The following is a 63,864-nucleotide window of genomic DNA, read 5'->3' as shown; positions in this document are numbered from 1 at the left end:
TGCCTTTGTGGAGGGGAATTATATGTGAGACTTTCCACAATGTGGGAACGTAACTTTCTGACAGAGATCGATTAATCAAGATGGATACTGGGTAGGCCAGAGCATCAGCTACGATTTGTAGGTATTCACTTGGGAGGTTGTCTGCTGCTAATTTGGTGGGTTTAAGGTTTAGTTAAAAGTTTGTTTTATGTTGGAGGTAGGTACAGGAGAAAAAGAGAAGGCAGTGGGGAGATTACTAGTTGAAGGTGTGGGTTGGAGGGTAGGGGGAGTTGTGTTGTTTAGCTAGTGATAGTATGGTTTGGGTGAAGTGTGTGTTGAATGAGGTAGCAATATTTTCTGAGGAGTGAGGGATGTTAGGAGGAGGGGTACTGACTTTACCTGGGTGGAAGATGGAGTTTATGGAGGACCAGAACTGTTTGGGGCTGTGTTGTGAGGAGTCTAGGGCAGACTGTGGTAGTATTGGAATTTGTCCCATTTTATTAGCTTTTTGACTCTATTGCGTAGTTCTAGGAATTTTTGTCTAGCTGCGGGGGTTTTGGTTTTGCGCCAGTGCTCCCAGGCTTTATCCCAGTTTTTCATTTCTGACTTAGCGGTTTTCTGTAGCCATGGGGAGGGTTGTGCTTTGGTTCTGGAAAATCTTATGGGGGCATGGTAATTAAGGATGTTCAGGAAGGTAGTATTAAAAAATTCAACTGCGTCATGTAGACTGAGGTACATTAGAGCATGCCAGTTACATTCTTTGAGGGATGAGATGAATGTGAGTGGGTTAAAGTTTATTTTTTTACGTATTTTGACGATAGATGACAGGTTTAGCTTGGTACAGGTATTTTTTGAGTAGGAATGTTGGGGAGTCATCACTGAGGCTATCTGATAAGCAGCCTGTTATATATGACTGGGGGTTCTTACTGACTAGTATCCAATCCAGGGTAGTGTGCTTGCTGGAGTTTTTAATTATCCTTGTTGATGACTGGACTAGTTGGGTGAAGCCATGAAGGTGTACATGATGGGTTGGATTGTTGCCAGAACAGGATTGCCAGTCAATATTGAAATCACCTAAGATGATAGTTTCTTGGGGGAGATGGTGGGTAGACCAGCTGAGGAGGTTTTCTAGTGGAAGGATGTTTTGGCCAGGTGGGAAGTAGCATCCAATTATGTTGATGGTTTTGTTTTGGTTAATTTTGAGGTTGGTATATATTATTTCTTCATTGCCTATTTGTGGAGCTGATGATTTTAAGATCTGGATGTTTAGATGCTGCTTAAATATTATAGCTACACCACCTCCTTTATTGTTTAGCCGGTCTACTCTTAGTATGCCGTAATCTGTAGGGAGTATTTGCTCACTGGTAATGTGAGGTTTTAGCCAGGTTTCAGTCAGGATGACAATATCTGGGGAGTAAAGTCAATGGTGGCATGGAGTTCATGGACTATGTTGGATATACTTCTAATATTTAGGCTTAGTAGAAGGAAGTCACTTGGCTTTCTATTGGCTGTAATATGGGAGAAGTTGTGGTTTCTAGTCAGATTATGAGGATTGGGGTTGGAGATGGTAGGGCCAGGATTGGGGTGGATGTCTCCACTTAGGGCTAGTTTTGATATGCATGAGATTATTACTTTTCTCGGTTTTTGAATGTGTTTGTTTATAAGGGAAACTATGACTGTGCTCTGTGGGTAATAGGTATGGTGGGAGGGTTACTATTTTAAGTTGTAGGGATGCTTTACGTTTGAGTAATATAGTTGGTAGAATATGTGGGGGGTGCATAGGGATGGTTCTTGAGCTGGTGGGAGGGGAGCTGAGTATGGGTGAGACATGGGTGGTGGTGTGAGTAGTAGTACAGTGGTAGTGGTCAAGTGGGGGAATGATGGAGCTTTGGTAGGATGCAAGATATGCAAGGAGAGTGCATGCAGTGAGCAAAGGAAAGGTATGCTTGTACATGTCAGTTGAGGAGGTGAGAAAGTAGAGGGAATATGGAGGAGGTAGTGTTGGGTTGGCGCTGTGGTTGGCTATTGGAAAGATGGGAGGGGTTTGAGTGCAATAAAGGGGGGACCACTGGGGGCGGGAGGGAATAGGAGGCAGGGTGGGGAGCGAAGCGGGTACAGACCCTGTAAGGGTCTTGTATGAGGGGCTGGAAACAATCACAAAGCAAGACAAGTATGTGTTAAGAAACAATCACAACTGACCATGGACTGCTCTGAAACTGTAAGTCTTTTCTTAATTTCTCAGGTGGAAAAACAGGATAACCTTCTATCAGTAGGCTACTGTGGTCATAGTTTAAATTAACAAACACACAGTATTGATCAGTTATGGATACTATTTGCTAACAGAAGGGAAAAGAGAAAGTGGAAGATGTGTGTGGTGGGGGGGGGCTGCTTACAGCCAAAGCACAGTGCTCTCCAGGGGAAAATGAAGATTGGCTCAAACAGGTAGACACATACTTAAAAGTTAACTGTAGCTGTTTGCAGACAGTTCAGACCCGGACTGCGCTTCTCTTATAAGAATGTTAAAGGTGGTACCGCAGTTGAATACTTAAGAGTGGTGTTAGGTCTAGAAAAGAAGAGTACAGAGAGGAGTAAGCACTTTTCAGATGGTAAATATATATTATAAAGATTATAAAAAACACACTGAGCAAATAGCTACCACATGCAGGACAATGTCCTGAACCACTACTTAGTATATGCAGATACTGAGCCAATTGGAAGAACATTAGAAAACAAAACCCAGACAGTTATGCAGCCACAGATAAAAATATAGCGAGCAGCAATCTGTCATGGTTCTCTAATGTGATTCTATCCACCAGTAACAGCACAAACTTATAGAAGTAATTTAGACACTAGTATGAGCTGTCTACACACAACACAATTACAGGAATAACATTAGTGAACAAGGTGCAGATATGCAAATAGACCAAGCATACTATTATACTAGAAAAACCTTGGTGCATACAAAAATGCTAGCATGCCATAGTAACATCAATAATAAAGCATAAAACATATTAGATATCTAACACAATTCAATATAAACATATGCAGTTGTAAAATGTCTAATACAATTCAACATAAATAGGCATTTACAGTTGTAAAACACTTACTGGAGAGACACCGAGCCTTCATGGGGCCTGTAGCAGAGTGGATTGTAGTTTTACAAATGGTGCCTGCCACAGGTAATATTTATTAACTCTGGGATTGTCTTAAGGTAATAAACAGGAAAGGGGAGGGGAGAACAAGGGCATGTATGATGAGAGACAAACTGTGATCATCTGTGAACTGATGGAGTTGATATTAACAAACAACGTCTTAATCTTCAATGGCAAGATATACATTCAGCTATGTGGAGAAGCAATGGGCAGGCCGTGCGCCAATAGCTATGCGAATTTAGTTCTGGCGCACTGGGAAGATCAAGTCATTCATCATGAGAACCCATGGAAAGATAACAAAGTTGTATCAAAGGTTTGTGGATGACATATGCATTTTATGGGAAGGCAATTCTGTGGATTTGAAGGAATTTCATCAATATTTAGAAAACAGCACTAACTTCTTGAAGTTCACCGTGATGTACAGTGATACACAAATGGGCTTCTTAGACGGGAGAATATGGCAAAATGAGGAAGGTGACATAGAAACAACCCTTTATAGAAAAGATTGTTGGAAGAACAACATACTACCAAGAAATAGTATGCACCCGAGGCACACCCACAGGAATGTGATGAGGAGTCAGTTTCTAAGGACCTCAAGAATACACTTGAATTATATCAATATCACGAATATGATGGAAGATATGTCAGACCATCTGAAAGACAGGGGGTACAAAGAGATGGAGATCATGGAAAATAAGCAACAAGTCATGATGGAAAGGGAAACGAAGGCAAAACCATACTTAAAGCGAAAAAAGAAAATGGAACAAATGAGTTCAGAAGGAAAGACCCAGAGGAGGTTAAGATGATTCTTACCCACACGACTGACACTAAACAAATTTGTGGTATAATAAAAAGAAACTGGAAAATATTAACATCAAATGAAGAATGCAAGGAGATAGTGGGACAAACACCGAGATTTGGATATAGGAATGCAAGTAATTTAAAGGATATTTTATGCAAGGACAACTACTCTATACCACCAATTATGTCAGACAGAAAGGGAACCATTCCTTGTAGAAGATGCACGATGTGCAAATACATCTGCACAGAAAATGCATTTGAACATCCAGTAACCAAGAAAAGATACACATGCAATTCATATGCGGATTGCACAACTAGAAATGTTGTGTATTTAGCCACATGTTCAAAATGTGAACAATTCTATGTGGGAAAGACTACAAGACAACTAAAAGAAAGGCTCTCCAAACATGTCAGTGACATTAGGTTAAAAGATTTTAAAAGTCCCCTGGCAAAACATATCAGGGATCATGTAGATCATAGTTTTGTTTTCAGGGTTTTAAAAGTTGTATATGTGTCCAGTAGGGGGGGTGACATCAATAATAGACTAGAGCAAGAGGAAATGTTCTGGATAGGGAAACTACAAGCACATGTAAAACCAGGACTTAATACTACATTTCCCATCCAACCTGCACTTAGGAAGCGAAGACTAAGAAGGCGTGTCTAACACTTCTCAAAGAGAAAGGGCACATTAACTTGTAGTGCTGTTTTATTCCACTAGCACTCAGGAAATAAAGATAAGAAGGCGTGTTTAATGTATTAGGGAATGGGCGTGCTAATTAGTAGTTTCACCTCATTGGAGCAAAGTATTTTTTAAATAAGGAACAGTGGTCATTATGTATAGATCTGATGAAGGGTGAACTTTGAAACCTGAAAGCGCTTAGCTTTTTGTGTTTGTTTTACTATTTTAACAAGTTCTGACTATGTTTTATAATAAATAGAAGCTGCTTTAAATTTATTCAGAAGTGGATGTTCAGCTCTATTGTCAACTGTTTTAAGGTGATGTTTGTAGACAATATGCCTGCAAACGAAAAGTGCTTTTGAAGAGAGTTGATGTAAGAAGCAACTTGAGACCTTGCTAACTGGTAGTGGTTGTGTCTTCTTACCGCACCTATCACTTTTTAGAGACTCTGCCCTGGATGTGAAATACGTGCTGTTTGCTGCTGTGTGTATGTATATATATATATACACCAAGCTGTTAGGAAATAGCTTTCATTGTAGGTAAAGGGAAAAATGCAAAAAAAAATAAAATAAAATAAAAAAATGCACTCATATGAAGAAGGTGTAGTGACCTCCATGGTGATGCGAGTCATATGTCCTCCTTCTCAGGGCTGGGGTTAGGGCCATATAAACAAACCTCTGATGGTTGCCTGTATAACAGCTTCTGTGGCAGACCCTTACCCATAAGGAATGAATAGGATAGCCAGAGTATACAAGGGCCTATGATGATCATGTAATAGGAGATAAAAAGACATGGAAAAATATATATCACTAGGCTGTTAAAAATATTTATCACCTTTAGGAAAAGTAAAGACACCTGCTGGTTCAATTTTGACTGAGCAGCAGATATCTGGCACTGAATAGCATTGCTGCTGTCTGTCATTTCTTTCAGGTTTTTCTCCATTTTTTCCAGAATTCCTGATGTTTCCACTTTGAGTTCTTGGATCAACTGATGTTCCTTTTTATAAAGAAAATCATGTAGAACGGTGAACTCTGATCTAATGTGGCCCTCCAGATTTTGCGCACATTCCTGGTAAAAAACATATAAAATATTAAACAGGTTAGACCTGCAAGGAAGCAAAACATATTTATCAGTCACAAACCTAAGGTAGAAAAGAGAAAAGACAAAAAACATAACTGACTCACTTTTATGTATTTGATTTTGTGTTGTTGTATCTTTTCTTCTGTTTGAATGTTCTTTAAAATGGATTCAAGAGATGATACCACACTATTTAACTGCTCCTAGAGAAATACAAATAGCATTAATGCATATCCATAGTATGCATTTCTGTTCATATTACACAGGATAAGCAATCCACCATTTGTTGATCTGGCTAAGGGAAATCTCAGGAAATTGTATTTCTTACAATTTACTTACTCCAAACATTTTCACTATTCACACCTTTAACTTCCGGATACCTTATCACCATGAACAACAACTGGTCTTTCTCCCAAGCAGGAAATAGCTTAGATATGACTGGACTTACTGTGCATGAAATCTAACCAGCTACAGATTATTGAAAGGCCAGAGTAAACTCTGAAAACACCAATACCAGAAGGATTTTCACCCTCGCACGTTCCTCGGTGGTATATCGTACAGGAAAAAAAGAATACGGAGAAAAGAATAGTACGCACATCAGGGGGGAATGGGAGACGTAATGCAGAGATTAAGACAGATTAAAGAAAGAAGAACTGCCGAATTCTATCCAAAGGCAATGGGACATAATGAGAAGAAGAAAAAAAAAACAGTAAAAAAATAAATAAAATAAACAGAAAATGCGAATAGGAGATACTTAACAATTCTTACATACACTATGCAAGACATGTCAAGTGTTGGCAAGGAGCACAATATAATGTTGGGGAAAAGGGTACACAGGGAATGAAATCTGCAAGGCATGACCTGGAACATATTGGACAGACATATGGATTACTGAACAGGCATAGTCACACAATTTCAAGGATGAACCATTTGGCAGGAAATTAGATAAACCACGAGCATTTCAAACAGTTCACTCTAATTCACATTTTATCCTGAACTAAAACAAGCATCAGAAGTGTTAGTCCTTCTACTGGATGGATTATGCCTGGTAGAGGGCAAGCCTGTGGTATGGTTAAAGAGAGTGTGTGACACTTCCACAGCAAACTCAAGTGAGAAGCTTATGGAGATAGGAATTCCTGATTTGTCACACTATATTGTCTGTGGTCCAAAAAGCAGATGATTTTTATGTTTTAGTTTGTTGATAAAGACAGTCCACTTGAATATTCTTAAATCTGTACTAACCCAAATTACATCTCACAGAGGCTGAGGTTTGCAAAGAGAAAAAAATGTGTACTGACATTTCCAAGATGCTTCAACATCTATAGCAATGGCTAGACTATTATATTTCTATATTAGTTGTGGCTATAGCGGACCTACAACTCCTGTAAAAGTATACTGTCAACTATATATTACAATCAGACTACTTTAATGTGATGTGGACCACATTAGATATTATAACACTGCAACATAAATAAATGGTTTCACTTCTAATAACCTAGCTTATGTTTTACCCAAACTGCTTTGCTATTTTATGCAAAATGAAAAACAACGGTTGCTGGTACACGCTTTGGCACCAATACAGTACTTTGTAGAGTCTCTGTTTATCTCAATAAATGCTCACCACGTCAAACATTAAAAGAAAATCAAATCAGTTAAATCCACAGACATCAATTGCTGATGTGCGTACAGCACAATCACAGCTCTGGCTTCTACGATGAAAAAGTCACCACGTACAGCAGTAGTGAAAGATAAAATCCTTTTATTCACAGTAAGCGCTTTCGCCTTTCGGCTTCCTCAGACTGTATAACAATGAGACATAGCTAAAACATACATTTAAATACTCTAAAGTAACTGCTCATTGGTTAAAAAACACGAACTTATCATAAAACACAATACAACTAGAACCGGAAATGACTAACGTGGAGGTACCCATACGCTAGCATGAGTTCTTTGAAACACAGAATAGAAATTTAAAAATCACAAAGAAACATACAGCATTCAGTGTAAATGCTGCCTTTTATGTTAAAACTGGATGAATTCAGAACAGTTCAAGATCGTTAAAAAATATATATATATGTCTATATAATTAAACGTCACTGTATGAATGAACATCAAAAATAGGGCGCTAACGCCAACGCGTTCAGATACATATTAATTTGGTTACCTGATAGTGTTCATCTATGGAAAGGATGCAGGATCTATAGTTCGACTTAACATTTAGGATTATACACATCCTCAAAGTTGCAGCTACTAAAGTGAAAGCTACTAACTGTCGTGCATCCTCGCATAGCGATGACGTCACCACGTATAACAACGAGGGGTAAGGAGAATAAAACTAACAAGCAGCTGACATTCAAAGCATATACATACATCTCCTTATACAAACGGCAATATAAGTAACTGGTTAATATCTTAGTAAGGTGCAAAAGTGCATGATATAAAAAATAATAATAATAATAATAAAGAAAGCACAAGCCAATGTAAAAAGACAACGTAATAAATACAGCAGATGCGTTGTCTAACATATAATAAACTTCTCTAAAGTGCTTTTAAATCCTATGCAATCCTCACCTACCGTCACTTTGAATAGAATAAAAGGAACATAGTGAGTAAATACTTCATTACAACAAATGGGGATCTGCAAGGCTCCAGTATTGCAAACAAAATAGTGAATCAGATCCACAACATGTGTTGAAGATAAAAATAATGAATCAGATCCACGACATGTGCTGAAGATAAAAAGGATTGTGCATACCTACAAATGGTATAAACACCTATCCGACCCTCACCTAATGCCACTTTGTTGGAATACGAGAAACACAATAATATAAAAATAAAAAAATAAAAATATAAAATTCTTATCATCCATTGTAGCCTAATGAAATCAGTCCGTTTTAACAAATACGGAGTGCAAAATTCTGTATTGCAAAAATTAAAATGGATCAAAAACATGGCATATATAAAGTATGCAAATAAAAATACTCATATGCTACTTACTCATCCAATAATTTTTTTAAAAAGAAATGGATAAATAGTTAATTTGAATGTAGAGTGTTTGTACAAACCATGCAATACAGTGGGACTACGATATAATGAATCTAAATAACCCCTCCACTATAAGGCTCCTTTAGCCTAATATACGAGTTATAAAATGGTCCTCGGTTTTGCAACTGTATCAAGTTGTGCTATTAAAAAGCTAACATTGAAATGTTAAAATAAAAGTAACTGACTGGATGTGTCAAAAAGAAAATAAAATATATTATATCAAAATTGCACAAAATAATGAGGCAAATATATTATAGTTAGCCACAAATGTGCATGCATATGTATCCATAGATAAAGATAAGAGTGTAACTAGAGGCAGTAACCAATGTGGCATGTAATTCTCTCTCATGGGGAGACTGTATAATATGTAAAATCATTTTTGATATTTCGGGGCTCGCAATTTCCTTTTTCTTAGAAGGGGTTTAATTTGGATCTTATCATTGAGGCCCGGATGATGGTCAGCTCTAAGTCTAATTATCCACTTCATCTCATTCTCTAGAGTGTAATTAATAATGTCTCCTCCTCTCGCACCTGGTATGATCTTTTGAATAACTAAAAACTTAAAGGTATGACTAATTCCTCGTTCCTTGTTATGTTTAGCTAGTGCGTTAAACATAGAACCTACCCTAATGTGGTAGGTGTGCTCCCTGATGCGTTCTTTCAGAGACCTGTTGGTCTTTCCAACGTAAAATGCTGGGCATATCTCACAGGTAGCTATGTAAACAATGTGTACACTATTACATGTAGTGTTCGTCTGAAAGTTGTATACACGTTTAGTAATCGGGTGAGTGAAGACTGTGGTTCCATTGATGTAAGTACACTGATTGCATTTGCCACATGGCATCGTGTTAATACTATTGGTGTGCTCCTTGTGAATGTTATGGTGATGCCTGGGATAACACAAGATTCTTCTCAAATTGGGTTGGTTCTTATACACTACTTTTAAATTAGGTCCCACTATATCCTTAATGTCCTTGTCTAGTAACAAGATATCCCAGTGTTTTTCCATGATATGTCTAATGTTTATGGAATCTCTAGTGAACAACATGGAGGCTCTACTGGTATTCATTGATTTGGATGCTACGTCCATACCTGTATTAAGCGATGGTTCGGAGAAATATGGTTTGGCTTTATTCTCCCTCAAGGCTTCAATATCTGATATGGTACGTTCAAAGTCAGTAATGTCATAGCCTCTTTGCATAAATTTATTCTGTAATTCAGCCAATTCCTTAGTATAGCCTTCCTCTGTAGGATTCAATCTCGATGCCCTGATTACCTGTCCTTTCATGACGTTATCAAAAACATACCTTGGGTGCATACTTTCCTTATGTAGTATGGTATTCCTGTGGCACAATTTCCTGTATACTGAGGTGTTCAACAGCCCATTACTAAGCCTATTAATGTTGACATCTAAATAAGAGATCTGATCGTATGAGTACGTTGTAGTGAATTTCAAAAAATTGGTGGAATGATTCATATCAGTTATAAATCTCAAAAGTGTGTCTACATCACTTTTCCAAATGAAAAACAGGTCATCCACGAATCTACGATAAATGCCTACATGTTCCTTATATAAATGGGATTCAAAAAGGAAAGTCTCCTCCCATTGAGCCATAACAAGGTTGGCGTAGCTGTTTGCACATGACGTGCCCATGGCTACGCCATCCTTTTGGAGAAAAAATTCCTCTCCAAACATAAAGATGTTGTTGGTTAGGACAATTTCTAACAATAAAGTAAGAAAGTCTATTTTCTCAGGGGTGAGATCAGAGTGTGTCTTTAAATAATCTTGAATGTATTGTATCCCTAAATCATTGGGGATCACAGTAAAAAGACTCACTACATCCAATGTGACCAATAAGTATGATGCATTGTCATCTACACACTTCATGTAGGAATATAAATCCAATAGGAATTGTTTACTGTCCCTCAGGATAACACTGTTTACATTTACTAAGGGTCTCATGTGGTATTCAATAAAGATGGACAAAGGTTCAGTCACCCAACCTTGTCCTGAAACGATCGGTCTCATGGGGGGTTCTGTGTGTGATTTATGAACCTTGGGGAGGCCTTGTATAATGGGAATAAGGGGGTTATGAACTCTAAAATAATTATATACTTCTTTGGTTATGTTATTAGATGCAAATAATTCATCTAATGTATAGGATATCTGTAAAACTTTCTCCTTAACAAATTCTATATTAATCTTTAAATACGAGGACGAATCCTCAAGAAGGAGACGCATTCTTCTATCGTAGTCAGTGACGTCCATTAATACTATCGGTCCTCCTTTATCTGCTGGCCTAATCACCACATTATTGTCATTTCTTAAATCTTTGAGTGCCTGCCTATGTTTGTAACTCAAATTACATTTAAATCTCATATCCTGTGACTCTTCAAAGTATTTATGTATGTCATTTTCTATCATCCTGGAATAAACATCAAGGAGGGGGTGTAGCTGAGGAATATACACACTATTGGGTTTAAATTTCTCGGTAATTTTTCCTACATTGGTGTTGCCAAATTCTAATTTCAATTGTACATTTCTTATAAACATCTTGGAGTCAACTATATAGTCAACAATATTTCCTCTCTTAGTGGGTATAAAATTCAACCCTTTGTTCAAGACTTCCTCTTCATGTACACTTAGTATCCTACTGGAAAGATTTACCACTAACGAATCGATTTCTCCCACATTCTTTTTAAGGTGGGTCCCTGTTGTTCTCCTCCAGATCCCTTTCTTTTTTGCCTGCCCCTGCTCATTGATCTCGTTCTCCCTGTGTGTTGTTTGTGAGCTATGGGGAAAGGGGTATTAATCAATGTCTTGGTCAATGGGTCTAAAAGTAGACCGCTACACTGTGTAGTTTTTCTCCTAACAACTGCTTCCTCTGATGTATTCAAATCAGAAGTTTGTGCATGGTTTATCCCATGTGGCCCTCCTGTTTTGATATTCTCAACATTGGGGTTATCTGTGTTCCTCTCTTCATCTTCCTGAAAAACTATTTCAGTATAAGAGACATTCCTATCTTTGTTATTCCTATTATTCATTTGCACATCACTACTGGCAGTATTACTGGTAACGGATGGTATAGTGGGATGGGATGTAAGGGTAGGTGCAAGCGCATTTACAGTTATACCATTTGTATCATCTCTAATAACATTCCTCCTTCCCTGTGCATTGTTAGTATTATTATTGGTGACATTGAATCGATCTCTGGGCCAAGTAAAGACATTAGAATTTTTAAAATCCCTCATGTCCCTTAAAATCTTATTCTTCTTCTGTTCTAACAACCTTCTTTCAAGTACTAATACATTATCTATCATCCTTTCTAATTTTACATCAATGTTGTTCTTAGAATATTTCTTCATAATTGTGTCAAACATATTATTCACTTTCAATCTCAAACTGTCTTCTTCAGGTTTATGAAAGTTAATAAGCAATTTCATATAATTGTAACTAAGCTCCATGTTGAGTTGTTGCCATTGATACAACAAGTCCGGTAGACTGTCACCTGAAGTGGGCATTTTCAGGATGCGTAAGCCACGTGGTATGATGCGTTTCTCCAAACAGGCCTCAAAGTAATGCCTTTGAATTTGTAACTTCTTTAGTTTTATTGTCTCATACTCCAACGTGAACAGTTCTTCTTGCATAGTCACAGACTCCTCATTATGAATGGCGCCTTCTGCTGGGTTAAGGACCGGCTCATATGCCAGTAATAAGTTCTCACTGCCAGTCACACAAACTTGGAACCTGTCGGTTCCTGTATGAAAATTCTGTCTTTGTGGCACATAAGGTAATTCAATATTTGGAGTATCGTTGTCGGCCATCCCCTCTGATTTGGAGTAAGAAATGTAGATATAACTAAAAACCAAAAGTTCCAAACCTCGGGGTGTAGTACCAGCAGAATCAAACAAGTAACAACTGATAAACAACGGTTGCTGGTACACGCTGTGGCACCAATACAGTACTTTGTAGAGTCTCTGTTTATCTCAATAAATGCTCACCACGTCAAACATTAAAAGAAAATCAAATTGGTTAAATCCACAGACATCAATTGCTGATGTGCGTACAGCACAATCACAGCTCTGGCTTCTACGATGAAAAATCACCACGTACAGCAGTAGTGAAAGATAAAATCCTTTTATTCACAGTAAGCGCTTTCGCCTTTCGGCTTCCTCAGACTGTATAACAATGAGACATAGCTAAAACATACATTTAAATACTCTAAAGTAACTGCTCATTGGTTAAAAAACACGAACTTGTCATAAAACACAATACAACTAGAACCGGAAATGACTAACGTGGAGGTACCCATACGCTAGCATGAGTTCTTTAAAACACAGAGTAGAAATTTAAAAATCACAAAGAAGCATACAGCATTCAGTGTAAATGCTGCCTATTATGTTAAAACTGGATGAATTCAGAACAGTTCAAGATCGTTAAAAAATATATATATATGTCTATATAATTGAACGTCACTGTATGAATGAACATCAAAAATAGGGCGCTAACGCCAACACGTTCAGATACATATTAATTTGGTTACCTGATAGTATTCATCTATGGAAAGGATGCTGGATCTATAGTTCGACTTAACATTTAGGATTATACACATCCTCAAAGTTGCAGCTACTAAAGTGAAAGCTACTAACTGTCGTGCATCCTCGCATAGCGATGACGTCACCACGTGTAACAACGAGGAGTAAGGAGGATAAAACTAACAAGCAGCTGACATTCAAAGCATATACATACATCTCCTTATACAAACGGCAATATTAGTAACTGGTTAATATCTAAGTAAGGTGCAAAAGTGCATGATAGAAAAAATAATAATAATAATAATAAAGGAAGCACAAGCCAATGTAAACAGACAACGTATTAAATATAGCAGATGCGTTGTCTAACATATAATAAACTTCTCTAAAGTGCTTTTAAATCCTATGCAATCCTCACCTACCGTCACTTTGAATAGAATAAAAGGAACATAGTAAGTAAATACTTCATTACAACAAATGGGGATCTACAAAGCTCCAGTATTGCAAACAAAATAATGAATCAGATCCACAACATGTGCTGAAGATAAAAATAATGAATCAGATCCACGACATGTGCTGAAGATAAAACGGATTGTGCATACCTACAAGTGGTATAAACACCTATCCGACCCTCACCTGATGCCACTTTGTTGGGATACGAGAAACACAATAATATAAAAATAAAAAAATAAAAATATAAAATTCTTATCATCCATTGTAGCCTAATGAAATCAGTTCGTTTTAACAAATACGGAGTGCAAAATTCTGTATGGCAAAAATTAGAATGGATCAAAAACATGGCATATATAAAGTATGCAAGTAAAAATGCTAATATACTAAAAATACTCATATGCTACTTACTCATCCAATAATTTTTAAAAAGAAATAGATAAATAGTTAGTTTGAATGTAGAGTGTTTGTGCAAACCATGCAATACAGTAGGACTACAATATAATGAATCTAGATAACCCCTCCACTATAAGGCTCCTCTAGCCTAATAAACGAGTTATAAAATGGTCCTCGGTTTTGCAACTGTATCAAGTTGTGCTATTAAAAAGCTAACATTGAAATGTTAAAATAAAAGTAACTGACTGGATGTGTCAAAAAGAAAATAAAATATATTATATCAAAATTGCACAAAATAATGAGGCAAATATATTATAGTTAGCCACAAATGTGCATGCATATGTATCCATAGATAAAGATAAGAGTGTAACTAGAGGCAGTAACCAATGTGGCATGTAATTCTCTCTCATGGGGAGACTGTATAATATGTAAAATCATTTTTGATATTTGGGCTCAATTTCCTATTTCTTAGAAGGGGTTTAATTTGGACCTTATCATTGAGGCCCGGATGATGGTCAGCTCTAAGTCTAATTATCCACTTCATCTCATTCTCTAGAGTGTAATTAATAATGTCTCCTCCTCTCGCACCTGGTATGATCTTTTGAATAACTAAAAACTTAAAGGTATGACTAATTCCTCGTTCCTTGTTATGTTTAGCTAGTGCGTTAAACATAGAACCTACCCTAATGTGGTAGGTGTGCTCCCTGATGCGTTCTTTCAGAGACCTGTTGGTCTTTCCAACGTAAAATGCTGGGCATATCTCACAGGTAGCTATGTAAACAATGTGTACACTATTACATGTAGTGTTCGTCTGAAAGTTGTATACACGTTTAGTAATCGGGTGAGTGAAGACTGTGGTTCCATTGATGTAAGTACACTGATTGCATTTGCCACATGGCATCGTGTTAATACTATTGGTGTGCTCCTTGTGAATGTTATGGTGATGCCTGGGATAACACAAGATTCTTCTCAAATTGGGTTGGTTCTTATACACTACTTTTAAATTAGGTCCCACTATATCCTTAATGTCCTTGTCTAGTAACAAGATATCCCAGTGTTTTTCCATGATATGTCTAATGTTTATGTTTTTTTTTACAACTCCTGTAAAAGTATACTGTCAACTATATATTACAATCAGACTACTTTAATGTGATGTGGACCACATTAGATATTATAACACTGCAACATAAATAAATGGTTTCACTTCTAATAACCTAGCTTATGTTTTACCCAAACTGCTTTGCTATTTTATGCAAAATGTTGACCTACACTTTGCATTTCCTTATTCTAGGAATACGAACATAATGACAACATGGGTGGTTGAAAAAATAAAATATCAAAATACAAAACGTTGACATCCTGTTCATCCATCCAACCTCAACCCCTTTTTCCCCATTTTGCACATACAGTACAAAATAAATTGCAAACTCACCATTAACAGTAGAGTTACTAATGAAATATAATGGCAAATTAATGTGTCTAAAATATGTTAAATGCTCTTTTATAGAAGTCAATGTATGCCTTTAACAGGACCTTCACCGACTGATAAGTGAAAAACTGTGAATATTAAAGAAGGATCCTTTACAAAACTGAACAGTGCTATAGAGGATTTCCAGTTAAGAACTCCTTTGACCCTGGAAAAGATATGGGGTGCTTCAAGAGGAAAGATATTTTCCCTACTCCCCGGACTAGACTAAATGTTTTTAAACCAACAATTAAATTTGCTTTTATTTATTTGCAGAATGTGACTAAAGTTAATTAAGAATCATTCTAAAGTTGTTATAAATTGTGAACAAAGCTTTGGAGATTAGCTGAGAAGTTTTTGGTATGGGTACAGTCCATACTGTAGCTGCAAAGACATTCATTTTTTTTTTCTGTTTCCCTGTTCTTGTTAATTCAACTTGTCAAATTAATTTTCCCTGCTAATGTCATGAATGATTCTCTTAACTTCTGGCCCTGTGACATCAGCAAACGAATAACATGGAGATGCACTCACCACACCTCTCAACCTTTTAATGCAATAAATCTGGACAGACCAAAATAATGAGTGGACAAGGGCCCAAAAATAGGGACAGATTTTCAATATTGTTCTTATAAACTTAAGTAGCTAGAATAACAGGATTTGTGTTAGCATGCATATTCTAAAGGATATGAAGTAGGAAACGCAAATATATGTCATTATTTATTAACTTTAATCTTCAGTGATTTTCCAGATCATCACATTTTTACAAGGAATGGCCAAAAATATGAGGCAAAAATCTGGACAGTTGAGAGTTATATGGCACTTACTGACATTACATTGACTGCTATATGTGCACAGGTACACATTCGTATTTAAACGTTATCCCTGGTATGGAAAACATTAAATTTATTTGGGCTGTGGTTTAATAAAAAAATTGAAATGCTTTCTATAAAAATGGTCCAAATGAAAAAGGAATGAAAAGGACAGAAAAACATTGTAGTACTTAATCATTAAGTACCACAATGCTTTAATAAACATCCAAAAATCACGTTAAACCAGCTGACAGAGAAAAGTGTGTTTGTGTTTCATAAGGGCCAGTAGTTAAATATTGCTATAACATATTCAGTGTAAAGAAAATTACAGGTTATATGAGGACTTCAGTCCAGTATTGCAGCTCATCAGTAATTTCAAATACCTGTATCAAAACTAATTTATAAGGGATGTAATAACATAACAAAAGGAGAAATTAGTGTTGTCTGAACCAAGTGTACTCTTATTTTACTGTCTTCATAAAATTCATTAAGTACATTACGCATCCTACAGGCAGACCAATAATTTTACAAGGGAGCAAGTATTTGAAAGACATGGCTGAACTTTTATATCATAATTTTCAACCATATTTGATTTAATTCTCATTGTATGTAATGGACTTATTTCACTTTTTGAAGTTAATACAGCGGGTTACATGGCAGAACAGTTGCTTTTTTGTGAGAATTCATTTAGCAGGTTTGGAGAAAGAAAGAACATTCTTTAAGTGTTACAGCAGTTTCTTTTTTTGTCACAAGATCCCTAGAATATATCTGTGTATACAAACACACACATTATATATATATATATATATATATATATATATATGTATATATATACACACACACACACATATATATATATATATATATATATATATATATATATACATACATACATATACACACACATATACACACACATACATACATGTGGGTGCTTCTGAGTTATTCAACTCAGGGATCCTAGAAGGGTTAAAAGCAGACGATCCTGTATATTGCTGCTGGTTAAATTCAAGGAGGGGCTCCTGCGATCTATGTTGTGCACTTCGGAATGGGATTCACTATCTCTAGCATGCCCTAGAAAACTGGAGTTGCCTGCTGCTGGTACATTATTAACCTCTTATAATTGGTGTTGAAAGGGTTGCAGACAAAATGATTTAGAAAGAACTGTCACAACTGAACTGTTGAGTGTGCCAGTTGATGTAATATCTCAGAAGCACCCAGATTTAATGGTCTTTTTAATGGTCCCATTCTTCACTCATGTAACTGTAACACCAACCTTAAGAATTCAGCAAGAAGTTAAACTCAACCACTAGTCTGCCAACCAAACTAACAACAAATTAATGGATTTTCTTTACAAAGAAAAAAAAACTCCTATCCTTTTTAGCCTTACATAATTCTACTAGCTGTTCTACATCAGGGAATGGGTTTTGTGATCCCAATGCTTTGGTTTCCGAAAGCAAGCCTTTATTTTTAATCTAGAAAGACAGCTTCTACTTTTGAGAAGCAAAAAATTTGATAACCACTATCTTAAAAATTATCCCCAAAGGGCTTAGATTTTATAAGGTTTCCTAATAGAACCACAGCTGATTCTATTCTATACAAAATGTTATGTGACATATATAATGAAACAGGGCTGAGTGTTAAATATTTTAGTGGCTGATAATGAGCGACAGCTAGAAGTTCTTAAAGAGGATATTACCCAAATCGATACCAACATTGTATCCCACCCCCAATTCAGTTTATGCAAACCCTTATACGACCAGATTTTTCCTAAACTCACTAGACGTGTTGCCACCAATATTCATAGAAAGCAACAAAAGTTACAAAGAGATTTACATCAATATAGGTCTCTGTCAGTCTATACTTTGGTTAACAAAAATGTTGTTTCTACTAGGTACAGAAATGACTTTCATGAAGTTTGTGACCAGAGGAATGACTATTTCCAAAGTGAGATTAGGAGTTCACATAGGTCCCCATGTGATAACTCAGTCCCGCATGTACCAGTCAATACCCCTCAGGTGCCACTCAATGCCCCTCTGCTGCCACTTAATGCTTCTCTGGGGCCTCTTAGTATTAATTCCAATAATTCCAATACTCCCAACAGATCCTCTTTAGCTCTACAAACTATGGCAACACCAGTTTCAGCGCCTGACAAACAGCTGAGAAGAGTTTCCTCCCAGAGTACAGAAGAGGGGAGCAGGGCACAGAGAAGCAGCTCCAGATTTTCTAACGTACTCACCATAGAAGGGAATGTTGACAACTCTCCTGATATGTCACCTACACAGAATCCTTTTTATCCCATCACACTCCCGGGCAAGAACACAAGGAGTCCCTTCCAAGAAGCACTTCCATTTCCAGAGGAAGAGGTTGAGGGAGAGGCAGAGGAATAAAGAACATATTTCATACCATAGCCCCGAGACACATGAAAACAAGAAGCAGTCTCGGATAAATTAATCTTTGGAGACGTTTTCTGGTTATCTTTCTGAATGCAATTCCATTTTCAATTTGTCTAGTAAGCATTTGAATGCTATCCATATTAAAGTCCTTAGCAAAAGACATTCATTTATTCCATCCCAGAAAGTCAGTTTAACAGATTTGTTACTCAACTTAAGATTGTGTGTTAGAAAACTGAATCTTAAGGTGTTCTTTGACGCTGATGATCCCTTCTCGGATATGAATCAGTCCACTATTCCAGATAACATTGGGAGTACGTCTGAAGCTGTAAATAGTTCTAATGACTTATAGACTTTGGGAGTCCCAGCTTCCACCATAGAAAAACTGATTCTTCAGTTTTAAAGAAAAAAAGTTTATTCAACCCCCATTACACAACACCTTACTGTCCTTCTTGTGAGCATCATCTGAGGAATTTATGCAATTCTAATGCCTCATCCAAATGGTTCAACCTTAGTGTCCCTGAGAACTGCACTGCTTGAATTGACCAACGACAGAAATTTGAGAATAATGAGGTGGATAAATGAACAGGAGTGGTTCTTAGCAGCAAAATTAGAATCCACCTTAAATTATGATGTCTTCTATGAAACGTTTCCTTGGACACCGTCTATCAAGAATTTGCCAAAACTGATAAAACACTGAAATCACTACTGAACTTCAACATTACCAAGGATGAATTCTGATTCATGGACACACCACATCCAGCATTAGGGAAACTTTTTGGAATTCCTAAGATACACAAATCCACAGTAAACCCTCCGTTTAGACTTATTATTTCCAACAAAAAGGTCAAGACTGAAAGAATTTCTGAGTATGCAGACTTCATTCTAAATCCAGTAGTATAAGCCACCCCATTCTACAACAGGAATTCCTGGGAGTTCCTTAATGTTCTTTCTCAAACCAAAATTACCCACTCCAACAGTTTATTAGTGAATTTAGATGTGGTGACCTTGTACACGAGCATCCCACACATAGAAGGCATTAACTATGTCAAACATTTCTTGTACAAATATGCAAAGTTCCAAAAAAGAGATAGATACCATTCAACAGCTAATTTCTTTAGTTTTAAAAAACTTTTTTCACTTCAACCAAGTTTTGTATAGACAGGTTAGTGGAGTGGCCATGGGGTCCAAGATGGCCCCGGCCTTCACAAATCTGGTACTTGCGGAGTGGGAATTGGATCTCCTGGTACATCTCCCAGGTTTCTACAGAAGGTAACCTCTTCCATTTAAATGCATGGGTAGGCATGCAACCTAGTTGAAGTCTGGGTGGTTAAAGCAGTGACAGAGGGCTTTTCTCAGAAAATGAATTTTGCTATACAGGGTTAAATTTCTAAGGATTGCTGGAAGATAATTTAAGCTGCAACAGAAAACATGTTGGACAATACAGTGCTGTTTGTTCTAGGGACATCTAAGCAGGGAAACATTACTAGGAAGTGATGGATGACTGTAACCTGAAGGCCTAAACTAGAGAATGCCAGACAGAAAAATGAAAGTGTCAAGTCTGAAGTTTGTAAAGTAATGACTTGTACACTTAGTGAGGGAGGCAACTGATTTTGTCTAAGGCTATTTAATAAAATTCTGTCTGGGAGGCTAGCAAGATAATTTTTGGTCAAGCCAGACTTCCAGGTATCTGAAGACTAGTTTCAAGGGGGTTGAGGATGAGTGTGGGAGGACAATAGTAAGTTTCTGTTTAGTACCAAAGATCACAACATTGGTTCTGAGGTGTTCAACAGAAGTTTGCTGTTAAGGAACTAACAGGCGGTAAGGTCTGAAACTCAAATGTTTGTTATTATTTATAAATTCAATCCTCACTGATTGGTCACAGAAATGCAGAAAACCATAAATTTTATGAGGAACAGCTCTAAAATATGTGGCAAAATCTGGACAGTTGACAGATATGCAACTCAGTTGAAGTCAACCTAACATATGCTATGTCAGGGGCTGCGTTGTTCCTGAAACACTGCCTGTTATATCACAGCAACTTTCTGGTCCACATGATCTGTTAGCTGAGCAGGAGCTTTAGATAAATTGGAGGCCATCTGCACCTTACCCAAACTGAAAGTTCTCTATTGGCCTGTAATTTATCAAACAGAACAATAAAGGCTCTTCTGATAATAGCATTTTGTGTATCATTTTAAACCACTGTCCTTTTATCTTGCCTTGGCAGGTCTCTCCCTACTGCTTCCGTCTTCCTTGTCTTTATGACTGGCTACTTATCTTAAAGCCCACTCATGAGTGCTTGAATTCATTGTTTACGTTAGAACCGTGTTCCTCTTCCTCTACTCCTGTTTTTCTTGCAGTTGTTGCTTGAAAGACCAACACATTTTAGCTCAGAGATATTTCCAAACCCAAATCCCTGCTTGTGATATCATAATCACTTGCTACCATCTGATTCGCCTGTAGATAATGTTAGGTGATGTGGAGTTACAGCCTACTGGGAACTCGCACACTGGCTGCACGGTGCACCCTTTCCACCCAAAGGTTCTCTTCTATTTATGCTTCTAGTTTGCCAACCACTAGGTGCCCTGTTTCCAGGCAGACTGCTGCACTGAAACAAAACTAAACAAAACAAAACATGAAATTCATAGCCCTCTGCTAAGCATTGATAAGGCAGAAGTGCTTTCCTTCTGTCTTTGCTGTTTACTGGTTTCTCTATGTCTGCTTCCACTACCTTTCTCTTCTTTGTACAAGCTAAAACTGTATTCTGCAGTGCTCAAATTCACTGTCAGAGGCAGCTCTGCTGCTCCTTTTCCTCTGTGCCTGTTCTGTCTTAGGTGATCCTATTCTGCTGCTCACAGTGTAAAAATGTAGGTTTTGAAATGCAGAAATAAAGATGACCTGTTTAGGTGTGTTTTTCTAGAGGCGATGCTTCCACATAGTTAATCTCTATTTCACAGACAGTATATTATTTCTACAATTTTACCTTCCTTATTCTTTTCCTTTTACTATAACTTACAGGTATAGACCGTCACCAGATAGTGCCAATTACAGAATTATCTCCTCAGTTTTATTTATAGCATGGGCTTCAATAATTGCAACATCATTCTACAACCAGAGCCTGAGTCACATGACAGGCTGCATACAGTGAAGAGATTTCCTTAAAGTACAGAATAATATACAAAGAATTTTCAGATACCACTGTAACCACAGCACAGTGTACACTGAAAAGACAAATTCATTTATAGTTTTCATTTTTCTGTCTGCAGCTACCCTTATAGGTTCATAGAGAAGTACTAGTCTAGCTGCTCTTGCAGGCCATTTTAAGCCTACCCAATTTCCATTTTTGTGCTAGAAATAACCTGTCCCATATCCCACGGTTAACAATTACATATTACCTTAACAAAAAGCTTTATTCATTTTTTCTTTGATGTATATGTTTGCATAATTAAGAAAACTGTATGCAATTCATTTTTCTGTTTATCATGCAAGGTACTTCATCTTTTGGCCCGTGGCCCAACTGAGGTATTGTGCAGTGGATGACCTATTGATAACTAGTGTCTGGATTGCTCCATGAACCCCAGTGTGTGTGTGTTCATTCTAAGAGTGTGAGACAGTAAATGTTTTTTCTGTACTGCCTACAGTACTTTCGAACAAATATCCGCTTATGTTTATTTTACAATATTTTGTATCCCTTTTCGGTACTTGCATATTATCGCAACCATGCTTTCTCACTTGCTTCTTCCATGCTCCACTGTGTATGCAGCTAACAATAGAACAATTATGCAAAGAAAATACATCTTAACATAAAAATAATCATTTTATTCACTAACTGATTTTCCCAATGATGTGTTACTGCAACCAAGTACATTATAATACTAAATTTTAGAGTTTTTTTCCCACACTGAACAATCCCATCTCAAATTCAGAATCCACACAGCATATAGTGGGTTGGTCTTTAATCAGGTCAATTAGTTAATAACGCTACTAGTGTAACATATATTAAAAGATTTGATCCATAGTCTGTGTGACGCCCGTGCCCTGGCCCAGCAATCACAGAGCCTCAGTCCTCACCACCAACACGAGAGATAGCATCTCCTATAAAGGAAAGGATAACAAATACCCACAACAAAGTACAATTTCCCTTAAGTGCACACAGAGATCAGAGTCAGTCTTGGGCTGGTTGCTCCCTTACACTCCAGGTCCCTAATAAGAATCCCCACTGGCACAGCTATAGGGTCCAGATCTCAGCCTAGCTGACAAGCTAACCTCCATTACCTTCTCTGTCCAACCAGTGCTTCGTGTCCCTGCCCAAGTAGCTGACACACACACACTTTGAGATAAGAAATTTCACAACTTTACAACCACTCCTGGGAAAAGGCTGACACAGATTCTCCAGCTATGCCCATATACCCACACTACATGGTAGTAATCCCTGCCACCATCAGCTAATATTTATCAGCTACTCAAAGGCCCTTAAAAGAGTGTCCAATTATTACTGTGCAATATTATCTAGTTGGTAGTATAGAGCAGGGCTAAAGTTATAGAAGAGGCTTGGACAGTAAACTCTATAAATATGCAATGTACTCCAGAGATTCATTTATCTCTACATAAAACCAGCCAACTAAAACATTTAATAATATTTTGCTCTGGTTTCTGCCTAAGTGTGAAAGAATGTAAATGGAGTTTCTATTAGCCTGGAAACTTCAGACCAGGTGTCAAAAGTGATGCAATGGGAACTGACTGAAATATGGGAGGTTCCAGCTGTCATGTTTTGTAGTAATGTTTTAAAAATCTATTGCTCAGAAGAGATGTAAAACATTTTGTCTGATCATCACTGCAGCACTCTGCCTCTGCTCACATGCAAGTTTTAGCACTGTGATTTATTTTAGGAATAGTTAAAGCTAGAAAAGATTAGACTAAGTACTGATCTTTCCTACTGTATTGTTTTACTTATGTGTGATCTGACTCTGGAGTAACATTGTAGTAATATTGTCTTATGTCTATTATTTATTATTAAATGTTTTAGTTGGCTGGTTTTATGTAGAGATATGGAATGGTAAATTCTGGTCATTAAATTTAGCATTAAAACGATGGGCAGAAAACCTTCATCCAGCCTCACTGGAGCTGAATTCCAACATGAAAGGTTACACAAGACTATTTCAATTTTCAAAGAACAGATGTGAAATGCTTGTTTACAGCAGATAGCAATGTTTCCACATTCCTGAAGTTCAATATTTTAGTGTTTTCTTACATTTACAAAACATGCCTTTTACATTTATTTCTACAAATGCCAGAATTATATATCAAATTATATTTGACTAGGCTGGCAGCCTTCACCCATCTCTGCCCAATATTCACAGTCCTGCTTCCGTATTTTTGCTTCTAACCTGTTTTCTTGTCCTCCCTCCCAAGACTGTGCATGTATAAAGACGTTTTTTAAAATCCTCCGTGAAATTGCATACAAACACGGGAAACTGCCTTTTACTTCGTGAAATGCATTGAAATGTACGTGTTACACCGCAGTGCATTAACAATAAATTTGAATTCATTTTCTTAAATATAAATGAATTTTAAAGCATATTAACACATGTAGTATGGTGCAGTGGTAGCGTTGTTGCCTCGCAGCAAGAGGAACTCCCGTTCGATTGTCAGCTGGAGTGCCTTCTGTGGGGAGTCTGCATGTGCTCCCCGCCGTATTCGAAAGACATGCGTAAATGACGTGCCTTCTTTTAAGGCTGGGCACTGAGCTGGCACCTCGACGCCGTAAAACTCTACTGCCAATCATTAGCGGACCAGAGTTCCGTTGTTGCGACCCCTGACGGGGAAAAGCCAAAAGACAAACAAACGTTAACACATGTAGTATTACATTCCAAATACAAGCAATGGTGTGATAGCGATACTAACATGCCAAACCCGTGGTAACAATAATTACATGCCACAGAGAGTATTATAGAGGAGATACGCGAGAGTGTATTGTTTGTAAAAGAGAAATGAAATTAAATGTTCCTGTTGTGCTCTTAACTATGTGCATTCCGAGTTAGTTTGTGGTTAAGCTACATACGAAGTAGGTCATGAAAGAAGATAGCGAGAAAGCGTACGCGACGGTGTGATTTGCGATAAGTACACAATTTTCAAACTATACGTGTACAATCTAAAAGCTTTTAAGGGGCATGTTCAAAAATGTGTATTCAAGGTACTATGTAACTGAAAAGGAAATTATTTTTTCTGATATTGCAAATAGCATGATTTCGCCTGAACTGTCAAACAGCATGCATTTTCCTTTACCCGATAGTTTGTAACAGCTTTCTGTAGTGGTAAGAAATGGTGACCATAATGTTCAGGGATACACATGGAACAGGCCAATGTTTCATCTTCTTCACAAAACAAATACAGCTCTTCTTTATGTTCCACACAAAGCGTTTGTTTCACGCCTTCATCGTGATCCTCTACATTTTGCCTAGGGTTTGTTCTATTATCTTTCTGGACTTGTTCCTGCTTTCGGACTCGCTCAACCAAAGCAGCAAGTATTCGGTTCACTGTGTATTTCCGGACTGCGAACGGATCTCTACATTCAGGACAGGAGAGACTCTGAGCGTTATCCCAGACTGTATCAATGCAGGCCCTACAGAAGTTGTGTCCACACTCCAATATCACCGGATCACTAAACAGTTCTAGGCAAACCGAACAATTTATCTCCTCTAAGAAGTCTCCAACTTGCATAGAATGGGCCATATTGCAATGCCAACTGTCTGCTGGTTGGTTTCACTTCCTTTCTGAATGACGTCTTGTCACTTTAAATTAAGGCAGACACACCACTGAACTTTGATTCGCTTGTTATAGGAAAGTCTCCTATAACAAGCTAATGAAAGTTCAGTGGTGTGTCTGCCTTCATTTAAAGTGACAAGACGTCATTCAGAAAGCAAGTATTAGTATGTGTTCAGTGGCGGAGCCAGGAATCTGCAAAAGGGAGGGGGGGGGGGGCAGTCTGGTTAGTTGACTACTGGAGTGAGATTTCATAAAGTGGGAGGGGGGGTTTGACTTCTCATTCCATGAAACAGCAGAATTGTCTACTGGGTCATCCTGCTTGATTATTGTGCCCAGAACATCATCTGCAAGCCCTCCTAATTCCGTGGTCTGCACCACTCCAATAGATTCTCTTAATTCATTCTCCACTGAGACAGCTAAACGCTTCTCATTTGTATCATCCACAACACAGGAATCTTTATCTGCATTCTGATACTCCATATCGAACTTTTAGTTATGTACTTACCATAACGATAGATGTATGCGATCCATCTCACCTACATTTGTAACAGATGGGCTCGGAGCCGAGAAACGGCTCCGACTCGGCCGATACACTAGTACTAAGTCTCTGATTGGCTGGGCCAACCCCTCTATCCCAGGATGCACCACACCTAAGCCCCCAGATCTTGTTTGCCCCACACATACTCTCCCTCGCATGCACCCAACTCACGGAGATACGTGATCCAGAGAGAAGAAATAAGACCTACAGTGGAAACCCCACAAAGCGTTTCCTCCAAATCCTGCAGGTAGGGGGCAGGAGGGAGGGTATATACGAATGTAGGCGAGATGGATCGCATACAGTGCGATCCTATCTCGCCTACATTTGTAACAGATGGGACCGCGTCCCTAGCACCTAAATCCTGGGAGGCTTACTGGAACACACTCCTGAGCACTGTGGAACCAAAAGATGCCCGACCTCTGGATGCCAAGTCTAATTTGTAATGAGAAACAAAGGTGTGTGGAGAAGACCAAGTGGCAGCAGCACAAATTTCATCCACAGACAGTCTGGCGTGGAAAGCTGTTGAAGTTGCCATGGCCCTAGTAGAATGAGCTCTAACTGGGAATGGAAGGGACCTTCCTGTCGATGAATAAATGAAGGACACAGAATCCCTGATCCATCTGGCGATCATGGCCTTAGTGACTGGTTTGCCAATTTTGTTATCTGCAAAGGCAACAAATAGTTGATCTGATTTTCTGTCCTGCTGCGTCCTATCCAGATAGAAACGTAATTGTCTATGCACATCCAACTGGTGAAATCTGTATTCTGCATCGTTGGAAAAATCGGGAAAGAAGACTGGAAGCTCACTCAATTGTTGAAGGTAAAGAGCAGAAGAAACCTTAGGAAGAAAAGATGGATTTAATCTCAGGGATACTCTGTCCTCATGGAAAATGAGATAAGGAGGCTTGGCAGAAAGGGCTTGAAGTTCTGAAACCCTTCTGGCTGAAGTAATAGCTACCAAAAATGTGGTCTTCCATGACAAGAATTTTTTCTCACAAGTTGTTGCTGGTTCGAATGGAGGGGACGTCAAGGCACCAAGCACCACATTCAAATCTCATGGCAAAACTGGATGCGATATAGGGGGACGAAGCAACCACGCTCCTTTAAGAAAGGCCTTACACAATTTGTGACTCATGAGTGAAGGGTCAAAGTCAACATGGTAATTGGAAATTGCTGCTAACTGTACCTTCAGCGTAGAAACGGAAGAACCCTGGGTAAAAAGAGAAGCCAAAAAGTCCAGAACCAAGGAAACAGGGGCTGTCAGGGGATCAAGGTTATGCCGCTGGGCCCAAATAGCAAATCTCTTCCATTTGCTAAAATAAATACTCTTGGTAGAAGGCTTATGTGAAGAGGACAATATTCGAACCACCTCAGGCGAAAAAGCATGTTGCCTGACTAAGGTTGGAAGCAGAGCAGCCAAGCCGCCAGCTTGAGAGTCCATAAGGATGGATGGGCCTGCCCCAACTGATGAGTCAGGAGGTCCAGAATCGGATCCAGGGACTGTCCACAGCATACTTCCGCAGGAATGGAAACCACACTTGACGGGGCCAGAATGGGGCTATCAAGATTATGGTGCTCCCCAGACGGATCGCCTTCTGAATCAGTCTGGGCAGTAGAGGAAGTGGACGGAAGGCGTAAAGCAAACCGGAGGGCCATTTGTGAACCAGCGCATCCCTGGGTTCTTCCCCTTGAGCAGGGATCAAGGAGAAGTAGTTGTGGCATTTCGCATTCAGGGGACTGGCGAAAAGGTCGCAGCAAGGCAACCCCCACTGGGCGAAGATTCGATCTGCCACTTGATCATTCAGGGACCATTCGTGGGGCATCAGGATGTCCCTGCTCAGCCTGTCTGCTATAACATTGGATTTCCCGGGAATGTGCGTTGCCACTAGAAACCTCTGGGAAGCAATCGCCCATTCCCACACTCTCATGGCTTCTCTGCAAAGGGGGTAAGACCTGGTTCCTCCCTGTTTGTTGGGGTACCAAACCACTGACATATTGTCTGACAGAATCGCAATCGTCCCCAGTGGAAGAGAGCTGTGTAGTGCCTGCAACACTAGAAGCACCGCTCTCATTTCCAGGACATTGATATGTAGGCGATTCTCATGATCTTGCCAAGTGCCTTGGACAGTCCTGCCCAGATAATGCCCCCCCACCCTATCTTGGAGGCATCTGTGGTAACTGTGGCAACAGGAGAGGGAGGTTAGAAGGATTTTCCCACGTTCAGGTTGGAGGATAGAAGCCACCAGTGCAGATCCTGCCGACACGTGTCCGTGATAATAAGCGGGTGAGACAACGGGAGTTCCTGGAAGGACCATTGGCTCGATAGGAGCCACTGTAGAATCTGCATGTGAAGTCTTGCCAGCAGAACTAATAGAATGGAGGCCGCCATGGATCCTAAGAGCTGCAGGACTAACCTGGCCAGAGCTTTCCGACGGGGCACTAGGTCCTTGACTTGGTTCTGTAAAATCCTTATCCTTTCTGTTGGGAGGTAGGCTCGCATTTCTATAGAGTCTAGCTCTGCGCCTATAAAGGCAACATGCTGTGATGGCAGCAATACAGACTTTTCCCAGTTGAATGTTATGCCTAGCAATTGACCCAATTCGATGGTAGTAGTCACAGCCTGAGTGAGCAGATGTTTGGTGGGAGCAGTGAGGAGCCAGTCGTCTAGATACGGAAACACCTGGAATCCAAGATGCCTCAGGTGAGCCATTACCACTGCCAGGCACTTGGTAAACACCCTGGGGGCTGTGGTGAGACCAAAGGGCAGGGCTCGAAACTGGTAGTGACTGGTTCCCAGGCGGAAGCGTAAATGAATCCTGGATGCCTTGTCTATCTTGATGTGATAATAGGCGTCCTTTAGATCGATGGAGCACATCTAGACTCTCTCTTCCAGCAATGGGAAGATGGATTATAGCGTGACCATCCGGAACTTGGACTTCTTTATGAAGCGGTTGAGACGGCTGAGATCCAGAATAGGTCTCAAGTCCCCTGTCCTTTTTGGCACCAAAAATAATCTTGAGTAGGTCCCTAATCTGGCCTGGCCTTCGGGGACTGGCTGGATGACTCCTTTTTCCAGCAGCTTTACTACTTCTGTGGCTGCTTGAACCCTTTGACTGGGTGGAACGTCCAGGATTTTCCTGGGAGGGGGAGGAGGATGAATAAAAGGGACGGTGTAACCTCCAGTGATGATCCGGAGCACCCACTGATCCTGAGTGATGGACTCCCAGGCTTTCAGGTGCTCCGAAAATTGACCCCCGACTGGCTCCGGAGACGCACAGTCGGGCCATCCCTCAGAGACGTTGGAAGGATGAACTGTGAAAGGATTCAAGGTCTCCTGTGTTGCGGGGGCCTCCGCCGCCTCTAGGGCGATGTCTTCCAGAATAATTCCCCCCTCCCTTGCCTCTGGAGGGGGATTCACCTTGATGAGCAGGGAAAGACCTTTGTGATTTCTTGAACCACATCTTTCCTCCCCTCTGAGCCTTGGGATAAGATCTCGTGGGAAGCGAAAAATGGGCCCCGACGGCAGACAAGGTCTTGCCCTCCTGCTCGCATCTAGTGAGGGTGTCCTTCACCTTGGGTCCAAAGAGGGAGGACCCATCAAAGGGAGTGTCTGTGAATGAAGACTTGAAAGCCTCTGCAAAGTGACACAAGCGCATCCAAGCCTGCCTTCTTAGGGCTCTGCCCGAACTCGCTGCTCTACCTACCCCCTCGGCCGCATATGAAATGAGCATCATGGACGAGTTGACGGATGACAGGGTCAACAGCTGGGCATTGACAGAGTGAGCCAACGCCTCAGGCATGTTACTCGAAAGGGTATCTCCCAACTCCTTCATGAGATCCCTTTGTAGTCTTGTGAAATGGCACAAATAATTTAGTGACCACAGAGTAAAGGTCGCTGAAGATAGGGTACCCTTCCCATACCTATCCATGCTCCTAGATTCCTTGTTAGGCGGATGGATAGACATCGAAGCCTCTGCCACATCCTGTTGAGTGGCCGATGCCACCACCATAGCATCTACCGGAACTCCTTTAGTGAGAAATTGCTTATCGGGGGGTGCAGACAAGAATTTATTGGGGCGAGTGGGGACAGGCTCCACAGAATCAGGATGTTCCCACACCCTTCGACAAATAATGTCCAGTAACTCGTCGAAGGGTGGAGATACCCTTGAGGCAGAGGGCTGGGCTCTGAAGGCCTTGAGGAACACCGACTCTTCCGCGGAAGGGGTCTTAGAAGGCCAGTCACCCCTTTGTCTCAAGATCTCTAGTATATCCGAGAATGAGACATCTCAGAGGACGACTTAGGGGACCCTTCCGCATCATCCAGATCAGTGTCTGAGGTGACGGACTTATCTGGGGAGTCCACGTGCTTCCTCTTACACATCTTTTTCCTAGGGGTCTCTTCAGGCAGGGACTCTGAAGGCCCTTCAGAAACTAGGGGACCACAGAAGGGGGTATCCTCAGGCATGGGACCCCCACTGTCCGATGACAGGGGTGCAACAGAGGCTCCAGTCGCCGTGTCCAGGGAAGGAGCTACAGATTCCGGAGAAGTAACTAGGGACTTGGCCAGCGCACTCCTCTTAGCCTCGAAGGGGTTCCACCAGATTCTGCTGAAAGACCCACCTCCAAGGCCCTGACCAGAGTCGGGGCTCCTCCCACCGAAGCACCAAGAGGGAGACTCAGAGCTGAGACCAGAGGCCCCGATGATTCCCCGTCAGGCCCGATCGAAGAGCCACGAGTACCAGAACCTGTCGAAAGTATCGAGAAGGTCAGAACAGAGGTCGGTGGCGACGGACTAGCAGTGTGTCTTGGAACCGACCCGACAACTTCCCCAGCTCCTGTAAACTCTGGCACCGACCCAAAGGTTGTCGAAGGAGGAAGCAATGATACAGGCAAGGCTGGCTCCGGAGCCGACTGGGCTGGAGCTGACAGCAATTTGGAAAAGACAGGTGACTGTAGGAGTCTCTGGACAACCCTGTCCACATCTGAATCAGAGAGCCTAGAGGATTTGGGGGAAACAGAGGAGGCTCGACAAACTGTCTCCATGGGCTCAAAAATCACCGTAGGTGTTCGGCTCCGAATCAGCTCCAACAACATCGGAGCCGAGGCAGACTCAAGAAACACCGAAACCTCCCCCAGAGCCGATGAAGTAGAAACCGAAGAAACCAAGAAACCAATCTCGGAGCCGACCCTCTCTCAATCGGCTCCGAAGCCATAGGAGCCGAGGGAGGAGATCCCAATTTTGAACCCCTTTCCATCGGCCCCGAAGCCCGTGGAACCGAGGAAGAGAAAGCAGAACTTGGTCTCTCATCTGTCGGCACCGAGGGCAATGGCGCCGAAGATGAAGACATAGATTTTCCTCTTTTGGCCGGCGGATCCGACAGACTGGTCGGATCCGACGACCTCTTCTTCTTAGCATGAGGCTCTGAAGATAGAATAGCCTCTTCAAAGGAAGGTCTGAGTAGTCCTTTTAAAAATCAGTTTATTTTTCTCTCCTGGAGGACCCTCAAGGAGAAGGCATGGCAAACACTGCAGGACTCTTGCAAGTGCTTTGCCCCTAAACAGTAAACACAGATGTCATGGCCATCTGTGATGGACATTTTGTATCCACATTTGGTACATTTCTTAAAGCCAGAAGGCTTATGCTCTTTCCCAGACATACTCAGGAACGGAAAGGGGGTAGAGTTCTAACTTAAACACTCTAAAGGTAGGGCTAACGCCCTCTAAGTTAAAATGGACCTAGCCCACCAAACACCTGAAATTTACTACAGAAAACAAACTTTATCCTAAAACGACCAATACACAGACAACAAAATAGCTATGAAAATAGCTGTTTTTGGTCAATTCTTAAGAAAAAATCCACAAAAAGCCAAAAATTTGACTAAAAAAATAGGGTACTTAGCCACAGCCAACTCGAGACAACTTCTTATCTCTAGAAGCGGCAAACGAGATCTGGGAGCTTAGGTGTGGTGCATCCTGGGATAGAGGGGTTGGCCCAGCCAATCAGAGACTTAGTACTAGTGTATCGGCCGAGTCGGAGCCGTTTCTCGGCTCCGAGCCCATCTGTTACAAATGTAGGCGAGATAGAATCGCACTACATCAAATGTTTCTCCAGCTTCTTATTTTCCACTTACAAACTCTAACTTTTCTTTCCTTTTCTATGCTGCTGCACCCTTTAGGCATCTTCCTTACACACACACACACACACACACACATGTAATAACCTCATCTGCATGGAATGTGTAAAAAGGGTACTGTGTCTAAATCTCTGTATTGATCTTTCATACATGTATTTTCCATTGATAGTTATAAGAAATGCTTACAGCTTCAGATAGATAGATCGATACAAGAAATGCTTGCATCTTCAGAGCAATCAAACTGTTTTACTGCAAAACTGTCTTTTGACATAATATATGAATGTCTTAACAGACATGGCTCAACACAAATCCCTGCACAGCATCATTGACGTTCTTTCATGTAGATCATGCTGATCCTTTGAAGACCAGTACATCCCTACTATGTGCATATTGACTGATATTGGTGGATTGTAATGACAGAAGTTCAAGTGGCCTTTTATGGTTGAAAATTTCTAAAATTGGTAATGTTGTCATTATTGGTTCATACATGTTGTTTCATTACTTACTGGAAGAATATTCAAAACTACAAATTTAAAACACATTCTAACAACTGTTACTGTATTCTACAAGGAATATAATTTAATGCAATCAGAAAGGTAACTCAAAGAACACATACATGTATGCATGGCCCTAAAAATGTGTACAAGGAGCCTATGGTTTGAAAACTGCCCAAATGCAAACTTAATCCTCCACTGGTCAGATGCATTTTTCTTTGAATGTGGGATTTAATGCTGTTTCAATGAATGTGAGTTTCAAGGGCAGTGAATTTTATTGTCCATGCTAAGTCTGTTTTCTCTATGAGACTTTGTTTTGTTTAGCAAGTGGCTATTGATTCCTGTGCTATAAAGTTTTAATTTAACACCAATTTCAATATCTGTAATCACTCAGAAGTAAATAAGAAAACAGTATGTACATTGAAAGGTCTGAACAGTGTTTTGTGATAACTGGGGAGAAATAACCATGTACTGGAACAGTGGAATGGCTGGGGAAGGGGCTGCTGCAGGGGGGCTGCTTTGGGAGGGCTCTTATCTCTTATTCTGCCTAGGACCCCATTTGACCATGATCTGGTTCTAGTTGTTACTGTCTGCTTGAGCAGGAGGTGAGAATGGAAAACCTGGATTCTGAGAGATTTGGTATTTCCACCACATACACTTCCTTTTCACAAAATCCTAGAATTAAAATTTGAGAGGTCTATGGATGTTGGTGCTGGGGTCATAGAGATTTCAGGTACAGTACGCGTTTTTTCAGTACTTATCACCACGGAGTAGTGTGCCTGCATGTGGAACTGTAACGCTATTACAAATAGCGTGTAGTAGTGTCTGATGCTTTCTCCTATTAATTGGAATGCACCAGAGTAACAAACTTAAAATAACATTGTGTAGTTAGGCTGTAAAACAGCCTCCTCTTCCTGCTGATATTTTTATTTGGGCAACAGCAGTAAGTACACATGATTTTAACCACTTTGTTAGTATTCATTGTCTTCTTGACTGATTTCTTTTGGGTTACTCATTAAATGTCGTAATTGTGTAGCATTATTACACGTGGAACAATAACACCATAAGCTATACCGTTCGGCAGTTCCGCTGCCTATTTCCGAGTACATATTTCACCTGATATATTAATTCTGTAATAGCAGTAAGTACACAGGATACTAGTCTTATTGAGTAATTCATTGTTTCTTCCCTGATATTTTTTGGCTTACTCCTTAAATGTTGCAATTGTGTAGCATTACTATACGTGGAACATTTATGCCATAGGCAATAGCGCTCTGAGGTCCTGCTGCCTTCTGCGAGTGCATAGTCACCTATGTTATCGTACACATATCATATTTATGTACTAAGGCAGTTTTATTTTTACCAATTCCCTTCCCCAAAACACTACATTTTTTATTTATTTTCATGATATTACAGCACAAACAAATTGAAACACCATAATAAGAGTAGCGTAGCTTATGTCCAGCCTGCTTCCTACTGTACCTATTTGTATTTACTGGAGAGCTATCGTTTTTGAATGTAAATATATGTTGAGTGTGCTGGGCCTAATCTGAATTGTAGTAATATTGTTACTGCCCTAACCCTCTATGCACCTCAGTTATGCTGTTATGTGCTTAGGAATTGCTTTTTTCTGACCTCCACCCACACTGACCTTGCCTGCTTGTTTCATTTCCTCTTACAGTGCCTGAACTTATTACTGTTATTCATAGATAGTACCTCAATGCTGTAGAATAGTATAGCTATGGACTTGAGGGTGCATTACGACACTACTGAAAGTCCTTTTCTTCCTGTGCCTACACAACTGAATTTGTTTTGAATGTAGTTCTTTATGCCATGTCGAACAAGTAAAACTGTGACTAGTTACCTAAGTCAGGACTTACCTGTTGCTTTCTCTATTGCTCTGTAGTGGTATATTGTAGAAATTTGTTTTCAGCCTGCTTACTGTAAGTCTTTGTTTTTCTCTTTCCACCTATTATTCTAGCTATCCAACCTGTTATACTGTTTCACAGTTGGGAATCTGCCCTATCTGCTGCTGACCTACTGACTCATCCCACCACAACAACTGCTGTCCATTCCCCAAAACTAAGGAATTGCACCTTTTCATTCACTTTGCTTCAGTCCAGCAAGGAAAAGAAAGTATGTTATTTTAACCTGCAGGCAATACAACTACTATTTCTTGTTTTTCTTATACCTCATGTTTATTGTACACTCCCCAGCTAAGGCTACCAATATCAAAAACCCTTTTATACTCTCAATTTCCTCACCTATTACACTTGTCCTCCTGTTCATCTTTACTCTTTTTTCCCTCCTTGAATCCCCTGACCTGCTACCTCCCTAACAAAACCTTTAGCTTGATGTACTGCATCTTGCCACCAGGTGGCATTTTTCTCCTAGAGGCTATCCCACTAACTACCTTTCCACTCTTCAGGCTCACAGACTGACTCAACCTCTTGTACTGTAGCTCCACTTTTCTCTTATACCTGTACTGAACTTTCCCACCTATCTACCCTGCTTATTTCACTACTTTCAAGGCTCTCTCCTTCCACCTACTCGCATCCAAACTACCCTTACCTTTCATATTTCCTCTAATTGTTTTCCTTAGGTCCACTCCCACAGTGGGTCTACCCGCTCCGTTCGCCCTGCGGGCTCACTTCGCTCCCCTACCCTACCCCCAATTCCCACCCACCCCCAGTGTCCCCAACCCTATACGTACCTTTCCACACCCCCTAGTATCTTACCACCTATCAAACTACTTACTCATTTCACACTTTCAAACCTACCTAGCACCGACCACACCTCTCCCCTCAACACTCCCTCCAAACACCACACCCATTTTACTCCTTCCAGCACTATGAAACCTAATACTTCAATTTACCTTAACATACTGTGTTCACTCACATTCCTAAATTTCCTTGTTATATCTTACACCCTTACCTACTATGAAAACCTAAGTCTGACAGAGTCCCTTACATTATCAAAGCAAACTAACCCTACTCTCCTCCCAACCACAATACCATATCCTACCCTGCCATCATCATCCCCATACCTTCCTCCCCAGTTTCACCGAATAAACCACAACAAATACTACAAAACCAGAAAGCTCTACCTCACCTACTCAAAATACACACAAATACTTCCCTCCCCTCTCCTGCTCTTACTGGTTCATGGGGACATACATCCCAATCGTGGCCCTAACAACTCCTTTCCACTTACCCTCACTGACCAAAATACTAACTCCATGAAATCCCCCTTTTCTCCCAACTCACTTTCAGTTGCTCACCTTAATAGTCGTAGTATAACAAATAAAATTACCCAGCTCCATGCCCTAATTGGCCTCTACTCATTTGACATCCTCTGCCTAACTGAAACCTGGCTTAAACCAGCAATCAAAGACAATGAAATTACCCCACCTGGTTACAGTATCTTAAGACTCGATCGCCCAAACAAAAAAGGTGGGGGAGTTGCCATACTTTATAAATCCGATTTACAAATTAGCCTGATAGACTCCCAACCTCCCTCCCCTACAAATGCTGAACTCCTTTGCTCCAACCTTCAGATTAATAAGAACAAAGCAATGTACATTATGCGTTGCTACATCCCTCCTGGAAAAAATATAAATACACTTGAAAATATCCTTAGCTGGCTCTCTTATACCATCCCATAGGAAACTATCCTTTTAGGCAATCTCAATATTGATTGGAACTCCTGCTGTTCCACTAAACCCACCTCTCTCATAAACCTCTACACATTCCAACAAATCATAAACTCCCCTACAAGAATACATAAACCTACCAAGAAGCAGAGTATTCTTGATTGGATACTTGTAAATAACAATCCCCATGCATATAACACAGGTGTACTCCCTGACAATATTAGTGACCACCTCCTTACATACATCTCCAAACAAAAACATAGTAGTCCTACGCAGACAGTATATCAAACTATATGCAGTAAGAAAAATTTCAGCCTTCCCAGCTTCCTCTTAGAACTTAAAGCTTGCAACTGGGCACCTCTCAAAGACCTTCCTCTCGATGAAGCAGTCACTTATTTCAATAATAAATTCCTCCAAATTCTGGACAGCCATGCCCCCTCTCGCCAAATTAAAATAAGGTCCAAAGCAGCTCCATGGCTTTCCAAAGAAACCAAGCAGAAAATGATACTAAGAAACAAACTTTCGGCAAAATGGAGAATTACAAAAACCCCACTGACCACCAAAATTTCAGACACCTTAGAAATACCACAAAGAAACTTATACTCCTTGACAAAAAAAAACTTCTACTTTAAATTTCAACAAAACCCCCAACAGAACCCTGAAAAATTTTGGTCTGGAATCAAGAAACTCCTATACCCTGGAAACTCAAAAACACCCACCCCTGCCAACCTATCTCAGACCCCTCCTAATAAAATTGCTGACACCTTCAATAACTTCTTCTCAGAAACAGTCACCTCTCTTGCCAACACCTTAACTCCATCCACAGCCCTTGGACTTAACACTCCTAAGAGTAAAACACCCTCTTTAAAGTTGAACACAGTATCCACAGCCTTCATTTACAACCAACTCCGAAAACTTAAATCTTGTACCCCCTCAGCAGACAAACTGCCAGCAGAGTATCTGCAGTTAGCTGCAGAGGTACTAGCATTCCCAGTCTCCATCTTAATAAACAGAACGATAACCGAATCCACTATTCCGTCTCTCTGGAAAATCTCCCATATCATTCCTTTACATAAAGGGCGAAATACAACTGAACTTTCAAACTACCGTCCTATAGCCCTACTCTCTCCTCTAGCTAAAATCATGGAATGATGTGTCCACCAACAATTTCTAGAGCACCTTCTCCATAATAACCTACTTGCTGACTCACAGCACGGTTTTAGACCATTCCATAGTACCACCACTGCCCTTCTCTCCTTTACAGACTCTATCAACAAAAATCGCAACAATAATCTATTCTCATCTGCATTATTTCTAGACCTCTCAAAAGCATTCGATATGGTAAATCACCATCTTTTGATTGATATGCTTAAATCCCTTTCTCTTGACACAATGGCTATTCAGTGGTTCAACTCCTACCTGTCAAATAGACAACAAGCAGTTCTCTGGGACAGCCATTTATCCTCCCAGCTCCCAGTCTCCATTGGAGTCCCACGAGGCTCTATTCTAGGTCCCCTCCTCTTCTCCATCTTTATTAATAACCTGAATACCTCCCTCCCATCCTCCACTTGCATTCAGTATGCAGATGACTCTACACTCATCTGCACTGCAATGTCTCCTGCTGAACTACATTCATGTACCCAGAATGTTTTACTGCAGCAGAAAATTGGTTCAAACACATCTGTATCCTCCTTAATCCTAAAAAGACTAAGTTACTATTGTTTACTCCAACTTATAAGTCCATCCCAATTTCCTTTACTATTGTCTCTAACAATGGCATGCTTCTATCACCCGATAGCACCACAAAACTGCTTGGTGTCACAATAGATAATCAACTAAACTTTGATGCTCACATCAATCTAACTATAAAAACAGTTAACAAAAAAATAGGTGCTCTCTATAGACTTAAACAATTTCTCACACCAGAGACTAGGATATCTTTAGCTCAAACACATCTCATCTCAACACTACTGTATGCCTCTCCAACCTTTATTAACCTGTCAAAAACAAACATGTCAAAACTAGCCTCATCCTACCACAACATTATCAGGTTTGCTACAGGTGCCCTATATCGGACTCATCATTGCTTAAATCTCAGACAGCTAGGTTGGCTTGAACTGCAAAATCTCATTCTACTTCAACAACTGACTATTACCCACAGGATACTCCATTTCCCTTCTAATGCACCTATTCTTAATACTCTTATTTCCCCCTATAAGAATCTCACTACCCTACGATCAGCTAATAAACTTCTAGTAGCCACATGTAAATCTCAGAACAAAGCAGGTGACTCCCTTTTCTCAAATGTTGTGGGTACACACTGGAACAAGCTCACTAGTGAACTTACTACCTTGACCTCAACACCCCTTTTCAAGAAACATTTAAAGACCCACCTCAAATCACACTGGCTCTGCCCTTGCTCTTCTCCTGACTGACTCTTGTTTCCTACTTCCACATCTTTTTACCTCTTTTCCCATTACCTCTATCTGCACTTTACACACCCATCATCTGGACAAGTATTACTTCTCCTTCTCTCACACTGCCTTGTCTCCATCTAGCTTGTATCACTGCTCCCTTTCACTACGATTTTTCCCCTTGACTCTCTTCAGCTTGTGATTTCCTCTTTCTTATGTCTTACCTCCTATTACCTCTACTTACTTTGCTTATGTTTTACCTCCTATCACCTCTACTTACTTTGCACTACCTAATGCCTTGCACAGGTAGTATTTAGTTCTTTTTTCTTCATGATAGGTCAAGTCCAAGTCCAGATGCTAAAAAAAAAAAAAAATTCAGTTCGGTATTTAAATACTGCTGTTGTTGCTGTGTGTTTTTGATTCACTAATTGCTATTCTGTTGTTTTTTATGCTAATTAGTTGCTAACTCCTGCTTAGTAGTTTAGTTATCTTTTTTGTATATATTTTTTTCTTAGTGTGTTACCTTAGACTGTTACAGTGGAGCTTTTCTCCTCGGGCCTCTACTGAAAATGGACATTTATCCAGTTAGACTAGCCCGGTCAACAAATGTAAAATAAATAAGTAAAAGGTACCATTGTACCTTTATCATGAGGAGTCTTGCAAGAGGAATCATAAGTAGCATTGAAGCCATGAGACCCAGTATCTTGAGGAATTCCCTTACAGAGATGGACATCTGAGTGGAAATCATAGCAATAGCTCCAAATACAGATCTATTTTTTCCTGTGGAAGAAAAGCTTTGTGAACTGTGATGTACAGCAGACACCACATAAAAACAATCTTGTGAGATGGAGTCAGAAAATACTTGTGAATGTTCTTTTGGAATCTCAGCTTGTGTTGGAGATCCCTTACTAAAATGAGTGATTCTTGACAGTTTGAAAAAGACTCTGCATAGATATGCAAGTCATCTAAATAAGGAAATGTGAATACTCTGCAGTCTGAGGTAGGCTATTACATGGGCTAGACACTTTGTGAACTCCCTTGGAGCAATAGTTAACCCAAAGGGTAAAGCAGAGAACTGATACTATGATCCAGGCACATAAAACCTTAAGAAACACCTGAAATTTGGATCTTCTGGGATATGGTAATATGCATCTTCTAAATCTAAGGTTACTAGGAAACTAAAATGTGGAATAAGGAGTCACAAGTTGTGAAGTGATAACATTTCGAACTTGGGCAGTATCATAAACTGGTCCAGAAATGGTCTCCAAGGGGCTTCTTTCTTTAGCATCATAAAAATCATTGAATAAAATCCTTCCCATAACTGAGGAGGAGGGACGTTTTCTATCACCCCCTGAGCCAACATATGCTAGATGACAAGAGGGAAAAGAAGAGTTTTGTCTAATGGAACAAAAGGAATTCCCTTAAAAGGAGAGAGAGAGCCTCACACTGCCATCCGCAATCTCTCAGAACCTATCTGTCTGAAACAAGCTGTTGCCAAGGACAGAAACAGAGGGTCTGACTTCTGGAAGAATTAAAGGACTGCCAGGGTGGTAGCAGGGAGGAAAGTTCATCATTTACTCATACAGCTTTATTAGACTGTCCTTTCTTCTGAGGGATCCTACTTTCTTTTTGGAACCTCGCTGCCATTACTTTGTAAACATATGTTTACTGGCAGATTGTGACTGTTTGTTTATTTTGATTTTTATTGAAAGTTAGACAATAGATAGAATCCACTGGTAAACTTAGAAAAGAAGGGCCGAAAAATCTGAAAGATCCCTTGAATCAGCTTCTCCCTCTAATTACACTTAAACACCTCTGCAGCAGAACATCCAAAAAGTAATCCTCTATCCAAGGGAGAATTTAGCATTTCATTGTTTACATCTGCTGGGAGGTTTAGTTCTAGTGGCAGCAAGCCTGGAAGTGACATCGGTAGAGTCATGTGCACATAGAAGCCACAATATACAAAGCAGATTTATACTCACAAGAGGCAATCAATGCTAAAACATTCTTCTTATTCTCACAAGAGGTCAGGATAAATTTCAACATGTGAGCTTCACAGCTAAGAATTCTAAATACAAGATTTGCAGAAGCATACACTATTTTTTCAAAACTTATCAAAAGCTTTCTCATCCTTATAAGAAGGAAAGAGATTAGTATTAATAAAATGCGTAGCAGCAGCTGGGAGAGGGAGACTGGCATAATGGTTAAGATATTTGCCTTACAGACACAATGTATAGGGTTTGATTCTCACATGGGTTAATTGGCTAGGCTTAAAATGGCCACCAAGGGCAGTTAGCCTAGTACTAATCTATGAACCTATGAACGCTATAGCTGTTGGGTCAGGTCTAGGATTAGTTTATAAAAACTTAAAAGACAGATTAAATTAGGTTCCTCAATCTGCTTTTTGGGGAGCAGCAGGCTGACTGTCAGGGAAATTGCAGACTGTGACAAAAACATCACCAAAGCAGAAAGATCAGGAGGAATATTAGTATGTTCAGGAAATTCCAGTTGTAGTAAATCATAACATTTTCTGAGGGACTGAGGAAACAATGCTGTTTTCCCACCGAAACAACTTATTGATTCTGGAAACAGTCTCAGAGAAAGAGAATCCTTTGCAGGTAATCTGCAAAGTCACACTGTGTTCAAAATATGTATCAGAAATCTGTGGAGATATTGCATCATCTATTCCCTCTCACACCTTTTGTGGGTCAAACTCTAAATCTCTTCAGGAAAGGAAAAAATCCTTTTTCTTTTAACAGAGCTTGCCATATAGTAAGGGTCAAAAACCTGCACTAAACCCTGTGCTAAGCCCAATAAATTACTCCTGTCCGGTGTCACTGAGACAGGAGAATACACATTCAGTCTTTTGTTTCTTTTTGAGAGGAATTCATGAAGAAACAGACACAGAACTGCCAGCAATCACCTCCCTTTAGGTTTAGGCACAGCTTTCTAGCTAAGAAGAGAGGGATTCCCACCATGTCTCAATGAACAGACAAAGGTGCTTCTTCCCTGCCAAACAAGGGCAGACCAGCAGCCACAAAGAACATGCCTAACTCCTGGTCCATGGTGGTTGTAAGGACTACACAAGTGGTACCTAAGAAAAAAGATCAGAGGTCTGAGGAACCAGCTTTGGCAACAGCAGTCACCCCCCTCCCCATGCAGCTGAGGCAATATATCACCTTGATGTTCTGGCAAAGGCTGATTCACAATATTTTTCTTTTTGTGGCTGGAAGAATGTACCGTCAAGGAACTAATAGCTTGTTCCATGGTTAAGCTATAAAAATGCGCCGGAATAGCTGATAAAATGGTTAAGTTGTAAAAAAGGAGCTTTCCCCAAAAAATGCATTAAAAAGCACATGCCCCAGCACCAGAAAGTAAAATAACACCTGTTTCTGCATAGAAAATGTAGTTTTAAGTAAGTGTTAACATTTTACCATAAATAAAAAATAAAAAAGTAATGCTTCTGTTTAAAAATGAAAGGACAACAATGGGATTCTATTATTAAATACTCAACATCTCTGTCATTTTTCTCTCTATTTACAGTCCCTGCTATGAATGCGCAATACAAAATTTAAGATATTTTAAACTGACTGTTTCTCTCCACTAGAACACTACCTTAATGTACTGTGGTGGTTTCACTTTCAAAAAAAAAATCTTTTATCCCACCCTGGAAAAGCTTGCTGCAGTCTCAGATTCATTGATGTCATCAAGGCCAATCAATACAGGTAGTTTTCTAGCCAATTCCCTCCCCAAACATCACTACAACCATCCTAAAAACCTACCCATGCTGTGATGTCACAGCTCTCTGGTCCTTCCCCTACCCATACAGAAAGTAAAGGCTAGAACAAGGAAACAGTACATGAGTCAAGTCTCTTGCTGTGAGCTGTCAATCACAGCAGGTAGATCAAATTACCCTTAACACTTTGACAGCTAGTGAAGTTAGGTGTGAAGGGGGATGGGAGATGAGTCAACGTAGTACACTTCAGGCTTCGCAAAAGACTGCAGTTTAGCCATTCTAAAAACAAGCAGCAGTAAAAAGTATTTTGGCATTTGTATTGTTTGTGTTTTAAGGTGTCATTACTTAAACTACGGCTCTCCAGTTTTTTTATATCTTCCAACTTTTCCATATAAAATGTAATACTCCACTACACAATTCCTTATATTTTAATCCTTCATTGAATACACATATTAAATCATTTTTCTGCCTTCTTTCTACATTTTTATACATTTCAAACCCAATACTATCGATCCTGTTGCTGATTCAATAACTGTTTTAATGCTTTTTATAATTCATATAATGTGATCTCTTTTTCAAATTATTAATTTGTTCAGAAAATGTTTTGCTTCCAATTTCTCATGTCTTTTTTTCACTAAACGTTTCCTCCACATAATTTACAATTTCCGTAATTGGTTGCTGACTTTTCTTTTTATTGCCTTCTTTATCTTTTATCTCTCACACTATGGTACTATCCACTCACTATCTTGTTAAATAAAGTGAAACTTCCTCTTTTCTTTCTGGTTTGTTTATACAAATAGTTCTGTATTTTTTCATAAATTTTCTTATCAATTTCTTTTTCCTTTTCCTAATAGTCTCTATTATTATTTTCTAACTTATTCATTGCATCTTCATATATTTTAGCATAGTCATGCTTTTCTTTTCTTTATTTATCCAAAATCTATAACCATCTTTATATTTTCTTTTAAAAGCAATCCACCATTCCAACCAATAAACATAAAATGCTTTCATATTAATGTGATACTTCCATAATTGCTTAATACCTTTCGTTACATTTCCATTACTTTCCTTTTAATTCATTCTTTTTATACCTTTTCCTATCTTTATATATTCTTCATTGTGATACATTTTCCAAACATATTGGCAAATGATCTGAAAAATTTGTTGCGATAGTTTTTCTTCCATTATACCTATTCCTTCTGATACCAAAAATTCTATTTCGGATTTTAAAGTACCGCTCCTGTAAGTCCGTGTTTTTTACGCCATATAACTAAATTTCCATTTTACTATTTTCATCATCTTTTTTGTATCTTTTCCTCTTTTCTTTTCCCTTAAGTTACAGTTAAAATCTCCTGTAATTGTTATGGACGGCACAGTGGCGCAGCACTATCATTGTTGCCTCACAGCAAGAGATTCTCCGGTTCGATTCTCGACTGTAAAGCCTTTTGTATGGAGTCTACATGCCCTCCCTGCTTTCATGTCGGTTTCCTCCCACGGACAAAGACATACACTTGGAGCATTTCTCCCTGAGCCTCCACTGAAAATTGGCTTCATTCTAAGTCGGACTTTCACGGTAAAAAAATGATAAATGAATAAATAAAATATTAAGTCCATGTTTATAAACACATAAGCCAATATTTTCTGAAATAGATTCTCCCTTTCTTTACTAGTCAAATATATATATTTAGTAATAATTCTATATAGTTTTCCTTGCCATCTTATATCTATAATTGTTTTTTTCCCATTTTAACTAATATAACATCCAGAATTGTCACTATTCTTCTACATAGAACTGCTATTCCTAAACACTGTTCATTCCCTGTTTTATTTATTTATTTTACATTTATTAACCGGGACATTCCGATTCGACCCGGTCAATTTTCAGCGGAGGCCCGAGAGAAAAGCTCAAGCATCAAGTTATACAAATACAGTACATCCAGCTTAATACACAAAACAGGTTACATCATGTATGTTGAGCATAGTAATATAACAAGAAATTAATAAAACACTCCAGGTAAAAGAAGATAGAGAACATAGGTAAAAGACAATGTCAGTTACAGTACATCTAGTATAATACATAAAACAGGTTTTATCATATATGCTGAACATGGTAATATAACAAGAAATTATTAAAACACTCCAGGTAAAAGAAGATAGAGAACATAGGTAAAAAGACAATGTTAGTTATACTTTGGTAAGAGAAGAAAATATATCAAGTAAGATTTTACAGTTAAAAGTACACTTTTCAGATGACCAAGCCTACAGGGGATCAGAGAGGAGTTTGGGGAGTTAGTAATAGTATGGGTAGGGTTATGTGATACAAGGGCATAACCAGGTACTAAGAAGGTGTGATTTGAAGGAGTTTTTTAATATGGATGTGGAGGGGGCAGTGGACATGGATAGTAGTTCCAATTTCTGGAAATGGTAGTCTTTCTTCATGTTTCAGAATTAAGTCACCATCACAATTGTTACACCATTGTAAAGTTGCTATCCTTTTAGTACTATTTTTCATACCATTAACATTCATAGAAGTATTTTAAATTATTCCTTTCCCTGTTTCTTAGTTTAGGAGATACTGTCCTATACTAATTTCTTATAAGAAAAGCTTTATTAATTTACTTTCTTCTTTTCCTTTATATTAATGTCTTTAATTTTTCTTTTTCTATCCTTAACTCTTCTACCAAAGGAATTATTTTTCCATGTTGCCATTTTCCATCTTGTTTCTCAGATTCCATCTCTAATTCATCTCCTTCATTATTTTTTCAGTATCTTGCTTCTTTTCTAAAGTTTCCTCTAGTTATACCTCATCTTCAATCCTTTCTTGTTCTTTCATTTTATTATGGTTTATAATACCTAGTTTATTCTCTTTTTCTTTACACTCCATCCATAAGTGTTACTTTTTTACATTTATAAGATTCAAGTTTACACTGCTTTGCTGCATAGCAGCTGAGAATCAAACTGGGGAACCTCTTCTTATGAGACAACATCATCATCACCAGTAAAATCTGCTGCTTCATCACAAACTCGTCTCCTTTGGAGCACCATCCCACCACTGACTCACTCTTATTAAAACCAAATGGCTTCTCTTTGAACTATTACTCTACAAAACATTCTCCCTTCCAGCATTCAGACTACACCTCCCTGAACATTCCTTCTCTATGACTCCTGCACTTTTGTAATCCCACCCCATGCATGAAAAAGAAATTTCCTCTTATCCTAGCTTCAGACTTCAACTAAAAAGATCTCCTCAAGGCAGAACCATAACTAGGATGGGTGAAGGATGTGACTGCCCCAAAAGCAAGCTGTCAGGAGGGCTTTCTGTCAGGTGATGTTGGTGAAGGAGAATAGTACTGTCAGTGATTCATGAGGCTGAGAGGATGTCTCCACATCATGAATGAATGCCAATACTGTGTTTCCAGTCACAGCTGAAGTGGTTAGTGCGAGGTGATTGTGTGCAGAGTGCTGCTTGTTGCAGTTTTAGTAAGAAGATTGCTACAGTTGCAGGAGCAGTGAGGTTTTATTCATTTATATATTTATTTTTGACTGGGGGGAATCACCAATTTCAGGATCTTCATAGGTTACCTGATGAGGTAGCTACAGTTCTGCCTCAAGAATTTCCTTTGCTTCTCCATCCAAAAGGAGCATATTACATGAACTTCTAACTACCATTTCTTCTCTTTCGTCCACTTCCTCCTTAGCTCCTTCATTTTACACACCTTTGGAATATTAATGTAAATATTGTACTTGTTATATATTCAAAGTGTTATAGCTGTAGTGTAAATCTGTTCATGTTGCTGTGTGTTATTTATAAAAAGTATCTTGTATTATTATGTGTTATTATTAGGTATTTATTTACTGTGATGAGTTCATCAGGCTATGAGTGAAATTGGCCAGTTGGAGTCATTAGTACAATATACACTACTGTGTTAAGCAAACATGAACAAATATAACATTTTTACTTTTGTAGTTGTGGTATGGTGTGCTGTTGCATTTTACTTTTGGTTTGGAGTAAGAATGCTTTAGTAAGCTGAACATAGCCATATGAAATTCTATCCACTATTTCATGCCATACAAAAAATCTGGACAAAGATAAAAATAACGGGGGGAGATCAAAAACCCCAAAAGAGGGACAAATTTTAAATATTGCTCATATAAACTTAGAACGTTGCTATAGTAAATGGTTTTGCACTGGCATACATTTTCTAATGGCTATGAAGTCTGAAACTGAAATACTTGCCATTATTTTGTGACTTCAAACCACTTCAAGCTTCAATGATTTCCCAAAAAAACTACACATTATATGAGGAATAGAACTATATCAGCCAAAATGTGGACATTCTGTAAAAATCTGGACAGTTGAGAGGTAGGTTTCATACTAATGTTGGGGATTGTTAATGCAATTAAAGAGGAAGTTAAGGGACACCTCCTTCTGGAGCCTTTATAAAGCTTTCATGTGTTTTTTTTCTCCAGTTTTGCTCTGCCTTTCATCATTTACTTACTTGGAGTTTGTTCCTGTTTCACTGGACCACAAGCCACTTAAAGCCGTGTACAGCAGATGTTGCAGAGTGCACCCGTCCCCTGCAAGATCTGAGTAGTCACCTCTTTAATGATCGTCAAGTTCACATTTATGTAAAAAATAAACATACACACACACACACACACACACACACAAAACTGCTGTTCTATTAACTTCTCAAATAGGATTATAATGATATTTACAAAACAACCCCAATTTAGGCCCTTTGACCCCTACTCCCAGTTGAGATAGAAAGGGTTAACCTTCAAACCAAAGCCACCATCGGGATGTCAAATCAAGTCGGCACCAGCCATGCCTGCACAAGCTAGAACTGTGCTCCTAATCTAAACAATCGCTTTCTTTTTATTGATTTGCCATGTAATAGTAAAGCAGAAAATGCACCAGAATAAACAGCTCTTGAACATGTGTAAAGCTGGGGAGTCTTATTAAAGTATTGTGGAACAGATTGAGATTCTTATCCTCTATATTGTTCTAAAACAAATCCGTGCAAATGTTGTATTATCATAATAGAAATAACTAGCGTAGATGAATAATAAGGCAAGAGTAATAATCTGCTCCCATTAAACTTTTGAGTTTTTTTTTTGTACATTTGTAGTTTCACTTTTCTTTGGGAGGGTGGAGTTGGGTGTCTGTAAATGTAGTTAATTCTCCTGTCAGGAATATGCCACTTTGAATTTTTATTGCTACTTTTCGCCACTGATAAATCTTAACATTTAGAAAGGCAGAGGAAATCGAAATGGAGATGTAATTTTACCAGGGTATTACTCCCAAGTCCCCAGCGCAACCTACTTAAGAATTATATCTCGCAAGTATACTTCAGTGGCAGGAGCCTTATGTTCCTGGAAGTTCCGTCTTGAAAGCATCTGCCACACATTCAATATTATACTTTAACTGTCATTCATGATAAATAGAACTCGATCTCTATGACCTGTCACTCAATTACACCAACATGCCTTTGGAGAAGCAGTTCATGATCGTTGTATAGATCACCTGATTGCCACATCCGATCGCATCTCTGATGCTTTTTAAAAAAAATGTTGTTAAGTTGAAACGGAAGAATGTACATTTTCCAATTTCAACAAAATAACAGTGCAATGCATTTTTTAATCATCAGGGAGTCTTAATAGCTTTAAAAAGGGGGCGGGGCATGCCCCTGCGCCCATGCCTAAATCCGAGAGGTGTTTGGGTTGCTACCTTTCATCATGGCTAAAACCAGAGTAAAACCACACCCTTCACGTCACCAGTAATCCCGCCCACCCCACCCCTCCCACATTCCGCCCATTTTGTGATGTCGCGACCACATCACCCGGCAGGGAACGCCCTCTTTTTCCGTTCCTGCTGCCTGCATTCGTCTGGTTTACTATGCTTTTCTGTAAAAAAGTATAGTAAATCAGCCGATTTACAAACTCTGTTTCCTTTTAGAATACCAGAGTTTGTACAGTGCTTTCTGGACTACTGGAGAATCAGTTTGATTGCCGCATAGTCCAGAAAACAAACGGAGGGGAGTTGTTTAGCTGTTATAATTACTTTTCCTGCATTTGTTTACTTTTAAAAATATCGTTAAATTTATCATAAAAAATTAATTGCAAGTCATGTTTTAAGCAAGTATAAAAACATATTCATGAAAAAGGTGGTAAGGAAATATTATCAAACTTAAAACCATACCCCTCAACTGTACAGATTTTCGCAGAATGTCCAGATTTTTGGCTCATATTTTTGGTCTCTTCCTCATAAAAATCTGTATTTTTTGGACAAATTACTGGGATGATCTGAGGACTAAAGTCACTAAATAATGACATACATTTGAGTTTCAGACTTCAAACCCTTCAGAAAATATATATTAAAACAAATCATGTTACTCCAGCAACTTTGTAAGCTTTTAAAAGTAATATTTTAAATATGTCCCTATTTTTAGGCCTTTGTTCCCCCCCATTTTGTCAGTCTTTGTCCAGATGCCTTGCAGTGAGAAGTTGAGGTATGCTGCCAGCTGGGAGTTGACAAAAAAAACATGTTCTTACCTATATAGAGACACAGTGGCAAAGGCAAGATTTTTGGAATTGTAATCAACTAATACTTTCTAGACCCACAAGCAATCACACAGGAGGCAACTGTTTCTGCCAGGACCCTGCATATCCCCCCTTCATAGGTTCATAGATTAGTGTTAGGCTAACTGCCCTTGCAAGCCATTTTAAGTCTAGCCTGTTATCCCTTGTGAGACTCAAACACTGCACCTTGTGTTTGTAAGGCAATTACATTAACCATTAGGCCACTCTCCCAATGTTAGCACGTTAACATCTTTGCCAATGTCACACAACTCCTAATTTATCTCTCACCACATTATGCTTTTTATCTGTATCAGTACTCTACATCTGCTTGCTCTTTGACACTTACTAATTTTTATTTTATTTATTTATTTTATTTTACATTTGTTGACCGGGCTAGTCCAACTGGATATATGTCCATTTTCAGTGGAGGCCCGGGGAGAAAAGCTCCAACAAACAAAAAAAACATAGTATCATATATACTATGAGACATTTACAAATACAGCTAAATTTACAGATACTCATCCCATTCATTACATTTTGTTGCATTTCTGTAAACAGAATCATGATACATTTCAGCTATGGTTACCCATTAAAAAAGTCCCTAATAAAAATTTAATTTAAGAGAATACTTTCTTTGTAGTTAATAGAAAAGTAGGTGGCTATATACACTCCCTTGGTACTTAACAGAAAAGTAACTAGTTTATACAGGTATATAGATAAATACTTTGAGAAAAATAGAGGTAGTTAGTTAGGGTTATAGCCACTGTGATTTAAGGTATGGCTTCAGTTTGCTTTTAAGTAATGTTGTAGAGGTAATGGTGGTTAGGTCTTTTGGGAGGGAGTTCCAAGTTTTCCCCACTGTATTGGCGAACAAGGAGTCACCAGCCAAGTTGTTAGCTTTACCTATTTGTACAAGTAGTTTATTTGATGAGCGAAGGGTCTTGAGGTTGTTATAGGGGGAGATTAGTTTAATAAGTATAGGTGTGTTAGTAGGTTGGCACAGGATCTTGTGGGCAACTGTTAACTGGTTGAATAGTATTGTATTTGGCAGTTCTAGCCATCCTAGCTGTTTAAGATTATCACAATGATGGGCTCTAAAGGCAGATCCAGTTGCAAATCTGGTAAAGTTATTGTAGGAGATTGCTAGCTTGTTGGTGTTGTTTTTACATAGTTTTGTATATATAGGTGAGGCATAGAGAAGGGTAGAGATTAAGTGGGTACGGGCAATGGTGGTCCTGGCTAGTGGAGTCAAGAAGGATTTAATCCTGTATAGGAAACCTAATTTTTTGTTGACTGTTTTTATAGTGCTATTAATATGGGAATCAAAGGTAAGGTTGTTGTCAATTAGAACCCCAAGAAGTTTTGTAGTACAATCAGGAGATATAGTAGTGCCATTGCTAGATGTGACAGTAAAATTAAGTGGGGAGGCTCTACGGGTGGGAGTGAATAGTAACAGTTTTGTTTTTTTGGGATTCAGAATGAGGCATCGATGTAGAAGCCATTTCCCGACTGTGTTAAACACATTTTGGGTTATGGACTGTAGGACAGATGGTGAGGTGGCAGAGCATATTAACATGGAATCATCCACGTATTGGATATAAGTAACTTGAGGTATAATCCTAATTTATGGAGGATTTTTTTTGTTTGGTAGTATTTGAGAGCCATGGGGCTGGTTTAGTCCTGGCTCTAATTGTACATGTTGGGGTGTGGTAGTCTAAAATAGCTAAGAATTTAGAATTAAAGTATTTTACTGCTTCCTCTAGTGGTAGAGTTTTCATGGGTGACCAATCACATGCCAGAAGTTCTTTTTGAAAGCTGTCGGGGTTAAAATTCTTTTTGGTCCTTATTGTCCTGTAGGCCATTGGGTTTGGGATGTCACTCTTAAATCTGATTATGAAGGTCAGTGAGTGGTCACTTGTATCTTCGGGGAGGGTTCCTACTTTGTAAGTTTGGTGGTGACTGTTTATGAGAATCCAGTCTAAGGTGCTTTCTTTGCCATTACATTTATTGGTCCTTGTAGAGGATGTAATGCTTTGGGTAAAACCATATAGGTTAATATGAGTAGGTGACTGTTCTGAGGAACAGCTTTTCCAGTTGATATTAAAGTCACAAAGCACTATGGTTTCTTAAGGGTAGGTATTAGATAGCCAACTAAGGATATCCTTTAGGGTGCTAGAGTTATTACCTGGGGGAAGATAAACACAGATGCTGTAGATGGATTTATGTTTATTAAGTTGTAATTTGGAAATAAGGATTTCAGCCTTATTTATAAGTGGAGGTTGAGAATCTATAGGGGTCACCTGCAGGCCAGCTTTATATAGAATAGCTACTCCACCACCCTTCTTAGCTTTACGGTCTAGCCTCAAGATATTGTATCCTGGTAGAATAGTGTCATTATCTTGTGTTGCATTTTTGAGCCATGTTTCAGTAAGACATAGGATGTCAAATGAATGTACATCCATGAGTACATGTAGGTGGGCAACTTTATTATTTATCCTCCATATATTGAGATGAGCTATCAAGACTGAGTTAGAGGGTCTTGCTAGCAATTGTGTGTTAGCAGGGACTGGGGTGTGGGGCAATGAAGTAGTGGTAGAGGTTGGTCCAGGGTTTGGGTGGATATCACCATCTATTAAGGGGTGAAATTGTACTCTCATTGTAAGTTTTAACAGTCTACATGTTAGATTCTGGAATTTCCTAGTTCTTGGACTATAGAATTTAATGCGAGTCAATCTATGATATTTAGCTGGTAGGTAGTTTGTTGTGGTGGGTGTGTATGTATTGCTAAGAGGGACTTCAAGTATTGGTGTAGAGGTTTCCCTTATGGAGTAATAAAATCCTAAGCAGTTAAGGTATGCATAGAATGTAAGTAGGTAAGGTATGGAAAGGAAAGGTAAGAGTAGAATTAAGAGAAGGACCTTAGGGAGGGGTGAGCTAGATGTAGATAGCATAATGAAGTAGTAGTTATAGGTTAGTATAGAGGGTAAGTTCTAATTGAGGTTTGTGTATAACACAATGGTAGTGGGTTATATCACTTTAAGGAGGTGGGTCCTGTAAGTGATTGTGTGGATGGGAGGTGTGGTTTAGGAAGGATAAATGTAGAGGTATTGGGGGGCGGGTGGAAATTGGGGCCAGGGTAGGGGAGCAAAGTGAACCCGTAGGGCGAACGGAGCAGGTAGAGCCAGTGAAGGACTAAACCCCAGCAGAACAATCAGTCGAGTGCTGACTGCTAAGGTAAGTTTGAGGAGAGATGGTTGGGAGGGTTAATAGAGAGATAAGCAGTGTAAGGTAGAATTATAGAGTGGGGCTGCAGGAGAGATAAGTGTAGGAAAAACTGGATGCCTGAGTTATATGTTAAGATAGTAAGATATGTGTTCAAGGAGATTAGTCATGGGAATAGGGTGCCACTTACTGGGCAATAGGATATATTGCAATAGTGGCTACTCGGGGCTAGCAGGACAAGAAGTAAAAAGGAGGGAAAATATAGGAGAAATATATACAAAGACAATAAGAGGGGAAGGTATGATAGCTGGGAAAAGAGATGGCTTTTGGCTGCTGGATGTCCTGGCTAGGGAGTGCACGATAAAACCTACAATTTACTTCCAGTTATTCTTTTAGACAAGTCTATTCATTACACACAATGTTCTAGCAGACATACTTTCTTGTTTCCTTGAGGGAATGATGCTTGGGCTGAGGTTTGGCTCTATTCTTAGCCCCCTAGTTTTAGGTAAGTATAGGATTCTTGGTCTTCAGATAGGGAAAGTTCCCAATTCCTAATACAGGATAGGCAGGTTGAAGAGACAGGGAATGGACACCAGGGCCAGGGAAACACAGCAGCCGAGAGATAGTCCAAGAAATAAAGATGGCGCCAGATGGGACTAGGTTTTAATATGAATTTTTCCTGTATACTTCCTTATCTCAAATGCAACGTAGTTTTGGCTTCCTAAATTGTTACACCGTATTGCAACTTTTGCTTACACAACCAAGTGATGCCACAATTTATTTTTCTATCTCTGTATTATTAGAATGTTTGTCATACTCCGGAACTTTTCTCCTCAGGTCGGCGCTGAAAATGGGCTCAAGCTCAGTCAGACAAACCCAGATAACAAATGTCAAATAAATAAATAAACTGCTTTAACATAAAAAGCTCCAGTAAGGAACAAAATATTTAATGGGACTTAACTTATTTTATGTTAAACCTTAAACTTTAAACCATACTTGGTAAATAATGACAATAATTGAAGTTATACCCTTCTTTTACTTCAAAAATGAATATTTAATTCACATTTTCTTGTTCTGACAGTGTCAAAAGTTAATAGTACTAATACTTTAAAAGTGTCCCTGATTGTCTCTGATTACTTCTGGATTTATCCCTGATTCTGCTGAGATTTGTCCCTGATTGGTTGAGAGCTATGCTGCAGAAAACTTTATCCTAGGTTAAGTAAACCCTTGACCAACAAACTCACACTGAGGTAAGTAAAAGACGCCTAGGTGTGTTTTATATATATATTTATATATATATATATATATATATATATATATATATATTTATATATATATACACATATATATATATATATATATATATATATACACATATACATATACACACACACATATATATATATATATATATATATATATATATATATATATATATAAAATGAGTGTGTGTGTATATATATATATATATATATATATATATATATATATATATATACATATACATATACATATACACACACACATATATATATATATATATATATATATATATATATATATATATATATAGGTGGCCGCCTAGGGTGCCTGCTCTAGCAGGGGCATTTTCCCAGTATTTTTTTGTTTAATGTTTTGTAATAAAGAAATGGCTTCTTTAAAATCTGTTTAATGAAAACAGAAAAACTGAAGAGTAAGACAGCTTGTGAGGAAAAATGAAGAAAAAAGTAATCTGGCAAGTGTAGGTAAGCCAGAATGGGGACACTGGGTGGCGTGGGGGGTGCTGTGGAGCCTGTTTGCCTAGGGCACCAGGTGACCCGAGGCTAGCCCTTTATATACCTTATATTTGTATGTACATATATTCTTGTTACATTATTATAACTACTTAAATTGTTTATCCTCTCCTCTGAAATATCACTCTATTGTCAAACTTGTACTATTTTTGTTATCACTGTTTCCATTATACTTTTGTGTATATTAATTGATATGTTTCTTATTATTGCTTTTATATACTTGTATTGTAACATTGTGGGGCTTCCTGGACCTCTGCTGAAAAAGGGCTGTTAGCTCAGTCAGACTAACCCAGTCAACAAATGTAAAAGTGTGTGTGTGTGTGTATGTATATATATATATATATATATATATATATATATATATATATATATATATATATATATATGGGTCTACTACCATAGAACGAAAGTGAAAATCAGCTGCCCACTAGTTCAAAACCACAGCTGAACGAAACTACAATTGATGGAATTACATTACACCGAAAATATTCAAGACAAGTGAAATAGCCCAAATCCTGAATGAAAAAACTTAAAACAGGTCAGCTCTGACCAGCAGCAGCTGCCTATAACATCTCCAGAGTGATTTTATGTACTGTACATTTACAATAGTGAAACGAGAAGTGATTTGTAGTGCTGCACAGTGCTCAACTTGAAGTGAAATTGAGTCCTGTACAATTGATCCAACTTATATACGTGAAGGGATTTACATCTGCAATACATGCAAGATAGCCTTTACGAATTCTATATTAGTGTACTTATCTCTGTGTTCCAGAATAAGTTTGAACTGACATTCCCGTTTTAGCAAGGCTCTTTTTTTCAGAGAAGGAGGGCAGCCAGAAGCCATACGTTCGTATACGCAATTCATCCACTCTGTTCTGTTCCCTTGCAATTGTAGACATCACGCTTCCTATATCGGACACATGCTTGCCTAGCAAGCACTTAAAACAGCAATGCCAAGCCTCAACACTATTTTGTGTCCTTGGCAAACAAAGCTCATTCAGAAGCGCAACGTTCTAAAAGGGTATAGGGAAAAGAGTGGGAAACCTGAGTTGTGTGACATGACAAGTGCTGAACTTACGCGGTTTACCCAACACATACCACTCTGTGAAATATCGGAGTAGATGTTCACCCTCAACTGGGAAATTATTTTTTAAGTCATGGAATGTTGTCAGTACATCATCTTCTTGAATGAAAGCAAGAGCAGCCAATCTCTTCACTGCTAGTTGAAAGTGAATACATGTATTATGCAAATTACCCAACCCCAGACTCTGAATCTTCCTCCACAGGTTACTGCAGAAGTGAAAAAAGCATTCTTTAGATGTTACATTTTGTATGTTACATTTAATGCTTTTTAGTGCAGCAATCTCAAAGTGACATAATATATAGGATACTCGGTACTCAAGCTGTTCTACAGACAGTAGACTGAGTAATCCAGTCCAAAGGTAATTGTAGGATTTTAGTGATTTCTTTGCCATAAGGCAATAATCTAATGAAACAGACTTACTGTATGGTCCACATTTAATAAACCCATGTATGATATATAGCTGCCTGTAATGCTTATGTTTCACAAAATACATCCATTAACCAAATAGTGGCCTCAGATAAATCTACAAGATTTTGCTTTGTTGTAAATAGCACCACGATATTTTATGTGGCAGAGTCGCTTAACGTTTTTTGCAGAAATCGGCCACTTTTTGAAGGGAACTCTTCAGCAGTAACATCTAACAAAGTTATAGCCCTGCATGCTTGTCTGCCTCTGCTTTTTAGGTGAACTCATCTCACTTGCTGCAGCATTGCCTTCCTACTTGGCATTGCAGGTGCAATGTCAAAGGAAGTGGATGCTAACGCATCATCTACTATAAGGCAAGCAGAATTTCTAGACACAGCAGCTCGTTCTTTCACATTTTGGCAAACAACATACCTTTCAGTATCGCTAGGGTCTCCGGGGTGGTTGTGTTCTACAGTCTTAGCCAATTCTTCTCCAATAGTAGTGGCATTTGTTATAGCTCGTCCCTTGCATTTCCCCTAATTTTGTGCTCACAGCACCAGTACCTTCTGCTCTTGCTACACTTTTCAAGGTAGTACAGAAACTTTTCCACAACTAGTAGCTGCTTTCCTTTCCTTGACGTTACAGTGTTACACACTTTCCCTAAGATTCCTGCTGAGGAAATTACCATATTCGCCATATTGGTGATATTTTACGTTATACATGTTACTACTAGTAGTGTTTCCATCTATAAATTTTGCTGCATGTCATTATTCGCACACCTGTGCTTCGTACAAGTGGATGTTCGTTCAGCTGTGGTTTTGAACTAGTGGGCAGCTGATTTTCACTTTTGTTCTAGTGTACTTTCGTTCTATGGTAGTAGACCCGTGTGTGTGTATATGTGTGTGTGTGTGTGTGTGTGTGTGTGTATATATATATACAGTGGATACAAAAAGTGTACATACCCCTGTTAAACTAATACTTTGTTGAAGCACCTTTTGATTTAATTACAGCATTCAGTCTTCTTGGGTAGGAGACCATCAGTATGGCACATCTTGACTTGGTAATATTTGCTCACCCTTCCTTGCAAAAGTGCTCCAAATCTGTCAGATTGCGAGGGCATCTCTTGTGCACAGCCCTCTTCAGGTCACCCCACAGATTTTCTATTGGATTTAGGTCTGGGCTCTGGCCGAGCCATTCCAAAACTTTAATTTCCTTCTCTGGAAGACATTCTTTTGTTGATTTGGATGTATGCTTGGGGTCATTGTCATGTTAAAAGGTGAAATTCCTCTTCATCTTCAGCTTTCTAGTTGATGCCCGAAGGTTTTTGGCTTAGAAATGACTGGTATTTGGAACCGTTCATAATTCACTCCACCTTGACTAAAGTCCCAGTTCCAGCTAAAGAAAAGCAACCTCAAAGCATGATACTGCCACCACCATGCTTCACTGTGGGGATGGTGCTCTTTTGTTGATGGGAAGTGTTGTTTTTTTTGCCAAATATACCTTTTGGAATTGTGGCCAAAAAGTTAAATCTTGGTCTCATCAGACTTTAGCACATTTTCCCACATGCTTTGGGGAGATTTGATGTATTGTTTTGCAAATTTTAGCTGGGCCTGGATGTTTTTCTGTGTAAGAAAAGGCTTCCATCTTGCAATCCTACCCCATAGTTCAGACATATGGAGAATACATGTAGTACATAACCAGTACTTGCCAGAAATTCCTGCAGCTGCTTCAGTGTTGCCGTAGGTCTCTTGGCAGCCTCCCTGACCAGTTTTTGTCTTGTCTTTTCATCAATTTTGGAGGGACATCCAGTTCTTTGCAACGTTACTGTTGTTCCATATTTTCTCCACTTTTTGATGACTGTCTTTACTGTATTCCATGGTATATCCAATGCTGTGGAATTTTTTTTGTGCCTTTCTCCTGACTGATACCTTTCAACAATGAGATCTCTTTGATGCTTTGTAAACTCTCTGAAAGCCATGGCTTTTGCTGTAGCAGGCAACTGAGTAAATGTCAGGAAAATCCTACTAGGACAGCTGAACTTTATTTGGGGTTAATCAGAGTCTCTTTAATTGACAGCAGGTGTGTACCCAAGAAGACTGAATGTGTAGTTAAATCAAAAGGTGCTTCAACAAAATATTAGTTTAAGGGTGTGCACACCCAACAAAGTATTAGTTTAAGGGCGTGCACACCCAACAAAATATTAGTTTAAGGGTGTGCACACTTATGCAGCCAGCATATTGTACGTTTTTTTATTTTTTATATTTTTCCCTTAACAGATTTGTTTGTTTTTCAGTTGAATTGTACAAGTTATAGGTCACATTAAAGGTGGGAAAAGTTTTGAAATTAATTATTGTGGTCTCATTTTTTATATCACGAAAACCTGGCATTTTAACAGGGGTGTGTACACTTTTTATATCCACTGTACACACACATACACATATTCTTTTTCATGGGACAGGTGCCAATTTTTTAGAAGATTAGCGGGGAAAGAAGGAAGAGGAAGGAGTGAACAAGAAAGAAGTATAAAGGATATCCTTGAAGGCAGCCAGAAAAACCTAGAACAGAGACGACTAACAAGGTAGGTGCTAACACAAAGAAAGTTAAACACAAAGGAGAGACACTGAAAGAGTGGAGGACAAATTGTGATGGGCAGGACTGGACAACAAACTGGAAAGGGAGTTGAAACACAAGATAGGGGAACACCATGATGAGGGAGGGATGGGTGGATTGTTTGGCATCTTTCATGTTACCATGGGCTGCACCCATTCAGAGGTTAGTCACCTCTATTACTTCTCTCCCCACTGGGCCCAGACACTGATGACTCATTGCAGAAGGTCTGGAAGATTTGAGACTCTGCCAGTCACATAAGGGCATTCACTAGTTGGCCAGGGCAAGTGTCAAATCTGTTGTTCGCCACCACAATCACCAGTTCATCAAGATCCTAACAGGAAGCATATCAGGGAAAACATGGCCAGCATTAAAAAACAAACACACCAAAGCATGTCAAGCCCACCCAAGTGGTGGGCTTTGCTCCCTCCAACTAAATATACCAACTCCAGGATCACACTATAGTGGAGAAAAGGGCAAATTTCCCCATGTTGGCCAACTGCCTTAGCAACTAATTGCAGTGTTTTTCAAAGTACTGTCACTAATTAATATGGTGGGAGTATAATGGGAATTGTGCAATCTAAGCTTCTGCAATCAGTTCTCTTTAGCAACAAATTACAGTGCTCTCCCATTGTCGTAAGACTTGAAACTACCAGAAATAGTAGAGCTACAGATGTTCAGGGATAGCTTCCCCTTTTCAAGTATGTGTTTCTAATATGGCAGAAAGCCAGCTAAAACACTGGGTAGTGGTTAAGAGTAGATGCTGCCCAAAGCAGAATATACTTGCTTTTTAAATTTACCTTTATTGTGATGTGGGGGTGGTCCCTGCATATCTCTTAGTTCCTTTGCACAAGAATTCTGGACATAGCCAAATATAATGGGGAGGGCAGTCAAGATCAGGAACAGTTTTTAAATATTACTCCAACAGAATTTAAAAGTTTATAGAGCAACAGGTTTTGCAGTGACTTGCATTTTAGAACAGTAATAGATATGAAACTCTAATGCCTGGCATTATTAACACTTTCTGTAATTGCTAAAGATTTACCACATAGTAATGGTTAGGTAAAAAAAATGAGGCAAAATCAGAGACCATCTACAAAATCAGGGACAGTAGACATGTATGATTTAAGAGGGATGGGTCCCTCTGCATACCTCTCAACCTTTTTTTGCTCATACACTCTGGACATAGTCAAAAATAAGGAAGGGTCCAAAATCAATGATAGTTTTTAAATATTATTCCAATTCATTTAAAAAGTTAACAGAACAATGGCTACTGCATCAAGATGCATTTTCTGAACGACAAGATGTACAAAACTGTAATGGCACTATTGATGTGTCTTGTATTCCTCAGTGAGTTACCAGAAAATCAGGGACTGGGCAAAAATATGAGGCAAAGTCAGATATATTCTGCCATATCAGGGACAGGTGTTTAGAGGAATATTTCCCTGTATATCTCTCAGTTTACTTGATCAAAAATTCTGGACATAGCCAAAATAATGGAGGGGGTAGAAAGACATAAAAATCAGGGAAAATGTTTAAATATTACTGTAATTCACTTGTTAATGGATTAACAAGTTTTGCATCAGCATGCATTTTCTGAAAAATAAGAATTATGAAACTCCAATGTCTGGTATTATTAACTTGCCTGTGATTCTTAGTGTTTTACCAGAAAATCAGGGACAGGACAAAAATATGAGGCAAACTCAGGGGCATTCTGCAAAATCAGAAGGAGTTAAGTGCATTGTTCACTCTCTGAAACAAATGTAACACATCTAGAGTGGGTTGTAACCTTCTTAGCAAATTCAATATCAAGTTATACAATTTTTGATTTGATTCAAAAGGTCTGCTGTTTTTTTTTTAATTTTATGTTATTGATAAGGCTGGTTGACTGAATTTGCCCTCAGAGTTAAACTCCCTGCCCTGACATCAAGGAAGACTGAATCCACAATGCTTCATTAACCAAGTTAATTTTAAGGTTACTGTATTTTTATGTTAAATGCGTAAGCAGTAGTGTCTTGCTTCTCAGAAGGGTAAGTTGTCAAATAGGTCTTGCAAATGGAGCACCTTACATTGGTAATTAACTCATGTGATGATGCAATAGTAAAACCACAATGTAAATAAGACATTGCTCTTCTTAAGAATTAAGTTGTTTTTTATAGGTTCATAGGTAGGTACTAGGCTATTGGCCCAAGGGCCTATGCATGCCTAGCCAACAAGGTTCCCTGGCTTACTCCACCCAAGAAAGTTATTTTCCTGTGCCACTGTCGAGCAGCGACACAGAAGTGATCCTGGGGTGTATTTCCTATTTCCCATCCACTCATCAAGATTTTTCTTGAAGAGTACTAATGAATAACTTTGCTTGACATAGATGGGTAGCCTGTTCCAGAGTATGGGAAGTCTCTGGGACAGGAATCTATCCCTCCAGCATGTCCTGTTTATTGTGGTGACAAGGTTTAGGCCCCTAGAGCGTGTAGCTCAGACGGATTGGGATTTCTTTAGAGTTAGCATGTCCAACAGCTCTGGGTTTGACATAGCTTTATATGTTAGGCAGATATCACCTCGGAGTAGGCGATATGCTACGGAGTAAACCTGGAGTTTTTTGAGGCGGTCAGTGTAGGGCATTTGTTTGAGACCAGTAATGCTCTTTGTGAGGTACTTCTGTGGCCTTTCCAGCTGTTGCAGATGTCTTGTGAGGTGCATTCCAAAAGGGGCATTGTACTCTATAATGGGTCTAATGAGTGTCGAGTAGAGGGGAGCAATGACCTCTTTTTTCCTGGATAAGAACCCTTTTATGATGAGGTGTGCCACATAGAAGGACTTCCTGACTACTGTGGCGATGTAACGAGAGAGTACTGTCCACCTGGGTCCCAAGGTCTCTTATCACGCATTCAGTGTTAAATAGATTGCTGCCTATGTGGTAGTTCATGGGTACAGAGTTTTTACCAAAGGGGATGACACTACACTTTTTGGCATTGAGCATGAAGCCATGGCTCTGACACCAGGCATCTGTCTCAGCGAGGCCCTTCTGTAGGATGTCCACGTCATTTGGGGACTTGACTATGGCTCCTAGTTTGCAGTCATCTGCGAACTTCATTAGCCAGAGGCCTTCTGTTTTAGCCTGTACTTCAGAGAACTAGATATCAAACAGGAGAGGTCCCAGGATGGATCCCTGTGGTACTCCACTTTTCACTGCTTTGAGGTCATATTTGGAGTCTGCAACTTTTACAGTGTGGATTCTGTCAGTGAGCCAGTTGGCAACCCATCTTGTGACATAGGGATTTATACCTGGCTTAGTGAGTTTTTGTTTTTTTTTTTTTGTTTTGTTTTGTTTTTGTTTTGCCCAAAATTCTTATTCTTTGTTTTTATGTAAATCATTCTGCAAACCTCCCATGGATGTAGTTATAAAGAAAAAATTAGTAAAATGAAACTAAACTAAAAATTAAGCAACACACAGTAATCTTCATTTTATGGAAACTCACAACTTTAAGATGAGGAGCATTACTGGAAATGAAATAAATTGTAAAAGAAAGATGCTTCCGTTCAAAATGTGACCAATATACTTAAACGGGTATAATTCCCTACAGTAACACTTTCAGCCCTCTGAAGCTGCTGCACATGTTTTTGTGGCTACTTTTTAGCACTTTTTGATAATCATAGCTGTTCGCCAGAAGTGATTGCCTGTTTAGGGAGGAAAGAAGGCTCTCTGTACCTCATTACAAGGAATGTTCCTAATTTTAAATGTTTGACAATTCCATGTTTTACATTGTTCCACAATGAAGAGGTCTGCCATACTTTCATTGCTGTATTTTGTTTTCTTTTTAAGAAATAGCAGTGGTAATTATTATTACTTAATCATATAAGTATAGAGAAACAGTTTACTAGCAATGTTGTGAAACTCCTGGTTGAAGCTATTTTCAAGTGGTCCCTGTATTCCAGATTTTGCCCATTGAGCGACACTCTGTGAGAGGTAGTGAGGCTGATCACATTAAATTGATCATTGCTGTAGCTTGATGGAAAGTGAGGACAGAGCTTAGTGTCTGAAAGCTCCAAGTTGTAATTCATTACTGTGATTTGATGGTCTTTCACTTTTTCTAGAAGAAAGAGAGAGAGAGAGGTTCACGGGCAATGGCAACAACAGACACTGCCCACAGTACTTGTATTTTTGTTTTAATTTTTATGGCACTAGACGTGACAATGGGGTATCCTCTAGTAACAAGTGGAATTATATTACTGTGAGCTTTTTGTTCATTTCTCAGAGAGGCAGCAGCAGTATAAAGAATGTGTGTATCATTTTTGATGACAGATTTTATAGTTTTGTAGTATTTATAGCTGTATATCTCATTAGAACATTGAAAGTGCAGACTCCTGTGTACCATACAAGTACTTTTTCTCTCTTGTATACTTGTCCAGTATTACTTTGTACACACCCGTAGTACTACATTTTCTTACACCAACAGGCAGAGGGCTATAGAATTTAGATATTTTCTGATTAATGTGCTTATCTCTCCTGCAAATTTTATTACACTGAATCTTGACTAACATACCTCTGTCCCTAACTGTAAGAAAAGATTTGTCAATGATTAATCCAATTTCTGATCTAAAATCAGCATTTAAAATTGCTCTCACTGTGATACAGTTTGTTTGAGTCTAATAGTGTAAGTACAGTTCTTAACTGTGTGAACCTTTTTGCATAACATCTCTGTTCTGATTCTAAAATGTCTACATCCGCTGCTGAAAGATCACCCCCCCCCCAAATAAAAATAAGCAACATACCACAATCTTAATTTTTATGGGTCTCACACTAGTTAAAAGCAGCGCCCTGGGTTTTTCTAAATCTCTAGATTCACTGGTAGTAAGTATCAGTCTTATCAGATGCATTGCTTTAGTCCTTCTATCCAGGATACGTTTCCTGAAAATAAGCTCATTTTAATGTTAATATGCTCTTTAATGCAATACACCACTTTGTTTTTACTAGTATTATATTTCATGCCCAGTTTGATAGCCCATACCTCTGGGAAAACAGGTGATGTATAAAAACAACTGGCAGATATGGGATCACTTGGGAGAACTGTGCCTATCAAACAGCAGCATGGCCATTATGGTTCATACATTCACAGGTGTTTACTAAGATGACAACCACAAGGGCCTTTTTCAGCCTACCAACTCATCCCAAAATCTTTGACAAGTTGAGGTATCCTTGATAACTGTAAGCAGAGGCTTGGGAAATGAAACATTTACAAGCAGGGGCCTGGGAGATGAACCATTTATAGGCTGACTGTGTCCATTAGAGACATAGGTGCCAAACCAGGAAAGAATTTCCTGCTCCCCATCCAGCTGTCCACATTTGAATTCGGTTAGGGAAGAACTCTGCTTCACAAGGATAGGGAGCCTGTTTCTGAGAAGAGGTAGTCTTTGGGATACATAACTGTCTCTCCAGCAGGTCCTATTTATATCACAGGCAAGGTTTATGTCTTTAGAATGGGTAATTCTGGTGCTATTTGTTTTGTGGATATGCAGGAGGTCCACTGGGATGGGGTATGACAATGCCTTGTGTGCCAGGCAAAGATCTCCCCTCAACAGCCTGTAGGAGACAGGATACAGAATTGGGCCTTGAGGCAGTCTGCACAGGACATGTTACTTATGCCCTGTATTCTTCTGG

At 39.1% G+C, this 63,864-nt stretch overlaps 1 protein-coding gene across 1 annotated transcript; it reads right to left on the bottom strand.

The window, feature by feature from the left end:
* Nucleotides 1-3,178: 3,178 nt before the first annotated feature.
* On the bottom strand, nt 3,179-25,556 carry LOC122813716 (zinc-binding protein A33-like). Its single transcript, XM_044086183.1, has 3 exons — nt 25,065-25,556; nt 5,796-5,891; nt 3,179-5,679 (listed from the first exon to the last, which is right to left on the bottom strand). The coding sequence occupies exons 1-3, from the start codon at nt 25,509-25,511 to the stop codon at nt 5,239-5,241; spliced, it is 984 nt and encodes a 327-aa protein (XP_043942118.1). The 5' UTR covers nt 25,512-25,556; the 3' UTR covers nt 3,179-5,238.
* Between the last annotated feature and the right edge of the window lie 38,308 nt (nt 25,557-63,864).

This window comes from Protopterus annectens, chromosome 10.part0 (genome assembly GCF_019279795.1).
Source record: "Protopterus annectens isolate FY-2018-M chromosome 10.part0, PAN1.0, whole genome shotgun sequence".
NCBI classification, from domain to species: domain Eukaryota; kingdom Metazoa; phylum Chordata; order Ceratodontiformes; family Protopteridae; genus Protopterus; species Protopterus annectens.
Note: the sequence above shows the minus strand (reverse complement) of the source record. Positions and strands in the feature narration are given on the sequence as shown.

What these genes read in the sequence shown, in the direction of transcription:
- LOC122813716 (XM_044086183.1), bottom strand. Translation starts at nt 25,511, where the DNA reads ATGGCCCATTCTATGCAAGTTGGAGACTTCTTAGAGGAGATAAATTGT. An exon ending in AAGCTGTTACAAACTATCGG is followed by an intron (nt 5,892 to 25,064) that starts GTAAAGGAAAAT and finishes GTATTTCTCTAG; the next exon opens with GAGCAGTTAAATAGTGTGGT. An exon ending in ACAAAATCAAATACATAAAA is followed by an intron (nt 5,680 to 5,795) that starts GTGAGTCAGTTA and finishes GTTTTTTACCAG; the next exon opens with GAATGTGCGCAAAATCTGGA.